Source organism: Rhipicephalus microplus, chromosome X (genome assembly GCF_043290135.1).
Source record: "Rhipicephalus microplus isolate Deutch F79 chromosome X, USDA_Rmic, whole genome shotgun sequence".
Lineage (NCBI taxonomy): Eukaryota > Metazoa > Arthropoda > Arachnida > Ixodida > Ixodidae > Rhipicephalus > Rhipicephalus microplus.
Window position 1 is genome coordinate 148,987,273 of NC_134710.1, and position 72,089 is coordinate 149,059,361.

Consider the following 72,089-nt stretch of genomic DNA (forward strand, 5'->3'; position numbering starts at 1 on the left):
TTCCACCATGCCCACTATTATTTCCACTACTCCCACCATGTTTTCCAGTATCCACCATGGCAATTTTTCCGATAGGGCTACCTGCTTCTGGTGTCTCAGTTTCTGCCGCAAGACCTCTGTTTCGACGTCGTGACAATATAAGGCCTTTACTTAATATATATATTGTTGTATTAGACTTAGCGTGCTGAATGTCGCATATGCTTGTCTTACAATTAGGAAAGCAGACAAATCACGGTTTCTTCCTAACAGATTTTGGAGCATGCATATAGGCGTGTGTGACGGGAACCTGCGAGGTGAGCGAAAAATGGAACCACCTTCTTCATATTCTTTGTGCTTTTGTCCTCGCCTTGGTGGTCGAGCAGGTAAAATACTCGGTTGCTGATCCACAGGTCGCGGCATCGAATCCCGACTACAGCGGATGCATTTTCGATGGAGGCAAAAATGCTGTTAGCCCGTGTGCTCAGATTTGGGCGCGCGTTAACTACGGCGTCTCTCATAATTATATATGGCGATTTTTCGACGTTAAGCCCCACATATATCAATCTGTGTCTCGGTGGAACACAAAGTGCACCTGTAAACTGAAAAAATTGCTTAAACAATCATTATAAGGCGTGATTTGTAGGTACATTTACCACACAAACTCATATTAAGGCAAGCGAAAGAGCTAGTAAAGATAATGACGAGGAAGTTGGGCTGCAGTTTAGTTAAAGGACCCCTGACAGCGAAAATTTCTTGTTTTGTGAGTTTTTTTTTTTTACAGTAATTTGTACTTTTGGGTCTGGTAATGCCGAAATTATATCATAAATACCCTCACGCATGATATAACTAACGCTATCGTCCTAAGTTCAGAGTTATATTGCGTTAGTGTTAAACGCCCGCCTAAATAGCATAAGAAGCTAGCGCCCCACAGAAGAGCAGCGCCTGAGACTATGTGCACTCAAGTGTGGCAGCTTGGGATAGTTGGTATGACATGACGATAGCGCGAGAACAGAACGATGACAAGAGACAAGACGCTCGTCTCCTTCGTCTCCTTCTTGTCTCTGGCATCGTTCTGTTATCGCGCTATAACTATCATCGTGCTCTCAAACTTCGTAAACGCTTTAACGCATTGTTTTCAAATTGAAGAACCATGGGCGGTAAGTAAAACTATGTGGGTACTTTGCGTGCGTCCCCCTCCGAAAAAAGAAAAGCATTTCTGGCGTAAGAAACCTAAACCACCTAGAGAGCAGCCCGAGAACAGAGCGAGAGGGGGGACGAACAATGGTCCTCACCGGGCCTAAGTACAGCTATTGTGCGCGCCCAGCAAATGTTCTCTGACCCCGGCAATACGTTCTTGACCACTGTAACGCCACAATGGTATCCCCGGTCTACTTGAAATCACAACGAATGTTGATTGCACCTGACTACTCATTTGAACACGCACCCTTACTTTAAAACCAAACTAAAATATCTTCTAGGCAACGCTCGCCACTAATAATCGGTCAGAGGTGGTCCCGCATGCAGTACTTACGAACAACACAAGCATCCAGTGTTTCCATATTTGGTGTGAGGGGCCCTTTAAGTCTCTGCATACAGGAATTTGAAACTTGTCCTTGAAATTCACCGGTCGCATTCTAGATTTTATTTTTTAAAAGAAAATCCAGTGTTAATCGGAGCTTATTTCTCGTAAATCTCTTGCTCATCGAAATTCGCTGTTTACTTTTGTATTTTAAGATTTTGCATTGTATCTTTTATTATTTGATTGTCAATGAAATTTTGTTGCATTTTGGCTCATAGTACTGTTTCTCCATCTTTTCATTTGTTCACACTTTCATTTCGCTTACCTTGCTAGTATACGGCTGTTGATTTGAACAGCTGTAAACTCACGAAAGCGTTCTTTTTTCTGTTTTTGGAGAGGGCAAGGAAAATGAGCTAGTCAAGCTGCTTCTCAGCTGTTTCTCTCAGCTTCCCTCATCTTTTTTATGTAAAATAAAGGATTTATTATCATTAATATTGTTTTCAATATTTTGAAATCTTAGATCTAAAACCTTAACACAAAACCATGCGCACACACTAAGTCTATTGGAAATCTCCGGAAGGCTTAAATGCACTAACAAATAAATACACGCACAAACACTGACGAAACACTTACGTTCATTTGTTTTAACTTTAGAGTTTGTTGTCACAGGCGCAAGTATACACTTCGAGGTTGTGGCCTCTTATAGAGGTGGGCTTCCTTGAACTGATGATTCTATAAGCAGTGAAAATTCCTTCTGAACGACGAAAATGTCTTGTTAAAATGCGTGTTCATTAGAGAAGTCCGAACTGTCAAAATTTTTACCGGTGAGGGTTTATCGGACTTCTGCGGGTTTACCCGAAAAGACGCAGCCATAGTGTTAACCGAGAGAATGATTAGCAGAGGGAAGGAGGAATGAGAACGAGCGCATGTCACAGTGGTATTGAATGAGAAAAAAAAAGAAAAGCGCAGCTTCACACTGTAGCTTCAATGCTAAAGAGACAGCGAAGCTGATTGGCACATATGCAATTCTTATTTTTGCTGTTTTATTAAGTTTTGCATATTTTCTCTATTTTAATTTCTCCAGTTGTTTCTCCTTCACTCTGTTTTTGTGTCTTCTTTTCCAATTTATTTCGGTCTACTCATTTCTCTCTATTTTATTCTTTCTCGCTCCTTCATACCTTTGGCTATCAATATATTTCTCGGTAGCACACTCCCCTTTTCTGTCCTTTTCTTTGTCATTATGTCACTCTGTTTCTTTGATTCTCTCGCTCGCTGTTTTGCTCTTTCTGCTTTTCTTTCTCTTTATCTCTCTTTTATTGTTTCTATGCTCAGCTTTATTCTTTCTCTGCTCCTGCCCCTCACTGAGTCCCTTACCCGCCGCCGTAATAATGCCACAATATCAATAAAAATGAGGTTATGTTTTGCTCTCCCAGCATGTCTGGATGGCAGAGCGGTTATGACGCTCGCATTCCAAAGAAGGGCACGTGCATTCGAATCCCGCCTCGTGAAAAAGTATTTTTTTGTCTCCCCAAAATAATCTTTATTTATGTCTATTTCTTTTTTCTTTCTCTTTGCACTCGTTCTGTCGAAGACCCATAACGTTATTACAAATGACGCTACAGACTGAGTGAGTCCATAAACTTCTGTTTGGTACAGAAAAACACGATAAAACGCATACCTGGCTAATCCCACGACGGCACCATTTCAGCTTCCTTTAGTCTTCATAGATAAGACTTCGCAGGAGCATGTCCCTCCTTTCCTTGGTTAACAACGTGCGAAGCAACCTGCATTCCCGAAGCATATGTGAAGCAATGTTACAACCTTGCCACAGACCGTGCAAAAACTATTCGTGTAAATGTTCGAGACACTGATTTTTTGCTGGAATTGGTTTGCAGGAGCCTGAAATCGACGCATGTGTTCGGGGAGCTGGTTGATTGGTCGTTCCTAAAAGTCGTTCCTCAAGCACTCTATTTGCTGTCGACGAGGAAATTTCGTGATTTTTCACTAACACAATAGGCCGGTTGACCGAGTTCCAAGGGTAATTTAGAGACCGATTTGAGCTCTCTGCGTAAATTGTGTAATTTATTAGAAAGCTTTAAAGCTGCGGATCGCTCGAGATCGCTGCAGATCGCTGCGACTAGGCCAAACGCGTTTTCAACCACCCACACACCAAGCGACACGAACTGCCTTATTGACATCATCATTTTCAGCTGATCTGATTGGCTGTGGAACACGCAGCACAGGTATTTCTTTTCTAATGAACACAGAACAAAATTCGTAATTTGTAAAACACCTTCAAATTTCTCTGCGTAAAAATTTTTTGCAAAGAAAGAGAAGACGATTGCAGTTTACAACTAAGCTTTGGGACTTCCGGCACATGGCGAATGTTGTCTGCTTGGATCCCACACGCTCCATGTTGACGTGAGCTGCGCAACGAGTGAGCGTCACGTGGTTGTTGTAACACCACAGAACACCTATACACTGGTGACTTCATAATCACCCTTGCCTCGTTGTGAGCTGCAAGTCCATTGATTAGCGACAAGTGAAGATGCGACACCGTGCGCCTGGGAAAGGCAGCCGGCGCACCGAGCAGCGCATCGGATTGCGCGTATCAGATCGGCGGCGGGATTTACACGTATGCAGTCGCCACCTAGACAACACTCGATGTCCTGAGGCCGTCCGCATATGGTAAAATCGTCCTCGCTCCGTTCTCATTGACCTTGGTACTTACTGAGGACGACACAAGCTGGTTTGACCCGGAAATATCTTTTCCTGTGCTTTCTGAGGACAACAATTTATCCTAAAAAAAGTAGTTTTAAGGACGTTTTGGAGATGACAAAAGCAATGCACTAGCGCCGGCTCAAACGTCTATTCGAGTGGTTTCTGGGGACAAAAATTGGTCCAGAAAAGGTCGTGTCAAGGACCTTTTGGGTATGACAAAAGCATTGCACTGAGCACCCACATATAATTCTTCAAGACCTTTGCGCACCAAGTAGATGCATTTCATACGTGAAACCTTTCTCCGCACGTTTGTTTCATACAGTCATAAAGTTATTGGGGAATTTCGCCTCGTTTGTTTATTTTTTGGCAGAAAAGTTTCAAATTGTGCGTCCCGCTTAATGAGACACGCGTAATCAATTGGCTTAGGTATCGAACCTGGTATTGCCAAATCTCCACTTGAAACAGCGTGTTCCTTAATGTCACAGCCACTGTAGCACGCAATAACAAACTAGCAGCTGGCAACCACTGACTATGAGGCATGACCTACTACACTCCTGACCTGTTCAGATAGCGGGGTTCCTATGGGAGCGCGTGTCCCCGCTCTCGTTCAATCGCTCGCCGTAGGTGGCGCTACCTATAACCTGTTCGTCTGCTTCTTTACGGTTGTTTTGTAGGCGCTGGTATAAGAATGCCTGCTTTCTGTGGTGAACTGTCGGCATATATGTGACTATTTCTTCCCATACATTGCTGGTCAAGTAAGCTGTTCAGTGCGCTTAAGAATTTATAGCACACTGGTTGACAAACGTGGAAACCCGTGGATTTACATGATTTTGGACAGCCTATGCGTTGTCGCGTGCATTTTATTGCAAAAAAAAATTCTGAATGTCTTTTAGTATTATTATTTCTGGATATTTCTAAATTGTGGATCATAAATTCGCACTACGAGTGCTTTGTTGGTTAAAATTTGACTACAAAGAGTGAAGGTGACGTCAGCGAACAGGTGCTGCCTAGCGCCACGCCGCTCGTAGGTGACGGCCCTAGCGGCAGAAGGTATGAACTAGAACGTGGGCGCTGGAAGAGGTGCTCTCTGGGCAGGTCAGGAGTGTAGTAGGTCATGCTATGAGGTACCTTTCTGGACATTCAAGTAGCCAAGCCATTCCAAGTCAACTGACTTTTAAAATGGCAGCGGCGGCCCTGTCAGAAAAGGTGCGGTGTACTAGTGAAAGTTCGTGTCCTTTGTTGTTTGTGTGCATGGTTAAAAGTGAGATATGTGTGAGAGTGTAAGTCGTAGGTGATGGTGAGAGGTAAATTGCCGTGTTGACAGGTGCACTGGGCTGCTCAACGTTCAGACTGATCCTGGATGCATTGTCACCAGCCGACCGCGGCGAGGTGTGGTTCGAAGCAGCCTGGAACACCAGCCAATCGCGATCAATTGTGCTTCGAAGCAGCCTGGTCCCAACGTGAAAGAACTTCTACATCTGACACATGGCCGGAGCTCGGGCAAGTCAAGACAACGCCCGTGTCGAGTTTACTGATACTGTCAGAGCGGAGCCTCTAACACTAGTGAGTGCGATGGGCGCGATGCACGTGATGACATTGTGTCAAACTTTCGAGGAAGATTACAAACGTAGTTGATTGAGCTGTGTTGACTGCCTTGATACTGCTTTTCCTTTTTCAGACTATACGTGGACTCGAATGCCTGACAAAGCTGTCAGTTGGGATTAATTACTGTTAAATAAATTTCAGTCAACAAGCTTTGTTGGTTTTTTTTTTTTTTTGTAATAGTGCAGCACTGTCACACCTCTCTTGATTGATATAGTTTATATACTGGAGACCTCGCAGGTGTTTTTCTTTTGATGTATGGAAATATCATAAAAAGAAGTAAATCCTAAGTAGTATCACTGCCCACAGTACCGAACCGGCCATGCTATCGTTGTTCTGAAAAGATGCTGAAAAAGTCCTGATGTGTTGTTTTGAGGACGTGCTGAGGTTGTTATGTGCATGGACAAGGGGACGGGATTAGTGCCACTCTAGTACCATAAGAGGACATTGAGGGCGTCATATCGTCCTCACGGAGGCATACTGAGGACGTCCTGAGGTTGTGTTTGTGCTGTCTGGGCACTTTAAGCTGGAAGACTACTAACGCGATTCCGTGCTTGTGCGTCTATGTGAAGAGGCATCCCCTCAAATCCGACGCACTGCCGTCTTTGTTCCTTCCTGGTGAAAAGGTAAGTTCACGGTCGATCCGGATCGTGCGACACGCACTGAAAACGCGGTTCGCACGTGTGCGTTCAGAAAATTCTATGAAACCTCGTTAATTACTACTATAACGACTGTGTCTATTCAATGCAAATTGGTCCGCTTAGCAATAATTATATACACGCTGAAAAACTTTCGCCGGTTCGGGATTTCCAGAACCGATTATAAAATGACTGGCTGCCTCTTTGCACTATTGTATACGACGTAGGGCCAGTTGTAAAATGCAGGTTCAAATGTATGGCATGCATGTTATACATGATGAGCTCAAAGAAAGCCCCGCAATAGTGCAACATGTGTTCGACGGCGTTGATGGGCTACGGCCCGATTGCTCGTGTTGCATTCATGCCGAATAGCAATAGCACGGCGCGCTAGAAAAAAGTCTCGCAGTGCCGGCGTCCGAAGGGACTTGAAGCTTATGCTTCAACTGTAGTACATGTGCTTTACTTGATCATTCATTTGCCGGTGTGAATGCACTTTTGTGTATGTATAAAGGCAGCCTTGCAAGATAAAGCGTGCCGATTGATGGGTGGTTTAATTCATCGACTGTGCTTGGGGAAATTCATTCAAAAAGCTTATGGCTGTTTACGGGGCAGATTAGAAGCATGCAGCTTTACGTTGTGGCATATCATGCGGAAAAACGAAGAAGCCGAGAAATATTTGCACCACAGTGTCTATTAATTATTAAATTAATTGTATAACTGCAATACTCCATTTTTTTACGTCATAATGCATGATCACCAAATCACAGCAGTGCAACGAAATCATGGCTTCACATCTAGCAAGAACTTGGCAGCTAATCGAAAAAAAAAAAAAACGAGTGCTAATTAGTATAACCGCATGCAGAGTTAATGTGCTTATTCCTTTCGTGATGTGAAAAAAACAAACAAAAAAGCCGAAGATAGTTTCTATACCAATACATTTAACTCTCTAGCCTCTTTGAGTTTTATACAAGATTTCTTGGCAGCATGTTTTTAGTACAAACACATGAAACAATTCATGCTATGTATATGAAATTATTGCATATAAATGTGTGAATGGAAGGGCAAAGACAACACTTAAAACCATTGTCATCCATTGTGTTTGTGTTTAAAATAAATTGCTGCTTTTTCAGCATCACACACTGCTCCAGAAAAGTGTCGGAGAGTTTGCCACAGTCGTGACGCGTTCTGCTAGCCAGGTTAGTCCTGCTCTGTTTCTGTACATTGGCACTGCACAAAAGTGGAATGTATATGTGTTGCATATCATTGCTGCATATTAAGAAAAATAACTCAGTAACACATTTCTTATGCAGCCACACACTGTGAAACTAGTTGATACCAGATAAGACAGCTCGATTTCCACAGCTCTCAGCTCCCAGATGAGAAAATATTTTGTGTTCTTTGAAACATAACTTGGCACCAGGGAAGTTATCGTAAAACCAGAAACATTTTAAAATTCCTGAACGTGTTGTTATGGTTCAAAACAAAGACAAGCTATTTTATGTAAAGTGATTTTAATAGCACATGGCCACGAAACAGTGTGATGTTTAAAATATAATTTATCAAAAGTGCAGGTGTAACATAATATGTTTATTCTCACCACCTCATATCCAGACAACCACACAAAAAACTGTGCGCAAGGCAACTATGAGTACAGTGGCAACTCGGAAGACAGTGGAATGCCAGTCCATTGATAAGTTGACCTGAAGGTTGAAAAATGCACGTATGAGGCATAAAACATGCTGTAGCTATTCAGTTACAGGATTCACTCCTAAGCTCCAAAACAAAGAAAACTAGCAGGAAATAATGTATGATGATGAACAATTGGACATGACACTAATCGAAGAAGTTTTGTTTATTTAAGTGTTTCATAACCATCTCAGCTACGCAGGTGAACATGACCCTGAAGGTGCAGTTTCGGCCAATACACAGGCAGCAGCTGCCTTCACCACAGAATCGGCAGTGCAGACACAGTGTGGTGCTTCATCACATGAGCAGTAGTAGCAGCTTCAGCCGATGTTGCTTCAGTGCCACAGCTTCCAGCAGGTTTCAGGCCTCTCGGTGGCTCAACACCTGTACGAATGGATGAATCTTCCCCCGCTAAAGAAAAGCCAGCTGCTGAAACATCTGTCCAAATGAACGGATCTTTTCCTGCTGAGGAAGAAAAGCCAGCTCCTGAAGTTGACATCACATACTTGCCCTCATTCAGCTAGAGTTTCTGCGGGTATTACAAGCGTTAGTCTTTGGTGGAATAACAATAAGGTTTAACTCTTTAACAATATCAGATGCTTAAAAATTCAGTGATCTTTAACATGTGATGAGCATGTAGCCACAAACTAGTTCGCATACTGAAACCACCACTTGAGACACTTATTCTCTATGGTTGTGTCTGCCCTTTCATGTTTGCAACAAAGGAAGTTAAGCCCCTTAGTTCCCTGAAAATTTTCACCTCAGAGTAGTAGTGAGAATTTCTTAGAAGGCAGAGAGGTCAGCCTGAGCTAGTTCGCTCTAGAGTAGTTCATGACAGTTCACATATATTTGCTAGAACTCAAATGGTCCATTCTGCAGTGCATGCTCATTTTCCCCACCTGTCTGTTTTAAAACTATACGAATGTGAAGAGGCAGTTGTATTCCTGTGAAACGCCTGCCGAGACACTTTCTTGCATTACCGGGCAACCTGCAGATTTTATAATGATGTTAATAGGAGCTTGTACAATTGAATGCAGGCTGGTGGCTAGAAATTTTTCAGGAGTGGCCCACTTGTTGAGGGCCTTTAAAAACCCGTATTTTCATTATTCACGTTAGGTAGAACGCACCCCCTTCATCCTAATTTCAAGGAGGGTCCCTAGCGCACCCTTAATTCTGGCCATGGCCCTCGTTGAGCACCTGTATAAGAGATATGCACTGGGGAGCAATTGAAGAATCATGTGGATTTTCTTATCACCCTTAATTCAAAGTAGGCACACTGGTTTCTCTTATGTCACTTTGTTTTGTATATGAGTGTATTTTATGTATGAGTTTGACTATATAAGCAGCATTTAGAAAGCCTCTTTATTGACATTAACTAGACAAGAGGATTTCTATGACAATAGCAACGAAGAATGTTGGTACTCGTTTGTAATTCATGATGCTCTATAACACAGCAGTGTTTTTAGGTGCTGTCACAACCTCTAACGAGATAACGAAGAGCATAGGAGACCACGTTCCCCTGCAGTGAGTACGCTTAGGTCCAGCGGTAAGACTAGTACTGCAATTATGCTGAAACCTATGCCTGACTAGAACGCAGCCCTGCCGAAAGCAGTAAGACTTATTTTACACGAAAGCCCACGGTGTTTCATGAACACTTTCTTTTAATACAAGCACATGTTTTCAGATGTTCACCAAATAAGAGGGGGCACACTGACACATGTGTGCAACTACATTCATCGCAACATCTACATCGAGCTGCCATATACATAAGCAGTTTCTCAGTGGACAAAAAGAAACAGTAAAATGATTTCATGTGACACTATTCACACATATTTTGTGTGCTAATACATCCATTTCTTTGTATAAGACATGCCAGTTACTTTATATAAGACTTCTAAACAATGCTAGACTTAGCTCATGGAGTGACTGTTTTGTGATAATACTTGTGTCGCGTTTCCGGCTATTATTAAAATCGAGTTCGCCATTTACGTTTTCTTAGTTGGTTGCAAAGAGATGCACCTAAAGGGTCTCTGCGATGGTTAACTGAAGCTGCGTTAGTATTTCTGCTACAGCACAATGTAATAATAAGCACCGTAAATTAAAGTATTCACCTTTCATCATGACTGCTGAAAGCTACATGCTTTCTAGCTGTGCTTTTCCTCCTGATCCTATCGAGAACGCAACTGTCACTAGTGCACAATTGAGCTGTAGCTATTTGTCAACAATATACTTGAATCTTTCATTGGAACGACAGTACCTATATCGGCCACTTAAATTTTTTCTAGTGCACTTATAATCAGTAAACACTAAGAAGTATTTGTAAAAATTAAGTTAATCGAGACCATAAGCAATAAAAAATTGTAGTAGTATCTTTGGAGGTGAAGTGATGGCTTCAGATGAGTGGATGCTGACACCTATTTGATATCCCAGTGTTCACTCTACTGATTGACCTCGGCAACTCCTCTCGAAGGTTGCCTGGTGTTAGCACTGATTACTAGATTTGTTGCAAGGTGAAATGCAAGAACTGCAGACCATGTGGTTCAAGGACACTGGAAAGTCTCCCTTGTGTCAGTCTAAAAAAAAAAAGAAATAAGAGGCTATCTCATATTGAGAAAATGGGGGACAAAGGAAGCCTTGCATTGGTGGGTCTGGCGTTTTTTTATGTACTTTCTGTCGCATTGTGCAACGCTCTCGCATGCTAAGCAACACAACACATGCTGCAGGCAACATAATGATCGCAACTAAAACCTCTTCACAGTTACATAATAATTATTTTCATAACATTCCCTATACTTTCCTTGGCATAATTCTCAGTCTGTTCTCATTAATATTGTCTAACAAAGATAACAAGCCCTTAAACTTACCCTTACTTTTTCATTCATAATGAGGGTCTCGTTCTCACAAACCTAATATGCCATCGGGTAGTATGCCAGGGAATATTAGTCAGCTGCCAGCAGTAAGAACATCACCTGTTGTATGATGCCTATAGTCAAAAAAATGAGTGTCCCACACTTGCTGCAATGGCAACAGGCAGCACTGGCTGACACTACCACATTTACATGCACATACATATCCCATAAAGTGGACGGGGGATGGCTGGTATGGTAGCTCAGTTGGTAGAGTGTCGGATGCGTTAATCGATGGTGACATGTTCGGTCCCTGCCCATGGCAACCTATCCTTTCGTCCACTTTTCCACTTTCCTTCACAGTTACAATACAATTACTTTAATACCATCTCTTATACGTTTTTTCGGCATCATTGTCTGTCAGTTACCACTAACCTAACCAAGCCGTATTAATGAGAACTAACAAACAATAGTGCCAAAGATTGTATAGGAGATTTTATTAGATGTAAATGTAATGTAAACGTGAAAAAATAAATGTGTATGGAAAGATTGCTTTTCGTGAACTGGGACTCAACTTGTGAATTTCGAATAACACATCCGATACTTTAATAACTGAGCTATTGCGGCGACCATTCCCTCGTCCACTTTGGGGGGGACATATGTGCACTTACATGAGAGTGCGTCAATCAGTCCCACCATGTGCAATGGACACCAACAGGCAGAAAAAGTGTTTCACACTCGTCGTCATGGTTGCTAGTAGCTCTGCCTCACGCTGTCACTGGTAAATGCACATATATCTTGGATAAAGAGAACGAGGGAATGGCCGCCGTGTTAGCCCATTTGGTAGAGCATCGGGCGTGGTATGGGACGGTCGCAGGCTCAGTCCCAGCTCCTGGCAAGCAATTTTTTTGTCCATCTTAATTTCTTCTCATTTACATTGCATTTACTACAATTAGTGTCCCCTATACTTTTTTATGACATTATGGTAAGTTCTCACAGTTATTATGTCTAGCAAAAAAAATGAAGCCTTAAAATTTCCACTTCTTTTTATCAACCAAGCCATGTGACTTGTCCATTGTGTAATACTGAGAAACACACAAGCACTAACACGTTTTGTCGGGTCATTCATCTGCAGTATCCATCAAGACAACGACACTGGAGTTCTAACAATGGAAGCGCCTCTTCCTAGGGAACGAAAGTTCATTGTGTTTGAGAGCTCCCTTCATGAACTGCTGACTAACTGCTTCATATGTGGCCAAGCAGTTGGCAACCTGAACTTCAGCGTCATGGGAACTCTGGTCGTTGTAGAGGGGGTGTGCAAGCAACTGCAAAAGCTCCCAGTGGAGAAGCCAGCCGCTTGTTCGAGGTAGTGGAGCTGGAGCTGGCAACTTACTCCTGGCTGCTGGCGTGCTCTACTAAGGCTGCGTGGTGGCTGCAACCATCTGATGCCTTGGTGTTCAAGTCATCACGGAGTGCACCTTCTACAACTACCAGAGGGCCTGCTTGCTCCCTGCAGTGAAACAGGTGCACTTATTGATCAACATCTAAATATAGCTATAGCAAAACTTGTAGACATATTAGGCAATGTGAACACAAATACTGATACTTCTGTTGCATTAAAAGTGAATCTTATTTTTTAAAAATAATTTTGCCATAGATTAAAACATTGCAAGGCATTTGCTTCCTTCTGTATATATTTGTCAATGTTATCTAAATTAAGATCATAAAATCATTTTGTATAAAACTATCCCATCTAACTTTAAGATTGCAATGGGAAAGAAAAGCCTCTGATATTTGCATGCTAATAATTAAATGTAGAAACTCTCATCTGGAAAAATCATAGTTTTGCTAACAGTTTTTGCATACCTCCTTATTTATCTTACTGTGTAACACGAATACTCATGATAGAACTGAGTTCAAGTTGATGAACTTGTGCAGTGGTAAAAATGTAGCAGTGGTAGAATAGTCGTTGGCATGTCGGCATGAAATATCATAGCTATCATACTAGGCCCCGGAAACTCGGCGCTGGTTTCATTTTCAAAGAGCATGCAAGCTCATAGCAATTGCTGGGCATCCTAAGATCCGGTTGAACGGAGTGAGGTTAATGTAAATATTTGCATTTATTGACCATCACAAGTTTTTACAAACAAAACAACTATATGCCCCGTAAAGAACTTCTCTTTCATTTATATGTTCTTTCTTATGGCTTATTTAGAGAATTTAAAATTAGGTGAAGCACTGAGAGTGATTGACTTGCGTTCGTAGCGCTTGCCTCGGCTCCTTCTTGCCTTTCGCTCAGCGATATTAGAAGCTGGATCTCGCTCAGTTATCTCGGTCGGTTGCCGTGTCAACTATGAGAAAGATAAAGACGACAAGCTGTGGCCGGCTGAGAATGGACCACAGTGAGCTACACCGAACAAGTAAACCATGCATTCGTCGAAGATGGCTTAATCAGGCAACACATGTTTTTTGCTGCTTCGAGGTGTGCTAACAGGCGATTTCTAGTTCCGCAAAGGTTTTTCAGCGTTTCCTAAAAGCAACGGGTGAGCACAAGAACTTGGACCAATTATTGGAGCAGGTATTTATTTTGCATGAGTACATATGAGCAAATCCAGTTCTTCGCAAGCCTGACTGGACTGAGAGAAGGGCAGTGTCGCTTGACTAATTGTTGAAGATAACAGCCAAGCTCCTGTCGAGAAAATGGGTTTATTGAAAGGCCAACTCGGCTACATAGTTTTAGCTACTTTTACTTTTGGCAACTAGTTCAAATGATATTAAATAATTATAGGCCCCTTGCTGCTTATGAAATTCTTGTATCTGTGGTTACAAATTTTGTGAGTCCTTACTTCTAATAGTGTCACTCGAATACACGTGATGGACTAGATGCTTCTAAATACTGTTACAGAGTATGTCGATGAAGGCAACGTCTTGACAAGTGAACTTTTCTTCGTCAAGGCAACGCTGTTGCTTTCATGAAGACAAGTGAACTTGCCGAAACACTGTTTCCAGCAACATTCTTTCTCGAAGAACTTCTGATCGCTTCAAGCCTCTTCGTGCCTATGAACTTCAGTCTTGTTTGGTACTCAATTTCTATGCCCGTAGTCATAACAAATGCCATGGAGTCAAATACATGTTTTATCAGCAATTCTTGATAGTTTTAACATTGGTTCGGATATTGGGTTCAACGTTTGCTCATTGTGTCCATATGTCAGTTGTAAATTGAAGCTGCATTTATAGATTGACACTTTCACACTATGTGTTTGTAGCTGTTTTTTTATGCAAGACATGCAATAAAAAAAGCATTTAATTCGCGTTGATCAAGTTTCGTCTTACTGTGAAATCAGTCAGCTTAACTTTGGCATTACAGAAACACGAACAAGGTTTTAAAAAAGATTACCAAAATTTTATGGACGCATTGCCAAGTTTTATGGACCAGCAAGAAGGCACAAGCGCATTTTACTTGCATACGAAGTGGGAAGGGAGAGCATCCACAGCAAGCCTCCTCCTCTCAATTTTTTGTCCTTTCCATCTATTTGGGGACCTCACTCGTGACGTCATGAAATAAATTTTCTGTTCATGATTTACTTCTAGTAGGATGCCCGGCAACCGCCAGCGTTAAAAGCGGTGCTTCCACTGCCGAGAGCAAATACATGGGAGGTACAGGGAGTTTCCACCCCCTGATTATACTGAGGAATACTAAAAGAACCTATGCATTGTGCCACCTGTCTTTCCAACTCTTCCTCAAAAAACAAGGAGCTATGGTGGATGCACTTGGTGACTTGCTAATTGACCTGGCAGGTTATGGGCGATGTGACTCTCCTAGCTACAGCGCCAAGTATCTCGCGTATAGTGTGCTTGCCATGCAGAATGGCTGCATTTTACACACTGAGCTGGTGCAAGTTGGAGAGGTAAACTTGCAGTGCTACTAGTATACTTTTCAAGTGCTAACAAGAGACCTCTTGCTGCACTTTTGCTCACAGTCACCCAAACTCTCCTATATTGTCTCCATGGAAAAGCAAAGACTTGCTAAGTGCCTGACTGTTGAGGAGAATCTAGGCATCCACATACGCTCGTTGGCAACAAGTACCATATGTTTGTACCAAATTTGCAAGTGAATCTAAAAGCATCAAGTTGATAAAAGCATATATATATGTGAAATCGTAAATTTACTGTTTCAAGAAGGGATGTTGGATGCAAGGGGGGGATGGGAGTTTTATCACTCTTGTATAAAACACTGTGTGTGCCCATGACAGCAGTTCCAAGGGACTTATTAGGCATAATTTTTCTCAGATCGACATCCTAGTGTCACGCTATACTGCCGCAAGCACAAGGCAAACATGCCACACAGGTATGATGTTTGGCACGTTGGTAAAGGTAAGCATGTACACTGTTTATAAAGTTAGTGTGGCATATGTACAGTAATTCTCCCCATTCTGATAAATTACCTAAAAAGGCTGATATTTACACATTAGTAACATCCTAAAAACTGGCTTTTTGACTCGTAATTATGGTAGATGCACTTGCAATTTGCAAGTTTCCTCTTGCATGCATGATCTAATTACAATATTGAAGACAACCAGCAATAACATACTAGCTTATAAGAAATCCTGGGACTAGTGCAACTTTGGAGAAACTTGTACCGAACATATGTTGAAACATTTGTATTTCATTCTTCATATTTGTAGCAAAAAGAAAAAAAAACAAGCACAGACACAATTAACTGATACACAGTACGAGCTCTGGTCCTACGTATGTGTTTGTTATGTCTGCATCTGCTTTTTCTTTTTTCTAAGAATATGTACACAAGTAACTTAAAACAACTAGCCCCCATCACTGCTGTGGCTGCTCATACATGTTTTGACATTACAAGCAAGTGCGTCCCCAAATACTTTAAGTAGAGACATTGATCTCATAAAAACTTTTCTATCTTACAGTTTACTATAACAAATGAAGCTGACACCTAAATTTCTGTCATCTGGGCTCTGTTATGCTATCACATTAAAAGCAAGTCCCTGTACTGTACATGAAAATCCAATTCCTGGCATTGTAGTTTAAATAAGTTAAATGATTGGGCATGTAATCTGAGGGTTGTAGGTTTGTTTACTGCAGGTACAAAGTTGTCTTTTTCTCTTTGCTTTTTTTTCACACTTATGTCACAGTTACTACTACTATTAACTACTACTACAATTAACATACTCTATACCTTCCTTGGTTTCTGTATCAACAAGTTTTCAATAATTTCATATAAGGAGGCTTGAAGGTGACCCTATACTTTCTGTAATGTCGCCACTGCAGAAAAGCTTTCAGCTGGTGCAGCTAGTAACAATAGTTCAAACAAGAGGTGCGCATCTAGTAAAGAGTGTTGGCTGTTAATTTAACAGATGCGCTTCTAACAAACTGTGGCACTTCAGATGAGAAGCAATGGCAAGGTAATAGTTCGTTACCTGTCTGTACCATTCCAATTCCTCTCCACCTTACCCAATGCCCTGTTCTGGGGCCTGTAAGGGTTTTTTTTTAATAAAGAATAAAGAATAAAAAAAAATTGTTGAGGCTGGGCCTCCCCGTCCCAACGTGGGAGCCGCCCGCGATCTTACCCCTATAAAACGGGGGTGGAATCCTTCAGGACCCCAATAAAAGTTTTTCATCCATCCATCTGAACAAGCGTGCAATAAATATATGCTAAAAGCAGAGCCTGAAATGAAATGTAATGTTGTTACCATGCCACAGCACGTGTGCTTCTCACGTTAGTAATCGTCCCCAGCTGCACCAGATAAATTTTTTATATTGTCACATGAACCCCTCCACCCCTTTTGAAATGTGGATTTATATAATTCATAAGGTAGGTTTATCTATCATTAAGTAAATATGGTCATTACGTCTATTTTGTAATGTGTCCTGGCATGATAGTGACTTTGTCCCACATGCCATGGACCTCTTCCGTGAACTTTCATCATATAAGGAGAGCTTTACAAGCAATGAGGCAGCAAAACCATGGCATACATCCCTCACCTATGAATGGCCTTCTAAGGAGGAGCTCATTGCTCAGAGGTGCACACGCTTTCCAACACCATTGACCTCGAAGCAGTGACATGCATTTATTCTGATGATGTTGGTTTAGTGTTCAATGCCCCAAAACCGTGACACAATAATAATGAGGTACGCTATAGTGAAGGGTGCCAATAATTTCGGTCACATAATGTTCTTCAACACGCACCTAAATCTAAGTACAAGGCCTCAATCATTTTCGCCTCCACTTAAAATGCAGCTGCCATGGCTGAGATTTGATACAGCATCCTTCGGGTTATGAGTTCAGTATCATGACAACTAGACAACCGTGGCGGGTAGTTAAGAATACTTAACACAGCATCAAAAGCTTACCGCCAAACTGGCATCAAATTTATTTTCACATGTGTGTGCTCTGGCTGGCAGCACACAGACAGCCACTGTATGAATCGAGCAAGAGAGCTACACTGGATTGAAGCAACGTCGAAAGCTCAGTGAAACAGAGAAAATGCAACCGTAGAGACAACACAGCAGAAGGCTTCTCACACTGGTGAACGGGGCAATGTCAAAAGGACATTAAGTAGAGAGAATGCAACTATAGCGAAGACGCAGCTGAAGTCTTCTGACACGAGTGCGATGGAACAAACCTTCTTGGCAGTTGGGCAACCATGCAACCATGACTGATTTGTGGAAAGTGCTGTCAAGTGTTATTTGAATGTATGGGCTATACGGCTGGCAGCACACGGGGCCACTGGGTGAATCGAACGAGAGAGCCACATTTAACTGAAGAAACTGCCTTCCTGGTAGTCGGGCAACGATGCAGCCATGATTGCTTTTTGTGAAGTGCCGTGAAATGTTATTTTTACATGTGTGCTACGGCTAGCAGCACACAAGGAGCCACTGTGTGAATCAAGCGAGAGAGCTACTTGTTATTTTCATGTCTGTGTGCTACGGGAGGCAGCCCAAACAGAGCTAGATCTACTTGAGATGGCATCACAAGTTTGACAGAATGACTAGATGGGAGTACTTGAGAAATTCCCCTCGTTTCTTGTTTGGTTGAGTCTTCTGTGTGGTAGTTGCTTCTGTTTGGCAATAGTGCACCTATTTTTTAACTGTTGACTAATGAAATAGTCTGTGAATATCATCATAAGCGTTGCAGTAAGCAAGCCCTACATATTATTCTCTCAAAAATCATGCACAAATCACAACTATTTTGGAGGGAGAGATTGCATAATAAGTTCATTGGAAAAAACAAACCTATGCAAAACGAGTCAACCTAAAAGGACATGAATGCGGAAATAATTTACGCACAGATTGAACAAGTATCGATCAAAAAGGGCTACTTAAATCATTTACACTTACCCGTGATCATTTACATCGTCATGGAAGTGCGGTGAGTCAGGTGGAGGCGGACCACTGCTGTCATCCTCGGCATGAAGCGCTGAATCCCGAAACGATGTGTCGCTTTATGATTTAAAAACCATATTATCGCTCATTCGGTGCAAACGCTCTTCAAGTCCGGGGTTCATGATGAGCAGTGGTACAAAGCACTGTGAAACAAAACACAGGCTGCCCGCGTGGAGCACACAAACAGTCGATCAGCCCAGCTGGCCCAGCCGCGGTCAAGCGCCTGACTGCCGGTGGCTCTGCTCTGACTTTGACTTACCGAAAGTAGATGACACAACATCAGGCATGCGTTCTCTCACGTCACATCGTGATGCAGGCCCCGTGAAGGCGGAGCTTAGCCCGAGCGCTCGAAGCAGAAGTTGAGGGTGAATGGCAGAGCAGAGTACCTATTTAGTACTCGTAGCTTCGTTAATAATGGGTGTTTTGATTCAATTATGGTGGCAATGATTTGCTCCAGTAGTGGTCTAATCAAAACCGGAATGTGAAAAAATTATTTCAGGGATCCTTTGAACGAGATAACTGCAATAATAATGGTGGGCTGATACACATCCGAGGTTTTGCACACATAAATGTGATACCAGAGCGAAGTATTGTAGACGTATTGGTTATATAGTATTGGTTATATACATTACAATAGTTGCATATAAGAAATAAGGAGAAAGCTTGTCGGTTCAAATGATTTTGCATCTAATGCAGCACTAGTGTAAAAGACGTACGAGTGTTCGCTTCGTTGAGTGCAATAAGGCAACCGCCGTTTAAAGCAATGTTGTCGTTTTCTTTTCTCTCTGCGTCTATATTCCGCAGCCTCCTGGCCTACACGTCAAAGAGTGAGGTTCATATTTCATATGAATACGTCTCAACACAATGGGCGAGCCATTCGGTATATGGCAAAGGTTCCAAAAAAGAGCAAATTTGTGCACTACAAGGATTTAAAAGGTACACTTTGGGGGCAGGTTTTTGTGTGTGTGTATGCATGTGTTTATGTGCGTGTGTACCATTTCTTGCAGTTTACTCATTTGCTATGTTTATGCTTAACATTACTCCTCTAAATGAAGACATAACTTTCACTGTTTCAAGTGTGCCCTGCTATCATGGCGTAATGGCTCTTGAAAGTGCACTCTGCAAGCACAGTGAAACATCTGAACGTCTACTACAACAGGTCACCCCTGTCATCATGCCCGTGAAAATGTACATGTCAATGGTTTACCAAGCATCTCGTATCTTGTTATGGGTACTGGTGGTCGCTGTTAGCAGCCTGCTGTGTTTTTCAGAGTTGTCATATGCAGTCTGTTGAACAATTAAGTAATCCCACCCCCCCCCAAAAAAAAGCAGCCAAGCTTTTGAGAGAAGCCCTAGCAAAACAGAAGTCTAGTAAAAGTTCTCATTCTTCAAAATAGTTTCAACTGTTATAAAAATGCCACTCAAATACGATGTTCTTGCGAAAATAGGCATTAATTATTTTGCGTCGCAAAAGTACGCATAACTGCATGAAAGCATGTGTGTAATGTATAACAGTTTCCAATTATCCAATTATAGATTTTGACTCTTCCAATGTAGGTTTGATTTCAGGGCTCATCTGTGCAATGTTAACTCTGTCCAAAAAAGTTTGACAATCAACTGGACAATTCTACAAGCAATGCATGAAAAGGCCCTAAATCCACTTAATAAAAGCGACACTTGCAACTGGCATTAATTAATTACAGTACAAATAACGCTGAAATTCAACATGAGCTTTGTGCCTTTGTTGCATTATGTCTGAACATTATGGATGGCAGTGAAGGGAGATATGAATTCTTACAACATTCAGTTATGCCTTCTGAAACAATTTTTTAGGCAAGCTGGAAGCTCTTTTTTCATAACAAACTCTGTTTGAACTGCAAATAAGCTATATCTTTAGAAAGGTGTTCTTTGCTTTAGAAAGCTGGCTGTGAACTGAATTCAATGCGATCTTTCAAATTATTTTATGCCAAAAATAACAGATTATAAATAGGTAGAAAATTACTGGAAAAATATGCAATGTCCTGCGTATTTACGTCATAATGATAACGTTCATTATATTCAGTAGGATTTCATTATACAAAGACCGTACTGTGCTGTAACTTTGGAAGTGGGCATGAAAAGAGCAAAAATTTTAAAACTATGACCGAGGTTGTTTGCTGCATTAGGGAGTAAAATAATGTAGGCTTTAGATAAGAGTACTAAAGATGTGTTATGTAATGGTGATACGTGAGAAGTTGAAAAGGAGTAATGTCGAGGGCGGTAATAAAATGGGAATGTAGTGTATCTAGTGGCTTCACATTGGGTCGCCTTGCAGTGGCAAGACTGAGAAGCCACTGATACATTAAAATTTCTTGCTAGCCTTGTCCTAAATGTTGATGACTGGGCTGTGACATTGGTCTCCAGAATACAAGTTGAAGAAAATGAATGTGACCTATAATTGTTGGAGCTTCTTAAAAAGAAAGTGTGGGTCTATATGGTTACGCAAGCGATGGATGAGGTGCGAAATGCCTTTAGAAAGCTTCAGGTAATGACACTTCTACTCTATCTCCAAAATGTTCATCCAATAAAAACGTGTAGAACAGGCAGATTACTTTTACATCCCATTGATGCGACAGGTGCACCGATTGTGCTAGGCAATGAAACATACTTTGCTCAGGAAAAATATTTCTTAGAAATCTTTGTGTTTGCAACGATTGTGCGTTAAAATTCCATTGTTTAGGTGTGTCCGAGGTAAGAAAGCTATAGGCGCTGCAAGACCGCATTATTAGGTCGAGTGAAATGGTTTCCAACAGTTGTAAAAATCTACCCGAAGCTATGTAGTAAGCGTTTCCGGGGGAAAAAAAAGTAACTACAGAGATTAATCAATACACTGACAAAAGAAAATGCATTGCCACGCTATGTCACTTACAAAAAAAAAAAAGTAACATGTGACCATCAGTGAAAAAAAAAAGTAACGTGTTACCACTGCCGTTGCTTTGCAACCATAAAATATAGTCAATGTGTCTCTGCTGCAGGAAACCACAAAAATAATTTCTTGAATGTCAAATTTGTGTTTCACAATAAGCTTTTTAACTAAACAAGTAATATACCCAAAATTATCATTTGAAGGGAATTATTTACACAATCCTACAGGACCTTAAAATGTTACAGTGACTTAAAGTGGCCTGTATAAAGTTGCATGTGGTCGCTTCCAGCTGTGTGGTTCACGGTGGAGCCATTTTTTTCAACGAACCATTATTCACAATCTTAGAGCCTATCATCCTCGCTATCCGCAATGAAAGCATGACTGATCTCACAGGATGCTTGCACCTATTTATGTGCAATTTTGTAGTAGTAAAAAAGTCCTTTGATGTGCTAGTTACAGAACAAAATGTCTGTGCATAAGCATTTTTTGTGCACTTTAGCCAATATAGTTACTGCAAAAAAATTTAGAGCGTTTATGTGAGGGTGTTCGAGATCAGCTTGCTCGCACCGGAGTTAAACGCAGCTGCCGTTGCAAAGAGAAAGAAGCAAAATTTGTTTTTAAAACGAACTTGATAAGCCACTTTCCGTCAACTATTATGTTGCAACTATAGTAAAGTGTTGCATATTTAGACATTTTCTAAAAGCAATTTTTCTTCATTTCACAATTGCTCTACCCTTTGTTGCGCATACACTTCGTACACGAAATGTTATCTTTGTGATGGTAATACTTTTGTGTTATCGTCGTGAAATATTGAAAATGATAGGCAATGAAATTGGTTCCTTCGTGTTGATTATGTTTAAATTTTCTGCTTCAGAAATCATCCACCTAAAAATAAAACATGGTTCCTTTACGGGTTGCTATGTGATATGTGCATAAAATAATAAATACTCAATCAAGTTTAAAATATGCGTTGTTCGATCCATGTTGATTTTTTGTGCAATCACCCATTGGCGATAATCATGCTAAGAAGACCTACTTGCTTTTATATCTGCGTGTAGCCACAGGTTGGCAAACTCGCTGATCAGTCAACTCACTCAGACTCAGCCAGACTCAGATTGAGCCGTGAGTCTAGGTAAGAAATATTTTGCCGAGTTTCAGTCCGAGTGAGTACCATGGAGATACATTTCAGTGGGTCTGTGTACAAAAGAGTCTGGTTGAGGAAAACTTTGGTGAGTGTGAGTACAAGTAAGCCGTAAAGGCGATGTATATTAGAATAATTAGTTGGAGTGAGCTCACAATGTTTTGCTGACGTTTCGTCCTATTTACCAAACTGCAGCATTACTATCACACATCAATGCAGTAGCGTTCAAATGCCATCTCAGTTTAACAGATGCAGCAGTTACGAAAAAAGGGAGGGTCCTAATCCTACCTGCCATTTTGATTTGAACGAAGGTAAAGAAACATGATGTTTCAGCGAACTGGGAGCGCGGGGGTAAACACAGACATAAAGCAAAGAAGAGGCACACAACACTAGCGCTCGTGCTGTGTGCCTCTTCTTTGCTTTGTGTCTGTGTTTACCCCCACGCTCCCAGTTCGCTGAACCATCATGAATTACCAACTAGCCCACCTTTCCATTTTATTGTAAAGAAACGTCATGCGAGACATGACTTCCCATAAAAATGCCCCTAATGAAAGTCAACTACTGATGGCTCATGTTTCAAGATATATGACATGAAAAGTGCCAAGTAGAGGACTGACTTTGTGAGATATCTTTGTTAAATGTAAAAAGCACTGACATCTTGGATGAAACAGCTAATAGTCTGCTAATGGACTCATCAGTTGACTCACTCAATGATGCAGAGCCGTTCAAGTTAACCTATTATAGTTAAGAGCTGCTGCTTGAATGGGGTAAGACTGCACATAAAAATAATAAAACTGGTTATGCATGGTAATGGTCCTGTATGTCGACAACATGGGGCTTGTCAGATTCGAAGTGGTGGTTCCTCACCACACTTTGCTCTGCGACTGTACTCCGTCACTTGAGCTTGAGGATGTCGTTTTTTTTTTTTGTTGTTGTCGCAGCATCTTGGGGAAGTTGTTTGCCTTTCCTACATATGAAGCTTCACAGTCGTCACGTGGCATAGAGTAAACGAGCCCATGCGCATTCCCTTCGTGTGAACAAGTCTACTGTTGCTTCGCATGATAAACCAGTACGTTTCATGTGAAATGTGCTGTGAACGAAGAGAAGCACACATGAAACTCGGGTGTAGCAAGGGTACGGCCATGTTCGAATTATTTTGTGAAATGAAGAAATGGATTTTTAAGTTCATATATATCTAAACTTGTAATGTTATTAACAATAAGAGGTAGAGAGTAAATGCAGTGGTTGTGCAAGCAGGCAGAAAAAGAAGGTCTTAGAAAACGCACTGATATATGCATGGGTTCACCCTGAAAAATTAGTTACAATGTGCTTTTAAAGCTAATTTTAGTTCCCTACTGTACTAAGATGCCACAACAAGGTTATGTGCTCTCCCAAAAACACCGCGACGGCTGCACAGCCGCTCCCCACTGTAGTGACGCAAAAGGAACAGTAATAAATGTTTTGGTACCTGACGTTATTATAACTAAAAGCCGAATCTTTAGGCAGAATGCCTATTGTTTTCTGGTGTCAGTTTGGAGCCTATTTAACATATTGTTATGGGTGAGAGATGTTTATTGTACAGGCGGGATGATAGACGGTTGCAGCAGTCAGGCCTGGCACAGAACACATTCACTTCTTCTTTCTCTACCCCACTTCAACGAAAATCCCGTATCATTTCCCTCATTGCAGACGATGCCCACTGGGCGAGTTAGTGTCGCACGTGATATGGCTTCAACCGGGCCACATGTATGACGTCAGTTTTCCTGGAGCGATTGCCCGAAGATTTGAGGCGTGATATGACGTACGTAACGTCGCTAAGGCGCGACAAAACAACGAAGGGACCTGCCTGTATAGCGGGCCAGAAACTTTTGGTACAATCTGCTCTTGCAATCTGTAGTCTACAGCCACACCATATCACCTTCGCTGTACGACACATTTCAATGTTGCTTATCGTAGCGAGCCTTTGAACGGTCTTGGGCTGCGAAAGTCCGGAGGCGCGCGATGCGCCGTGCCTCCTCTGCGCGACAGAGTGTCTCTCCAAGGGATGAGTTTTTTTCCTCTGAAAACAGGAGAATTGTGTCGAGGGTAGTACGTGGCTCACAAATGTAGAGAAGGTAAAACGGGCAAAAGCCGGTGGTCTCTTGTAGCGCAGTGTTGTAGGCATAGATCGTAAACGGTAAAACTTCGTCCCAGTTTTTATGCTTCGAATCAACGTACATAGCAAGCATGTTAATGAGCGTCCTATTGACACGCTCAGTCAAACCGTTGGTCTGTGGATAGTATGAAGTGGTGTGACGAAACTGGGAAGCAGACCGGCGAATCAACTCTTCCACGACGTCGGCTACAAACTGCCGGCCACGGTCGCTGATGATGGCACAAGGGGACCCATGCTGGAGAATGATGTAGCGTAGCTGGAAGTCACAAACGTGATCGGCTGTTGTGGCTGAGATCGCTGCGGTTTCAGCATACCGAGTGAGGTGGTCTACACAGACTATAATCCAGCGGTTCCCAGTGATAGATCGTGGAAAAGGGCCCATCAAGTCAATACCGATGATCTCAAAGGGAAAACATGGAGGCGGTATGGGATGGAGAAATACTGGCGGCGCACTTGTTGGACTCTTGTACCGTTGACAATGCTCACAGCTGGTCACGTATTTAGCTGTAGCCTGACGCATGCGAGGCCAGTATAAACGTTTCAGTGTGCGGTGATAGGTCTTGGCGAACCCCATATGCCCAGATGTTGGATCGTTGTGCATAGCTTGCAGCACGATGGGTCGCAATGATTTGGGGACAACCAAAAGTAGGCGGGCCCCCTTTGCAGTGAAATTTCGCTTGTAAAGAATGCCATCGTGCGTGACGAAAGGGCTCTGATGCGGCTTAACGACGACGGAGGAAAAAAAAAAGGACCCAGACTGTGGTCTTGACGTTGTTCTGTAGCGAAAGCTTCCAAATCTGAAAAACGTGATTCACTGGTGGCCAGACAGTCGTCTAAATTGTCAGCGTCGCATTCAGTCGTGGGAAGGGGAAGTCGTGATAGGCAGTCAGCGTTTGCATGATGGCGGCCACTCTTGAAGCAAACATCAAAGTCATATTCTTGCAAACGGAGTGCCCATCGTGCAAGACGACTGGTTGGATCTCGTAGACCAGTGAGCCAACAAAGTGAGTGGTGGTCTGTGACGATAGAGAATTGGCGGCCATAGATCTACGGGCAAAACTTGTGCACGGCGAAGACAGCTGCCAGACATTCTTGCTCTGTAACAGTAAAATTGCGCTCAGCTTTACTCAAAGAACGGATCGCTTGGCAATGACATGTTCGACGGCGCCGTGACGCTGAACTAATACTGCGCTGATACCGATTCCGCTTGCGTCACTGTGAACCTCACTTGAGGCTGATGCGTCAAAATGATGAAGAACAGGCCCAGAAGTGAGTAGAAGCTTCAGCTGCGAAAAACGATGACTCGCACTCTTTCGTCCACTTGAAGGGTACATCCTTGTTGAGCAGATGAGTAATAGGCTCAGCAACATCGGCGAAGCTAGGAACAAAGTGCCGAAAATATGAACACAGGTCCAGGAAGCTTTTGAGTTCTCGTAGTGAGCGTGGTTGAGGGAAAGTGCTGACTGTGGTGATTTTGTGGGGATCAGGCCGAATGCTGTGTTTGTCTTCGAGATGGCCAAGAACTAGAGTTTCACGATCACCAAAATAGCTATTTTTGGAATTCAAGTTAAGATGTGCTTTCTCAAGGCACGTGTGAACGACATCAAGTCGATGATTGTGTTCTTGAAACATGCGGCCAAAGATTACAACGTATCAAAATAGCAAAGACATTCTTCCCATTTTAAGCCACAGAGCATTGTGTCCATAAAGTGCTCAAACGTGGCTGGAGTGTTACATAGACCAAATGGCATGACGTTAAATTAAAATAAACCATCTGGAGTTATAAAAGCCATTTTTCCTTTATCGGCAGAATGCATAGGGATTTGCCAATATCCCGACCTTAAGTCTATGGAAGAAAAGTACGAAGCAGAGTGCAAACAATCGATAACGTCGTCGATGCGGGGCAGCGAGTATACGTCTTTTTTTGTAACTGAGTTGAGCCGCCGGTAATCTACACACAGAATCTCCAAGACCCATCCTTCTTTCTTACAAGTATAACTGGTGCTGCCCAGGGGCTAGACGACTTTTGTATAACTTTCTTAGACAGCATCTCTTCCACTTGCTCAGCAATAACTTTAAGCTCCGATGGATGTACTCTGTATGGTCTTTGACGAATGGGATGGGCGGAACCAGTATCAATCGCTTGACGAGTGCGTGAAGGTGGTGCAGAGAATCTACAGCTGTTGAGTGCGAAATCAAAAACGGATGCATGGTTGGAGAGGATCCGAACTAACGCTTGTCTCTTCTCTGGCGATAGCGACTTATTCACCATATGCATTAGTATGTCATCACTAGGACAAGCCACATCACACACATTTTCCTTATTCCTGTCGTCGCTAATGACTGCAATGTTAACATTGCTCCTGACGTCGAACTCAAACACAGCCAGCCTCATTCCACCAGGCAGTACAATCAGCTCGAAAGAGGAGTTGAGCACCCATACCAAGGCTTTGCGACTACTTGCAGAAATCACGCAGTGCGGCACAACCACATCCTTTTTCGCACAGTTCAGCTGGATTGGGTGAACTATAACGTCAACGTTATCTGTTGTGATACCACAAAGAGCCACAGGCACTTGAACTATTGATTGGGCCGGTAAAACTATGTCATCAACGACAGTGATAGTCTGTTGGCATCGCGTGGGCTCTTCACAAAAACCAGACAGTAAAATTTCGCCAGCTGCGCAATCTACAGTGGCTCCACATTCTTTCAAAAAGTCTATCCCCAGGATAACGTCATGAGTAGAATTAAGAAGAAGTGCAAAATCTGCCCTAAACAATTTAGCACCGAAACTAACAGTTGCAGTACAAACTCCCACTGGGAGAAACGGTTCTCCACTCACTGCACGAAACGTTGTCTGGCTTCCCCAAGAGAACATCACTTTCTTGCCAAGACGAGTCTTAAAATTTCTGCTCATGACGGAAACAGTTGTTCCTGCATCAACTAACGCAGACTTGGGGACACCATCTATAAGAACACTGACCCTATTTTGGAGCATAAGAACTGGCGGAGGCATATCTGTACGCAGTGAAAAATGTCCGGCGACCTCGCCTCCATCGGCCGTGGGGTCTAGTTTCTCGGTGGAGGAGAAGTGAAACGCCGACGACCTGGTGATGGTGACCGATGCTGGCGGGAAGAGGCTGGTGGCGTCACACTCCGCACAGAAGCCGGCGAATCATTGCGGAAGGTCTGTTGGAAGTTGGTTCGGGTGTAGCCGTTAGGTGGCCAGCGATAGTCTCTCCGAGTATTTGCGCGCGGTGAGGATGCCGGGGGTTTATACTGCGGCAAAGGTGACCGATGCCGCTCTACAGAAGCGGGCTATATGTCCACGAACACCGCAGTAAAAGCACACAGGTGCTTCCCGCCCCTCTCCCTGCTGAAGATGGTCAGCGGGATAATCTTGCCATACTGCCCTATCGGGGGATGACCTTTGCACGGTGTTGTTTCGTGAGTTAGACAAATGGGCATGACGACGTAACTGTACTGCCGTCCTTGAGTCAACGAAGCCCGCAGCATTAATGGATGCAGGCGGGCCGCATGGCGTGTAAGAACCGTGGCCATGTGTTATCGACGGCGCAGCAGCGTCCCGCCGGTCAAGTTCTTCGCGCACTATTTCTCGTATTGTTGATGCCAGATCGCTGGGTAAAGGGACTATGTCGATGCTTGCGACCGTTGTGACGTTGGGGAGTCTACCAAACTTTGCCGAAATGCACCGAGCTTTAAGGGCCTCAAATGTTCCGCAATGTCGGATGATGTCATTGGCCGACTGCAAGTCATCCTTTCCTTTAAGGCAGTGATAGATATCCTCCGCAATGCCCTTAAGGAGATGCCCGACCTTATCCTCATAAGTCATTAGTGGGTCCACACGCTTGCAAAGCTTGAGAACTTCTTCAATATACATCGTAAATGTCTCCCCAGGGACTTGAGCACGTTGGCTCAGGGTCTGCTCAGCATGTTCTTTATCCTGGTCGGATCTCAAAAACACTTCTTGATTTCGTCCACAAAATGCGCCCACGTAGTCGAATTCTCCTCATGATTCTCGTACCACATCAACGCGGTTCCCTCAAGAAAAAGTAGTTTGTAGTTGCGCTGGCCGGTAGTGTCCCAGTGGTTATACAGACTCACCCGCCAATAGTGCTTGAGCCATTCATCGACATCCTCTCTATGTTTCCCAGAGAATAGGCACGGTTCTCTGTAATGGTGTCCATAAGTGTTAAACGCAGCTGATTGGATTTCGCCGTCAGGGTTCATGATGACTGGTAGCAGCGGAAGTCCTGCGAGTCTGCGGCTCCGGCGAAGCTTCAGGGTGTGTCTTCCGCCGTACTTGTCTGGTGCTCCAAAGCGTTACCCAGCACTCTCCACCAATTATGTTACGGGTGAGAGATGTTTATTGTACAGGCTGGATGATAGATGGTTGCAGCAGCCAGGCCTGGCACAGAACACATTCACTTCTTCTTCTTCTACCCCACTGCAACGAAAGTCCTGTATCAATACAAACAGCAACCAAGGGATGAGAAACATTTTAATCACATAAGTATTGTGGCTGTAAGTGCCAATTTTGATGTTCGTGCCTATATCTGTTTTTCAGCATCTGAAAATGCCTTTTCACGTTCGTCGATTAATTGTTTTGCTTAAATGAGCTGTTCATATGGAAGAAAACAAGAAGCGCTTAGTGTGGCCATATTAACAACAATGTGTGCATAGGGCGTTTGTTAGTTTTTTTGTCCAAGTTTTAAGCTGCTGCTAAGGTGCGATTATGGTTCAATGTAGGGTCAACACGTGCATACGCTGTGCCATGTCGGGCAAACAGACGATGAGTCGACGCACTGCCACGGCCAACGTATATCTAGACTCGTCCGATGCGCTCCAGCGCATGTGACGTTTGCCAATGCTCCGATAAACTTGTGCTATAATCGCGCCTTTACATGAGCGGGGCATGTACCCCAGTGTGGCAAAGGGAGCGTAGCATTCATAGCGCTAGTGGGCCCCCCTGAAAGATTTCCGTCGCTTGCTTCAAGTAGTGTAGCATGGCCCCTGAGTAAGCGAGACTGAGTAGCAAACTTAGCTAGAGTGTGCTATAACGAAGCGAGGAGAGGCCAACGCTAGTGTACCCCCTGCCCCTTGAAGGTCCCCATCGCTAGGTTCGAGAGTGGTGCAGCACGACCGTTGTGCTTGGGAGACTAGAGTACAGTGTAGCTAGAACGTGTTGAATCTGCCGAAACTAAGCGAGGCGCGCACTGCCATATGCAGCATACACTTAAGTTTCGTTGGCATAATTGTACCTTGAAACGGCAGCTGTCAGAAGTCTGCCGAGCAATGCGGAATAAAAAAAAGCTGTGAAGTCTGCTTGTCAGGCAATGGACCATGGTGGATCACAGCACTACTCTATAGAGCGAGAAACGTTCCATGTGGAAAACAGGGGAGAACCCATTGGAAAGGCCAATAATATATTGTGTTTAATTCTTCTCTGAGGCACGCATAATCATAAAGCTCTCAACATTGTTTACGCAACTGCCAAATAATTTAAATAACCCCTGAACCTGCGCAAACAACATGTATTTTGTGGTCATTCTACGGGCACACACATTCATTTTGCTAATTTTATATCTGCATCTCTGAAGTCTCATGCACTCATTACAAAGAATGGAGCCATATGCGACAGCTTCACTGACACAATCCACTTTCAACTTTATCGCTTCCACTGTATAATAATCCACAATTTAAACTTCTCCAATAGCGTTGTGCAATCAAAAATATGCAGTGAGTACTTGAAGTACACACCAAGGACGGGATATCGCTATTGTGTTCAATGCTTAAAAGCAAGCTTGGGGATACCCATTTTTTTTCAACTTCCAGGAAAGGTTCGACTTGACCCCAATAGACCCGTCGCTGGCAGGGTTGCCTCAAAGCTTAAATGTGGCTAGGAAAGAATCCGGCATAGTTCGTGCTGAAGCAAGTGTCCAAATTTTCAAGTGGGGCTGACTCAAATATTCTGGATGCAATTAAAGCCTTTAAGGTGCTAAGCCACAAGTACGCTTCACTAACTTCAGTGGCCATCGAGTGTTCTTTTTCGCATAAAAACAAATACTGACTGAAAGCAAGCACAATTCAAGCCAATTCATACCATTTACCCGCAACGTCAAATTACCTCTTAAATATGTTCAAATGGCTATGCTTCTTGTTGATTCTTTTCATAGAAAAAATAAATTCAGCTTTCCTAAAGCACAGAATTTGCCTGCTGTGTTAGAAGTTGAATATTTGTCCTGAGCATGCTAACTAAAGGAATTTTATATTGTGCCTAATTATGCCTAAACGATAGCTTTTAACCCCTAATAATGCATTAATGGCAGTTTTTAGGGCCTATTATAGTCAACTAAAACATTATTTTTTCACGCTGAAAGTACTTGTATCGAATTATAACTTACTATACCAGAAAATCAACTTTAATATCAAAATATCTTATTAGTTTAACACTTCCTCCCATCTCCGTCTCTGCATATGTGTCACCACCCCTTTATGCAAACTTCAAGGAGTGGCACCTCGGGGTGATAGGCTCAACAGGCCGGTCCTATCGTTTTTCAGAGCACGCCAGGCGCCCTTTGTTGTTATTGTTTAATTGAGCAGATTTAGTAGCGGATGACACACTTCGCTTCTTTCCCTCCTTCATTTAACTCAAGAGTCGTAACAGCGAATTAGTTATCATTCCGACATGCTAAACACATGTATGTAAGTTGTAGATGCATACATACTATAATTCCCAATAGCTTATGCGAAAGCCCACAAGTTGGCGATCACGAGAAGACCTAGATGTTCGCTAGATAAATAGAAATGCTCAAAGCGCTTGCTGTTCGCTAAGAAATGCTTCGCATTCAATAGGGACTTCAGGACTAGGAGAGAATAGCGGAGGGCTTTTTGAACAGGCCACGTCCACCAAGGCTGCAGTTGGCGCGGCATTTCCCTTTATTGAAAGTGAATATCTTGCTTCCACAAAGTGGCCTCGAAGTTTACATACAGTGGGCTCCCAATAAATGAAACTCGCTTAAACGAAAATGCCTCATTAACGGAACTAAACAGGCTCATATGGCTGGATTTCTATGTATTGCACAGTAAAACTCATTGGTTAATTGAAACAGTGCTTATTGGTCTCCTACGATTAAACAGCACAAACCCTAAACACAGCATAGATTCGCTCATGCAAAAGGTAGTCTCACAATTGTGGCAACACCTCGAGATCAAGACAAGCCAATCCAGTAGCCATTCTCACATGTGGCTGTGGCATAGCCTCCTAGTATGGTGGCTAGAGAGGGGAGTGTGACGAGCGAGGGCGGAGGGCTGCACGAATCCACAATGAAAGATGGCAGTCACACCAGATGGGGCCACCTGCGCAACAGGTGCTTGCAGCAGCGTTTGCTTGCTTTGCGTACAGCCGCTACACATCTTCACTTGTTTTGAACAACCGCTCACACACTGCACCAATGCATTTTAAGGCGCTACGTGTTTATTTCGCTAAGAAGAATGTGTTTCAAGTCCTGAGTGGCGTTAAGCAACAGAAAAAAAACGAAATGCTTTTAATTTTGACGGAACTGGTATGCCTCACGGACCTGTCCTGTGTAGTTATCATTGCGTTGCGTTCTTTTTTTTTTGCTGTTTTTACTTTTTATAATGCTGCAGCTGAACAAAATCACTTGCTCGCATGCATAGCTTACTTTAGTGTATTCTTCCTTGGTGAAATGCAAACTCTTTACAATTGAAGTGTACTGCTTATCTCGATCTCACCCTCCCTCGCCCAGCTTTATTTTTTTGTACTTTAAAGGGGTTCTCTACAACGTGAATTGCTTTTTTTTTGGCATCTTTTCTTTGAAAAACTTCGAGAGGAGATCGGGATGCTGCAGCTAGAGATTATTTTACACATTGGGCACTTTCTTACTTCAGTGATTGATTTTTCTAGGCTAGGACAAACTATTTTTGTTAAGTTATGGCCTTAGATGCATAATAAATACACGCAAGAGAAGTGGTAAAACGTGTTTATTTACGACACATCTGTCATCACATGCATCTGGCACACATTTGTTACCACATAATTTTCTGTTACATGAAGAAATCAGATTAGTTGCACCTTCTCAACTTCAAGTGTTTCTGGCGCTCTCTTTGGACACTCTCATCTTTATTTAAAGATGTTGTCCAGAAGTGCATACGCGTGAGCAGACAAAACTGCACTACTTTAGCAGTCAGTTCCTTGCTGTGAATTTCACAGACAACTCTATCCAGCTTGATTCCTGCCAATAACTGCATGAAATCATGTATGCTGAAGGAATGGAATTTTTCAATGGAAAAAGTAAGTGCATGCTCCAAGGTTTTCACCATTCTGACCTGATTTTCACAAGTATGAAGTGAGCCTCCCTTGTCAAATGCACTCACTAACTCACTGTTCGGTGTGACAATGGCACCCGATTTCTTGGTGGCAAGAAATTGCCACCAAGAAATCTGCATTCAGCAGCTTTTTCTGAGCCGTACGTAAGCTGCGGCGTGTGTTAGCGAGCTTTTTTCGGCGTTTGGACACACTCCCGTTACGCCGCTTTTGTGACATTTGATTTTGCAGCAGTTTTCTGGTGTATTTGCAATGTATCAGGACCACCACTCTCACACAGATAGGTACATTTGGTGGAAAAGTAATTGCCAGCAAAGAATACACATGGTCCGGACTTTGCCGGTATGATGCCACAACCTTGACAGAATATACGTGCTTGTGTGCTATCGAGCACCGACTGTGCTTCTTCCTGTGATGAGACTGTACACTGCGAATGAACTTTGCCCCTCAGGTACACAAAGCAACACAATGAGTTCTGTTCGCAGCTATTAGCTTTGAACTTCACCAGCTTGGGCAGCAAAACGTGGTCAACTTGCTCGCTCTTGAGCTGACACACACCGTACAATGCAGAGTCATGTTCACTGCCAAGCGTTAACTTGTTCCATGTTTCGTCAGGTAGACGAAGATTCACACACACACGTTAAACTTTGGCGACAGCGTCGACTTCTTCAGATGTTTCGACCTCAGGAATATCGGGAATTTCGAGTTCCTGTTGCTGAATAAGCATTTCGAGCTCTTGTCGGCTGACTGAGTTGCGCTTTTGCCGTTTCATAGCAGGTCCGTGCTGCTCACATATATTTCGGTCCTTTCTTTTCACGGGTGCTTTTTTCGTAAAGTACTTCGGTGCATCCGGGAACACGGTAGGCACAGCGTCGTCCGACTAACTCGGTCGATCACGGGGTACCTCTACAGCCTCACCGTTTACAACGTGTCGGTATGTTCTTTCAATGATGCTCTCGTCGAAGTGCCGCTCACATACGACGCTGTGTATTGTCAGTTCTTTGTGAGCCTGCCAATTATTACGAGCCCATTGCTGACGTCTCGAGGGATCCTTCGGGGCCTTAAAGACCGATAGCTTTTTTGAGCACGATCGATACTTACCTTTACAGCCAGGCACGAAGCATGTACTTTAACGGCTGGACCGCATGGTCAGCAAACTAACCATGCGCTGGTTCGCAGAACATGTGGCCAGATAAACAACGACAGCGAAGGCAAAGCATCCGAACGAGGCAATGGCACAGCACAGAGAGAGCGAACGAGCCCACAAAACACTTAGCTGAACTAAGCGCAGAGAGCACCTGTTGCGACAGCAGCACCCCTAGCGACGGCCAGAATTTTCACTGCGTTCCGTGTGCCCCACATTGATGCCAAGAATGCAGCGCGCGTCACACTTCTCTCCTCTAGCTATGGATTCCTAGATTTCTCTTGCCTGCTGGATGAGTGCGAAACGCCCATCATCTATGGCGGTGCTACCTAAGTAGGGGTGAGGGTCTTGGTACTTGGCCTTTGAGATCGGCAATTTTTGCGTTTGCTAATTTTAGAGGCGATGCCTTGTATTGAAGGGTTTGCCTTTTGAATGAGCACAAAACGCTTGTCATCTATAACAGTGGCACTTACGTAGGGTTAATTATAATTACATTTAGGCCTTTTTAAAACTTTTTTACATTATTTTTCTTGCATATAAGCTCCTAAAACATAAAAAATTATTTGAAGACACCCCTACTTAAGTGGCACCACCACCATAGTTCCGACGACGGCCGCTTCTCAAGTGACCGCCAATAATCTGGCAGGCAAGGGAGGCTATGGCTATGGGAGCTGAGTCAGCGAGTCAATAGTGTGTTAGGCCTATTTGTGCGGCTAAGTGCAATGGATCACGGTGTTATTTTAGCCCAATGAAAAGAAGGGGCTGCACCATGCACTCTCGCTTCAAAAAAAGCTGCGAATTCTTCAGAAGCTCGATTGAAGCCGCCTGCCCTAGATAAAGGTGGCGAAAAAATACATCCCGAAGTCGACGCTGTCGTGGATCTGGAAAGACAGAGAAATGATTGAAGGTACTGTTAAGAACGGGACCTTTACATCTAAATGGATGCGGATGCGGAGGACGCCTTATGAACAACTAGAAAATACTTTTTTTTTTGTGGTTCAAGCGTGCACGGAGTTCCAATTTGCCCATAAGGAACCGATTCTTGAGCAGAAAGCTCGAGAGGCCGCCATGCAAATGGATGTTGAGAAATTCGTCCTGAGCGACGGATGGCTCAGCTGCTTCAAAACACCCCATGGCCTAGTCTTCTAAGCAATCTCAGGTGAGAGTGCTGCAGTCAACAGGGACACATGCATAGAGTGGAAACAGGCACAGCTTAAAGAAATTTCGATGAGCTTTGAGCCATGAGACGTCTTCAACGTGGACGAGATGGGTCTTTTTTATAAGGCGCTTCCATCATAGACTCTCACCTTCAAAAGCGAAGCCCATAGTGGAAGAAAACGCAGTAAAAATAGCATCACTGTGGTGGTGGGTGCAAACATGGCAGGAGATGAGAAATATAAGCTGTTGGTAATAGGAAAATTAAGGCACCCACATTGTTTCAAAGGTGTTCGACACCTTCCTATTGCATACCATGGGAACGAAAGAGCGTAGATGACCATGGCCATTTTCGAAAGTGGGCTCCGGGAGCCGCCAAAAAGACACAAGATTTACGAGACAAAGCAGGAAGGTTGTCTTAACCCTGGATAATTGCCCCGTCCATGGCCAGGTTCAAGGACTCCAAGTTATCACTCTGGAGTTCTTGCCAGCCAATGCAACGGGAGTGATCCAGCTGATGAATCAAGGGGTTATTCAGAACATTGAAGTTCATTACCGTAGACAATTGCTCCATCAAATGCTGCTTACAGCAGGCAGCGGGAAATTCTACAGCATAGACTCATTGTCAGTCATCCACATTTTAGCTTGTGCCTGGGAGCAAATGAAGGCAACAACAATACACAGATGCTTTCACCATGCTGGCTTTCAAGCGCAAGAAAGCAGTACTTGATAAAAAAGAAAGCCCTGCTGATGCCGACATTGAGACACTATTCCGTCACGTTGTGCCCTCTGCCCATTTTTCGCTGCAGGACTACGAATTAATTTATGAAAATGTTCGTACCTGTTGTGAAGAGACTGTCGAGGAAATGATTGCTGAAGTGCAAGATGAGAATCAACCTTCAAGCGGTGAATGTGATGACAATACTGCCAGTGCAGTGGTGCCACCAGACAGATCAGCTAAAGAGGCTGTTTAACTTTTGCAGTGCTATTTTGAGCCTGAGGCTTGTCCAGAATTTCTAGCTAGTTTGTCAGGCATGGTTGTGTACATTGTGAAAAAATAACTCAAGCTTGCCAAGCAAGCCACTCTTCACTCTTTTTTTCTCTTACTCATCTTCATGAGTAAGGTTAGGTTTGTGCAATTTGAATAAAGCTTTTGGTTCACTAAATAAGTGTACTTTGCTTAAATGGAACTTATGATAAATGGAGCAGTTTTGTGGATCCCTTTCAAGTTTCGTTGAAGATGAGTCGACTGTGCTCACCCATCCGTTCAAAGCAAACGCACGTGGTCGCATGACGGCAGATAATACTTGGGTCACTTATGCATCTGGAGAGAGCTGTTCCTGGCTTCCTGGCATGCAGACAAAAAGCACGGACGACCAACACTGTACGTTGCACTGAAACATGGAAATGAGCGTAGTGGCATCGTAGTTAACATAATGAATAAAAGGAGGGAGAGCTCCTTTTCGCAGGAGTTGGACCTCCTCTGTTCGCATTGACTATGTTTTCGGGCAGCGGCGGGTGGTTGTAAAAGGAGCACTTACTCCCCTCATAAGCCGCACTAGCGATGCAACACGGGATTGCATCTTGTAAGGCAAGATCCTGCAGACGCCTAAGAATGTGTTCAAGTGTCTGATCCTTTTGGAGATCGCAAGAACAGATTTAGCATTTTCTCTGGGTGCACGTACGGCACCTAAACAGGAGAAAAAAGAAAAAAAAAGATATGTCTCTTCAGTAAGGTGAAGGGTAAGCCGGGCAGGTCGTTGCCACTTTGCAGAAGCAACACTATGACCTTCAATAAGGGGAAATGCAGTGCCATCTATAGCCTTGGTGGACGTGGCCTGTTCAAAAAGTCCTCTTCTATTCTCTCCTTGTCAAAGTATTTTTGAGGGAACTGCAAACACTTTGAGCGTTTCTATTTATCTATGTTGCGAACATCTGGGTGCTCTTGTGATCGCCATCTTCACTTATCGTAGATAAAATGAGGAAGGCAAGGGCAGGAGTAGTTGACATATATGTCTAGCTGGTCAAGACAGGAATAAGGTGAAATCACGTCGCACACATCATCAAATCCTTTTTATATTCAACAATATATATTCTTCTAGTAACAGCGAGAATATACATAACTAATTCTTGTACAAGAGGGTTGAGAATAACCGGCAAATATTCCACTGCAGAGCCATGCCAGGTCTTCAAACTGATTTGAAAAACGACCCGATGGACTGTATACACTAAGTGCATTAAACATGGGAGCATGACTGACATGTGTTAAATGTGACTGATGCTCCCACGTTTAATGCACATACATGGCCAATAAAGTGGATGGGGGGATGGCCGCCATGGTAGCTCAGTTGGTGGAACTTCGAATGCATTATTTGAAGGTCGCAGGTTGGGTCCCTGTCCAAGGCTAGTCATCCCTCATCCAATATTTTTTCTTCACATTCACAATTACTTCTAATGATATCTTCTATACTTCTTTGGTCTAATTGTCTGTGAATTCTCATTAATACATTATCATTAATTGTTTTAATTTTTATTGAAACAATACCTTCAAAAGTATTGTTTTGAACAGCAGTATTATACGCTTGCAGTCCACTGGTCTGGTGCTATACATCTATTCGATTGGTAGATACTTAATTCTAGGATATTGCCTCATGAATGTATAACTACCAAAAAACAACATTGGAATTATCCTTTCTGAATCTGCACCATAAAGCTCGTTTGGCTGATTCCTTAAACTCGCAAATCCCCTCAAAATATTGGTTGGCTATAGTACGGGGGCAGTAAAAACGATTCAATGTGCAAAAGAAAAGCTAAAGTGTGTCGTTCGTAGTATTTCAGACACAGGAAAACCTTGTTTACGTACTGATAAAGCAAATATTCTTGCAACAAAGGAACAACGGAAATTTATGTATTTCTCATAAACAGGAGACCTCAAAGAAGGGCTGCAGTCTAAACAAGGAGTGAAATGTTTACTGTTCTCAAAGTTAGTCCTCAAGAGCCGGCCTATTCACTTATAAAAGTTAATCAATGCCTTATCAAAAAATAGCTACCGATGTCTGCAATCAATTAGAACCTGCGATATGTATGCCATAGGTTACAGAATTCTTCTTTTAGAAGAAAACTTGTCCCCTACATTGGTCAAAATTAGCTGTTACACGCATTTGATTTAAATATTCACTTCATTATACTGAACAGCAACTCTTTCGCCTCTGTCCGAAGCATTATTTTGTGATGTCATTAGTGGATTTTCTGGTGTCATCTAAGTATCGATTGATTTCAAATAAAAGGATGATTAATTCTTGAATGTATCAGATCTTGCATCTTCTATCGACAATACTACGTATATCGCAAAAGTTTGCCCATCTCTCGAGATAATGAAAACTTTTTAACAATGTTAACTCTAGACTTGGCAATCATATATATATATATATATATATATATATATATATATTGGCTATATAAACACAATATAAAAAATATATATAAAACACAAGCGAGTACATGAACGAAAGAGCAATACTTTTATGTCTTACATTGCAGCCGTGGCATGTCAGAGAATAAAGAGTAAACAAGCATATGCCCCTTTTTTTAAGGGCTGGTGAAATCGCGCAATAGATTCCTCATTCAGGTTACATTTTAACAACCATAGAGCCCATGCTTCTAACCGTCCTCATCTTCCAGTGTCAAAACATGTCCAGATGCCAGGGCACTCTATTAAATATATCAAGGCCACAATATTATGGTAGCTAGCCAACACAAGGCGTGGTGGTCGCTCACAACTTTGATGGGCCTGCCGTAGAGGTTGGGGCGAAATTTCGACGTAGCCCAGATGATGGCGGGGCACTCCTTTTCTATTGTGGAATAATTGGCTTCTGCTTTGAATAGCGATCGACTGGCGTAACTAATAACCCTTTCCAGACCGTCATCCCTCTGCACAAGAACGGCGCCGAGACCTACGCTGCTTGCGTCAGCGTGTATTTATGTCTCGGCAAATTCGTCGAAACGGGCAAGTAACGCAGGCGTCTGGAGGTGATGTTTAAGCTCTTGGAAAGCGTGTTTCTGTTGCGTTTCCCACTTGAAGTCTATGTCGGCCTTGGTAAGGTTAGTGAGTGGAATGGCAATGCGGGTGAATTTTTTCACAAACCGCCTATAATAGGCGCACAGGCCCAGAAATCGGCGCACTGCCTTCTTTTCAGTGGGCGGCGGGAAGTCGGCGATGGTGGCTGTTTTCTGTGGATCGGTACGAACTCCAGATTTGCTAATCATGTGCCCCCGGAACAAGAGCTCCTCGTTAGCAAATCTGCACTTTTCTGGCTTCACTGTGAGTCCGGACATCTCAATGGGTTGAAGTACAGCTTCAAGGCGCCGAACATGCTCATCGAAACTCGAGGAAAACATGACGACGTCATCCAAGTAAACAAGGCAAGTCTGCCACTTCAATCCTGCCAGTACTGTATCCATAATGCGTTCATAAGTGGCAGGCGCTGGCTGAGCAAATACCGAAAGGCATCACCTTAAACTTGAAGTGGCCGTCCGGTGTTATACACGCCGTCTTCTCTCAGTCTCTTTTGTCGACTTCGATTTATCAATAGCCAGTCTTGAGGTCCAGTGACGAAAAGTCATCATGATCATCATCATCAGCCTGACTACGTCAACTGCAGGACAAAGGCCTCTCCTATATTCCGCCAGTTAACCTGGTCCTGTGCTTACTGCTGCCAATTTATACCTGCAAACTTATTAATCTCATCTGCCCACCTAACTTTTTGTCTCCCCCTAACCCGCTTGCCTTCTCTGGGAATCCAGTTAGTTATCTTTAATTACCAGCGGTTATCCTGTCTAAGCGCTACATGCCCGGCCCATGTCCATTTCTTCTTCTTGATTTCAACTATGATATCCTTAACACCCGTTTGTTCTCTAATCCACTCTGTTCTCTTCTTGTCTCTTAAGGTTACACCTACCATTTTTCTTTCCATTGCTCGCTGCGTCCTCCTCAAATTAAGCTGAACCCTCTTTGTAAGTCTTCAGGTTTCTGCTCTGTAGCTAAGTACCAGCTAGATACAGCGGTTATATGCCTTCCTCTTGAGGGATAGTGGCAATCTACCTGTCATAATTTTAGAGTGCTTGCCAATGTGCTCCACCCCAATCTTATTCTTCTAGTTACTTCAATCTCGTGGTTCGGCTCCGCGGTTATTACCTGGCCTAAGTAGACATAGTCTTTTACAACTTGAAGTGCACTATTACCTATCTTGAAGCACTGCTCTCTTCCGAGGTTGTTGTACATTACTTACCTTTCCTGCAGATTAATTTTAAGACCCACCTTTCTGTTTTCCTTGTCTAACTCCGTAATCGTGAGTTGCAATTCTTGTCCTGAGTTACTGATTAATGCAATGACATCGGCGAAGCCAGGTTACTAAGGCACTCTCCATTAACTCTTATCCCTAACTGTTCCCGCACTAGGCCTCTGAAAACCACCTGTAAGCACGCGGTAAACAGCATTGGGGAGATTGTGTCCCTGAGACATAGTGTCAGGTTTTGGCCCAGGACCGCTAGCCAAGAACCAATCATGCCACGAGTGCACACACACACACACACACACAAAATATATTTACATGGAAAAAGCAACTATTAATGGAGCATCTCTAAACATAGTCTGTCACATGCAGTTCTATCCCAAATCTCTCTCTAAATTAGAAGTCTTTCGCAGTTTTTTGCTTGAGCTTAGACTCCGATCATTCAGGGTGACTTGCCGTCTGTCCTGTTGGCGTCTTCAACGTGAGTTGGCCCACGCCATCTCACCAAATATTCAGGTCAAACTGTTTATTTGGGCGAACCTGTGCCCGCTAAACGGAAAGTCGGGTTATGGTAGCACACTTGCACTGTTAGCGGCGCACGCAGCGTCAGACGTCGTTCACCTAACAAGTGTCGAAGCGAGTCAGCATTTATAAACTTCCCATCGAATGTTCTAGCGTTATCGCTAGCGGTGACGTAGGTTCCAAAATAATTTGTACAGTCTGCGGAGTGGGCGTGATCTTGTCGAATTGATCTACTAGAGTCCTGAAGCTTCTGGAAAACTGCAGGTGCGGTTTGCGCTGAGAACTGTGTAGTGTACTGGGGCGATAACAAAACTTGAGAAAAGCAACGTGGCAATATGGGCGACGCTCCTGAAGCTCACTATCCAGTACACGGTCGCTTTAACATTGCCCGTGCATGGGGGTGGTAAGTTTCTAGGCTACTGTAGATTTCTAAGTTTTCGAGCAGCTCTGCACATTGCAGTGACGCATTGTATCGGTCATCTCCGAACGCTCAAAACATATACTATTCCAGGTGATCTTTCGTACATTTGCCTATACTTTTTTTTACAAGTTCCGAAAACTGACTGCGAATATACATATAATTCGCAATGACCATGAAGGTAACATCATGTGATACCACATTACCGAGCGTTTGCCTTGGAACGAGCGTAACAAGTTATGCAAAAAAGCACTTGCCGTCATGTGTAGAAGAACAATTTGTGTACCTTATTTTGCAGCTGCCCGTTTGCTTCAAAAGTATTCATGGGGCTGCAGTCTGTCCCTGCAAAGCTTGCTTCACTACACACACGAATTATCCTTTGTCTATTTCGATATCTCACTTCTGTAGAAATGGTAGAGTGCTCATGTTGTCCCTGAAAAAACTCCCTAAACTCATATGGGGCAAAAGTTATCAAGAAAATAATTGCCATGTACCATTATGATTAGAGAAGAAGTATGGCAATTTCACAGACTGTTTTCAATTAATTTTTCAGTCAAGTTACTGTGCAAGTGTACATAAAACCATGCTGACTCAGAGGTGAACTTTCGTTTCTACAAAACTAGCAAAAAACAAGAATTGGCATTGTGATTGACAGTTTTCTGTTTTACAAATAGGCCGAAAATTCAGAGGCTTCCATAAAAATTGCACAAACTTCAGACATAATGGCACTACTTCCACTTTTCAAAACCATGGTAAACTAACTTTTATAGAGCTTAAACGTACTTAGGGGTGGTGACAGCCATTTACCGTTGTTCTAATTGTTTTAGCTGATGGTAAACATTCTTCGACAGAAAAAAAGTGAGACGTAAGTGTTTGCCCACCCTCCCATCAATTTTTCAATCTTTCATTTGTATATGTGTACATAGAAACGCACATATGAACACAGTCAAAGTGTGGTCAACCCCACCCCCTCCCCTGCCAAAAATTTGTGTTTAATGCAGCGACTGCAAATGGAACTCGATGCGCATATTTACTTGAAATGTAATGAAAAAGTATGAAAGGCATTGGAGGTTCTTTAAAGGGATACTGAACGAAATTTTTCCACCAACATTTTCAGCCAAATTGATAGAATGGATACTGCAATCGATATAGACAACCGTTATTCCAAGCATAAATTACAGGTAAATAATGAATTTCATGTGTTTTTCACAAAGTGTCCTGTCTAGCGGCAGCGCCGCCAACTAGAGGATGTGATGTTGGGTGACGTCTAACTCACCAGAAACTGGCAAACCAACAATACCATCTATCACCCGCGTCTCTCGACTCACTCATCTTCCACTTCGTTTCCCAGAACCGGTATGAAAGAAACATGAGTGAACAATGCTTCCTGCTGGGGCTAAGCACCAGCACTTTGTGGAAGGGAAAGAGTAGAGTGAAAGGACAGCTGGAGAAAAGGAAGAGAAGGACAAGAACACCTGCATCCTGCATGCGCCTCGGTGAGTGTGGTGACGTCACTGCTCATGCTCGTGAGCAGCCATCGCGCGCTTACAATCCATAAAAAATACAATCAACTGTTCAAAAATACGGGAAAAAACTTTGTTTATCAAAACAGTGGCATCTTCTGAGTTTATTTTTGAAGTTTTGTCAGTTTTCTCAATTTTGTTCAGTATCCCTTTAAAGTCATGGTGCCATTCAGTGCATAAACAGTGATAGTGAGTGGTCTTGTTCTCATATTCATTACTTTTTTATGGGTTAACTTGAAAATTCCCTCTGGCTATGCCTGTGCTTTTGATTAGGGGCATAAAAATATTCGAAATTTCGAGCATTATTTGAATAGGGTTTTGGATTTCATTCGCACTGAAATTTTCACTATTCGAGCTTCCCGAAGACAAATGCAGTGAACGTCTTATTAGGAGCGACCATTTTATATCTTTATTATGCTTCACCTCATTGGTATTTGTGTTGCAGCAAAGCTGCCTTTTAGGCTTTGTTACAGTTGCAAGTGTATTACCTCAAAAAAACCCTGGTTCAAGCATGAAAATAATGCATGTGGCAGAAGTGGGAACTCTATTATTGCCGTTTTGTACTGGAAATTCGGGCAGGAAGACCAAAAAATAGGATGCTGAAGTTTTTTAGCATCCAAAATTTCAAGTGTTCTTGTATGTTGACTCCTATTAAACAGATTTGGAGCTCCTAAAGTGAAGGATGCACTACTTTGTCTGCCACATCAGTCGTGCTTCCACAGAAGTTGAAAGAGGTGGAGAGGCTGAGATAATAGCATTTTTGCCCTTCACACGTGAATTGTTGTCTGCAACACTTTGGTTGTATCAAATCATGTACTAAATACGATTCTTCCAGGGCAATACTTCATTCTCGATAAACGAACAATTAAATACTGCATTGCCAGTATTCATCAACCTAGTGAGAAGAAACGCTTACATGGTGCTATATTTCAAAAGAGTATGCTAAAAAATCTTCTCGCAACATTTTCTTTTTCTGAAATTTCACGTTGAACTGTTTGAGAAGTGTTGTTGAAATATTCTGAGAATATTGAACTTATTCGATTTGCACTCGCACTTCGATATTAGAATTTGGTTCACATTCTAAATTTTGCTATTGCCACAGCTCTACTTTTGATGCTTGCCAGACTTATGCTTTCAGAAAGTCAATGGTGCAATGTGGCCATCTGTATGACCGGGCTGGTCTGCTGTAGTCGCTTTTGCTGCTACAATAACTAAACTGTGCCAAATATTCAGTCAGCCTTTCTAGTTTCGCAAATGTTTAGAGTTAGAAGCTAGTGCACGAGCTGTTACATTGTGCGGCTGCCTTTTTATTAATTGTAAACAAGATTTACATATACATCTGGCACCACTTTTTGACCAGAACCTATGTAATCACCTTGAAGCAAACATAGCTGTGAACGCTGTTCTAGATTTTAGCTAGGAGCATATTGGCTAATGTCTAAAATTTGTGCGCCATAACAGTATTGTGTACACTTATTCTCTCTTGATGGGCAGAGTCCTTGTTGTTGGACATAAATTGTTTTGCTAGTTTAAAACTATGAATAGTCAGTATGTCTCTGTTCAAACTGCGGAGCGCTTCAGGTGAGCATATTCAGTGCCTGTACATCTACATTTCGTGGTGCACATATGCTAGGTAAATCTCTTAATGCACGAATTTGGACCAGATGGATTGGCTCACAGCTTTGACACTCAGAACTCTGAACAACAAACTGGCCTATCGATTATGGTCATTACGAAAGCTTCCATAAAAATGTCGTTTAGGAAGTACAAGTAAGTGCTCCCACATCCTTACACCCAGTAATTAGTTCATTCCAATTGGACTTCACTCTAATGCACTGAAATTATTTGTTTATTTGATTCATGCAATGTAACATGCCCGCTTCAATTCACTAAAGCAGCCAAAACTGCCAGACTACCCAGACTCTCAGCCGTCCATGCCTGGTAATTTCTATGCCTCGCTCACTTGAGGCTCTCCCATCATATTCTTACTGCATTGAGTAGTTACGCAATGCGGCCTGCCTCCTCTCTGTTTGTAGGGCTCGCAGAAGTTACAGGCAACCAGTCTCAGCCGTCCATGTCGAGGATTTCTATGCCTGGTAAGTTCTATGCTTTGCTCGCAATCTGACTTGCATCCTCTCTTTATACAGTTCCTTCAAAACTACCAGACTCTCCTGAGCCACATCCATCACGCCCAAAGGCTTCTACTTCCATGGATTGTGAGTTTCATATCATACTTGCTTGTCTTCATATAGTATTTCTTGTGAATCTTTTCTTGCTTGAGTAAATGCAAAATATGATCTATTGGTTCTCTCCTTGTAGTGCTATCCGAGGCATCTACGTCATTTGGAATAGCCTCCCTAGAACCTAAAGGACATCAATTTGTGGGCACCACACCCATACAGAGTAAGTTTCCGCTTTCTGTGCAGAGGCAGACTAGTGATAATAATAAATATGGTAATTTTTTGCATTTGCATTACATTGCTTTCGCCATCCATTTTCCAGGCACATCAAGAAAGGCCAGGATCAGAATCCCGAAAATGCGGGACCCACGTACAAAGCAGAAGCTACAGCACTACTGCAGCATAGTCATGAGGCTTCGTCGAGTAATCTCCAGAATAAAAAGGCCTGTGAACCGTACTCTCCCGCATGCACAGCTCATTGCTGAAGCTGGAAATTACCTCAGCAAGGGCTTCTTAGAGCTACTAAATGTACAAGTGCTTTTGAACCCCTCAGAAAACATGGGAGCCGTTGGCCCATGCTATTTAGTAAGCTTGCACTAAATCTCTCCTTTCCAAGTCTGAAGGCATATAAATATGTTTTCAAATTTTTTAGCCTTCCAAATGTGAGAACGCTGAGGACTTTGATATCTGCCGTTACCATTAAATCTAATTAGCTGCATGCTACCCTTGATCTAATCAACAAACCGAAAACTGACCGTTAATCGGAACGAGCTTGTTGCTTGGTGTTCAATGAAATTTCATTGAAAAGAAACTTTCAGTACGACCCTACAGAAGATGTTATTCACGGGTATGTTGATAATGGAAAAGATAGGACGGGCAGTGTAGCGAATACTACTATGCTCGTGGTGGCACTAGGAAAAGCCAAAAAATGGGTCCTAGCAGTAGCCTTTTTAACAAGGGATGGCACAGTTCATTCATCCCTTCTTGTCTTGCTCGAGCAGCTATTCAGCAACCTAAAATCATGCAAGCTCTCTGTAAAAGCAATAATATGTGACCAAGCGATAGCAATTGTGCGGTAGCAAAAACACTTTGCGCAAGTCCTGATAGGCCATATTTAATGCATATATCTTGTGCAAAGATGCAAGGGATATAACTTGTGCCCCGCCGCGGTGGTCTAGTGGCTAAGGTACTCGGCTGCTGACCCGCAGGGCGCGGGTTCGAATCCCGGCTGCGGCGGCTGCATTTCCGATGGAGGCGGAAATGTTGTAGGCCCGTGTGCTCAGATTTGGGTGCACGTTAAAGAACCCCAGGTGGTCTAAATTTCCTGAGCCCTCCACTACGGCGTCTCTCATAATCATATAGTGGTTTCGGGACGTTAAACCCCACGTATCAATCATTATAACTTGCACAAATATGACCTTAAAATCGGTGAATCTGTTGTATCTTGGAAGCTCATAAGAAATTTATACGAGTCTAGCCATCATATGAAGCTGAAGTATGTCTCAAGGTTGACTGATGAACATATATACAAGAGCCGGTTTTGGAATATGGTAGTGTTGTTCGCTGCACAGGTTTTAAGCAACAGCGCTTATTTCGCCATCAAAGCTTTTGTAGCCTCCACAGTTCTTCCGCCAGAAGCCATGAAAACAGCTAAATTTCTCGAAAGAATAGTTCAGCCATTCGACTCGTTGAATAGCTTGTGTGTCCAAATCGAAGAAAGGAAGATGAAGCATTCTATCAGTGAACGAACAGAGCATATAAATTTGTCTGGAGATGAACCAGTTGATGTACTTGCGCCAAATATATTTTGTTATGTGTCAGGTTATTTGGTACACACTTTCCTAAAGAAAAAGGCTTGTGAGAAGTGTACAGTACTGCTGAAGGATAGCAGCCAAGAGTTGTCTTCAGATTGTCAGGTATACGTGATACTGTGGAGATAGAGGGCAAGCCACGAGGACATATCACTGTGCCAACTGAGGCAGCGCTCTCTTTTGTTCATAAACTGGAAGCCTTATTCAATGCACTAATCGGTGCTGTTGCACACCTTGTAGGAGTATCTTGCACACTTCTTGACACTGGAGATCCCCGAAGGGCCATTCTGCAGGGGAGACTGCCATAAATTGTTCCTGAAAAAAATATGTACGAATCAGGATACTCTGGTTTCAGAATTTCAAGTACAGAGAGTTAAGCAAAGCCACAGTCCCTTAATACTGTTCTGGTCACGAAACTTCTCCGTCACTCTATGGGAGAGCTTGATATGGTGCCAAGAGCGGCCGCTACGCGGCGCAAGCTGTCCTAAAGGGGCCATCGCCCCGCTGCGCCCGGCGGGGCGCACTGGCCGCGGCGGCATCCCGAAGGCGTTGTGTGGTGGCAGCTCGCGGTTTCTGCATCAGCGAAACGCGAACTTCATGTGCCAGTGCACCGTGCTCAAGGTGGATGGCATGAAAATTCGAATGAACAATGCCTAAAACGTGCTGTGTGACGGGTTGCAGCTCCGGATGCCGAAGCAACAAAGAAAAGGCGTCGCTCTTCTGTTTCCCAAGTAGCGCCGAACTCCGAGAGAAATGGAAGCGAGCTATACCGCGGTTGGAAGCTGGCGGTTTCAGCTTCGAAAGTAAGAACGTTCGGGTGTGCGAGAAGCATTTTAATGCTAGCGACGTTGTGAGAACCGACGAGCACATCGTGAACGGGGTGGTCGTGTCGCTTCAGCGAGAGAGACCGAGGCTTCGCACGAACGCCGTTCCAAGAATTTTTGACGGGCTTTCTGACAGAATTTTTGACTTTCTCCCCATTACATGCACCATATGTGAATCTCCCATTCATAAGTACACACCTGACTACTAGGCGGCGTATCATTAGCACCAAATTTAAGATTTATTGCATGCCTTAAATCATAACCGCCCTTCCCCCCCCCCTCCCACCCAAAAAATAAAAACAAATGTGTGATGAGGTACCTCTGTAGTGGCAGAGGCGGCCAAGCGGCTAGCACTGGCATCAAAAGGAACTTCCAGATTAGGCTGCTGTACTTCCGTTTCCGGAGAAATCATGGGTTGTCGGCCGGTTAATAATAATGCCCTAAACAGTAAACACAAGTAAACGTCAAGCGGCGGGTGTCCCGTGTAAACTGCGTGGAAAGAAGTGATCAATCAAATGTTGGGCACGTTTAGAGCGGTCGCGAAAGCCCTCGGCATCGAAAGTCCCCGCGTCAAAAAAGCGATCGGCGTTCACAAACGTGTGTCCAATACAACTGCGCATTTGGGTATAAACTCAATTGAAAGGTCTGGAATAAAACTTCTGGCTCAACCATTCAGTTCATTTGAATACTTGGGTAGTAGCGCGCGAGAGGCGAGCCGGATATAAACCAATGTGATTGCTCCTGTACTACCAAGTCGTGTTTCATTTCGTTCTCCTTCCTCCCCCTATTAGCGGCCCTACCAGAATATACAGCTCACCTATCGCATAAACATAATCGCCCTTTGGCCGGGCGCAAATACAAACATGTTGTCGAGCAGATCAAGCAGTAGCTGCTCGCATCAAGAGCATGGATCATAAGCATCGTCTTTCAACACTTGCGAGCTATAGCTCGCAAGTACCGCTTCGAGGCATCGTAAGTGTGCATATAATTGGGCTATGAGACAATTATTGACACAATGCATTATCGCGCGGTGTGAGAACACTTTTAATGCGCTGCTGTTTATAAGGTGGGCCCGCACTTCCAAGTAAACTACGCGTGCGTTCCAAAGTAAACAGCTCTCATTCGTCGTCGACACTGGATCCCGTTTCAACTTATTTATCTGGTGGCATTGATGCGTTCAGAGACGTTTGAAAAAAGGTAACAGGAAGAACAGCACGCACATAATCGCGTCGAAACGTCGGCCGCAGTGCGCATACAAGCCCAGCAGTGGCGGCGGCTTGTGGCCCCCATACGACGGGTGGCGCCTCTAGCGACAGATTTTGTCCCTATATCAACCTTCAGGCGGAGTTTCGTGACCAGAAAAGCATTGAAGGACTCTGGCAAAGCTAAGGCATTGAAATCAGCTGCGAAAAGAAAACTTCAAAAACTAGTGTGACAGCCATTGGTGGGAAACTGAAATGTCCTGCCCAATTCTAGTGCGTTTGAAGTAGGCGGCTTCGTCGTGTTTCAGATTAGGCGGGTTTTTTTCTTTAGCAATATCTGATCTTACGTTATGCTTGCATTTCGTTCGGGTTCTTATGTGCCTCAGTAGTCCCAATATATAATGCACCTATAGTATCACACAAATAATGTTGTTTTACCCATTGCTGGTGTTGGGAGGTGCACTACCTTCACAGTCGGTTCTCCCTTCTTTTTGTGAGCTTCTAATGCATTCTTCTTCACTACAGTATAGTCTGGATGCAGAGTCGACCTTTTTAGAGATCTAAGACTACCAAGATTGCCAGAATGAAAAGCTTACAAAATCTGAAGGCGTTCAGGTGAGCATACCAAAATGTATCCCATTTTTTTCTTTCTAAGGGGATGGCTGCATGTGTCGTGTGACCATGAAAAACGCAGGTTGTATTTTGGAAAGATGAGTAGTTGCCTAAAGTGCATAGTTTAAAGGTGAAAAGAATTTTCCTATATGTCCCAAATAGAGCTATACTTTCCAAAGGAGCACTCGTCTCTAGTCATTTAAATTGTGCTATATGACTAATATTTGCTCTGCTGACTGTGGTGGAGTTAATAAGCATGTTTCGATGAAATTAGATTCTCCATTGCAAAAATGCATGAAAAGGAGGGGTATGCCATCTGGACAATTGACAATAAGAATGCATCAATTTGTAGAATCAGGAAATCTATAAATGCTCTCACAGTTAATTAAGGTCAATTTGATGAACGATCAAAAACTGTGGTATGGTTAATATCTCAAATTTTCCTCGTGCGTTTTTTTTTATAATGCCTGTATGATCGAATAGCTCGAAATCGCATTTTGTTTTCAAACAAACAATTTTGCCAACATAGGAAACATCGAGAAGCATCCCCGGCTGATGATGGCCATTTTACGAAAAGTGCATATGCTAACAGCAATGCAAGCTATATATTGCAAATATCTTATTTCTTAGCACAATTAGAAAGGCAGGTCGCACGCATTAGGAAAGCTGACTGATTAGTATCTAAGATACAAATTTTTTGTTCTATCTGAACGACGGGAAGAAAAGGAGGACATTTCTGGAGGGGCTTTCTTTGGGCTGAGTGGTAGCGAACGCCAGCCAAGTCGCGAACTACTCAAGTGCATTTCATTAAAGGGGTAGCTTTTCTTAAGAAACACTTTGTACTCTTCGTAAATACCTCTCTACAGTTATTTTGCAAAATCAGAGCAAAAAAAGTGCGTTACTGTAACTTCTTTTCAAAAAATGATGTGATTTACATTATGCGTTCTGAAAACACAATGTTTGAAAATTTGTAAGTTAGTTTTGACCAAAATGATTACCATGCTTTTCCAGAATATGATTGCGCTGTTTAAAAAACATTGAGCAAAATTGAGAGCAGGTTTTTTTTCACTCCTTTGAAAATCACTAGCAAATGAAAATGCAGAGTATAATTACCCTGATTAGGTACTATAAGCACTGTAAACATGATCTAGCTATGTAAATCACAAAAGCAGAAATCGCACCCAAAAAATGAGTGAGTTTCATAAACATGGTGTTTTGAGAATTTTTAAAAATACTTAGATTATCTAGAATTTTGAATGATCACGTGAGCTTTTTCTTCATTACTTCTAATTGTACTAAGTAAGAAGATATTTGTGATATACAGCTTGCATCACTGTTAGCATGTTCATGCATTCAGGAAAGTGCACTTTTGGTAAGATGGCCGTTGTCACCTGGCAATTATTCTCATCTTGCCTTGGTTTAAAAAAGTGTTTATTTGAAAACTAAATGTTATTTTGAGTGACTGCATCGTGTGGGTATAATATAAGAAAAAAATAAAAATCTGAGATATCAAGTATACCATGTTTTTCTATCTTTCATAGAATCGACCTTATCTGTTCACTTTGCAAAGTGAGGCCAACTTGGTATGGGTGCTGCTTTTTTTACACTTGCTTTGTGCTGCGACAATGCTGGTGTCAGTGCGTGCACTAACACCAGTAATTGCAGTTATTTAGAGCAAACAACTTCTTAATTGTACTTAACCAGGTGCGATTCCTGCACAGTCTGTACAAATCTGAAGCTTATTTCACTGACACACCACTTAACTGAGGTCTGTGGCGCAATTTGAGGTTAAAATGTACAATAAAATGACATATCCCATGTCTTGGTATCCATTCCATAGCTCCAGCTGATCTTTGTTTGGTCAGGCATGTATATTGTTCCTCTTCAGTTGGGGAAAAGGCACGTTCATTGCATTGACCCCTTCCACCTCAATGCATGGGGCAGACGTTGCACTGACTTAGGTGACTAGGACTTCTATAAGAGCTCTGGCTTTGATTTTAGTAAAAATTAGACGCCACCTCTACTATAACTCAAATAAGTTGCCCTGCTTATTGCCCTTCTTACCCTTTGCTGCATGCATTTTGGTTCATCCCACTTTGGTGCTTCCTTTCTTTATCTCTTGAGGTGCAGTACTTTCATCTATTATTGTCTTCGGTGATTTGAAAAAGCTTACCTATTTTTCACCTTAGTGCTATACTTCTAAACTGCTTCAATAGCGTCAGAAATTTTGCACCTGTCCGTGTTGCGTGCTTTGTCTTTATATAGCTTAGCACGTTGTTTGCTCCTTCAATGTGAAGAACACACTTGCCAGCAACAAGTTTTTATTGCATGACTGTTTCGCTAACTTTTTTCATAGTCATTTTTTTATGTATCCTATTTGTTCTTAATGCCACTCCTGCATCCCCATTTTTATGCGGACTGCATAAAGGGTGGCCGGTTTTCTTTCTTTCATTTTTTCTTCAGGTTGAGTGCAGTGTTCGAGCTCTCTCTGAGCCTGTGCACACTACTTTCATAGTCGGCATCATTCCGGGGTTCCCTCATAACACAAGTCTATCTGACATTTTATTGGTTCACTAAGGCTTTTTCTTGTCCTCCTTGCTGTTACCATGCTTTCTGAAGGCGTTTGTTACGTAGCGTAAATTACTTTTTCTCAAGATTTCACTTTACCTATCCCAACACTCGAAGCCATAGTTTCATAATGTATTAAACCCCACATATTAATAATTAGTTTCATAATGCTTCATTTACTTCATTTTTTCCTATTCTTACATGTAGGTCTTCCAAGAATATTGAGCTGTAGTAAATGTTCTTAGCTGCATGAAGGTGTTACTGCATTCGTTTTCGGAGTAGCTCTTAAACCCTTTGAGCACCATGCCTATTCGTAACTCCTTCACCTTCTTGTTGTCATGGGTTGGTGTTGTAGTTTAATTTGTTACTGCTATTCAGTTTTTCCACTACACGTGGTGTTCTTTCGTTGATACGATCAATATTCACAAGTCTCCTGCAAGTGTCGCTCAGAACTCTGTGCCATTCTTTTGCTTCTCTGGGAGCTTTCTCCGACTAATACTGTGCCGATCGGTCACCCTGTCTTTCCCCGATTCTGACCTCATCAAGACCTTCCCATTCTTCAAAGTTATTACCCTAATCTAGTTTTGTCATTTGACAGTTTCAACACTAGTTTAACTTCACCATTGCATTATAAGTTCTTAAAGCAAGAAACAAATTAGCAAGAAGTTCAGGAACCCTGGAATACCAGCAATAAGTGAACCAAGTGGTATTTTCATTGTTCTTTTAAACTAAGTGTACAGTGCTTTATCTTCAGTTTTTTTTATTGTTCAGAAATCTGCCTGAGTATAGTTGCTGTACTGTTTAAATGGCAATCAGCTGCAAATGCATAGTGTACTTTTCAAACTGTTATCACAGTGTATCTTTTGAACTTGTGCTTTTGTACAAATGTGCTATTATTGTAAGAAAAATGCACAACTGCATACAAGTGCGGGATCAGTTCTAACGGGGATGTATTTGTGACCGGGCACTTGCCACACTGCCAAGCGGGCTCCTTAGGCATGCATGCCTAGATTCCTCTCTGCTCTGTTGGTTGCGGTCAATGCCATCACCAGCTAGTGTGCACAGTTATATTTGCTCAAGGCATGTTTTCAGTCAGCTTGGAGAGCAGGATATACTGCAGCAATTGTAAAACAGCTCAAATTTCGATTCCTTGCTTAGCAGAACTGCAGCCAGTATTACACCGATCACTTTCGATAGCAATTTTTTTTTTTATCACAATTGGCTTCTTTTGCAACATGTACAAGGAACCAATCATGATCAGTGCAATCATGACTATGCTGGTGTGTCTCGATAAGCTTTACCGTGTCGCAGTCGGACCGTATTGATGCACATTGGGTGTTTCGTCATTTTCGTTATACTAAACCGTTTGCACTTATAATTTTTCAAACCACGATACGCATGAGAGACCCTGTAGTTGAGGGCTCTGCAAATATTGAGCACCCTGGGTTCCTCAACATGCACCTAGATTCAAGCACATGGGCCTCGTTTCGTCTAGAATAATTCCGTTGGAGGCGAATAATGAACTTCTTTTTAACTTTGTTTTTTCAAAAAGCTGACCCAACAGTAAACTGAAGGCACATTATGAATAAGTAAGCGGTTAGCGCACATATCTCAGTGCTATTTTATGCTTAGATCTATTTTATTGCTTGTATGCTCTTTTGCAGTATAGTTTGAGATAAATTATTTATTTGTGTCTACTTGTTTACTAGGACAATAAAATAATTTCACTTGTCACGTTGTTGCGTTGTTGCATGTGCCTTTGCCAGTTGAGGTCCTGTTGGGCCTTCTGGTGCAATTTCTTTACAAGAACGCGATAATGACGGTCAGATAGTGTCGTCGCCTCCAGTTTCTTGTATCTAATAATTTCGTGCTGGCATGGGAGCGTAGAAAAGAACCTGTAGAATCATAGCTGTCAAAGAAATTCCAGCGCTATACTAAACTACAACCAACACCATCTGTCCTTGCAGTATTGTAGTTCAGCACAAGGTCGCTACTAATTTACATGTTGTTTTGATACAACAGTCCAAAGGTACAGTTTTCCGTTCACTAATGTGGTATGGGTTTTGGATGCGAGCGCCCTCACACGCCAAACCGCGATAACAGTGCAAGTGTCAACTAAACAAAAAATAATCTGACAGCTTGTGAAAAAATGCAGTATCACATAATTTATTATATTATTATTGTTGTTGTATATTTATCTTTTTATTTATTTATAGGTACTGCGATATGGTACTTCTTGGCAGGGTGGGTATACATAAAAATTGTACAAGCATTTTAGCAAACACAAGTTCATAATGATTACAAGCATTACTCAAACATACGTGAAGAATTGCACAAATAATGCAAGTGAACACATCAAATATAGAAACATAGGCTCATAACATTTTCAAAAATTTTTCAAACATTGTTAAGCACTTTTTATCAAATTTTTGGCATTAAATTTCACCCAGTCTGTTATTTTGAAAAAAAAAAGAATATTCATAACAGTTACTTCTCGTATTAGTTGTATTCAAGTGCACAGAGTGTAAAACGTTATGAAAATGAGAGTCATGCACAATGGGCGTGACCATAGGTCGGCAGGGTCACTCACAAGTCAACTCACTCAGACTAAGATCCAGCCGAGAGCGAGTTTGAGTGAGCCCTGATCAGTAATATTTAATGAGTTTGTGTCCGAGTGAGTCCTTTGAAAGAAAATTTTCGTGAGTTGGGCTCATAAAACATTTCAGAGAGTCTGAGTGAGTCCAAAGTTAGAGACTTATCTCATGGGTGAGTCTGAGTGCGTTCCATTTATTTGCCCGACCTATCAACGTGACTAATCTTGAGAGATAGTTCCTGTCCTATGAGGTTTGGGTAATAAATGACTGTGATTATATGTGTGCATTGAGCATTGCACGATTCCCACATTTTTGGGAGAAAGAGTGGAGATGCATGATGAAGAGATTGTGGTTGTTATGTAGGGTGCGACTGTGACATATTTTGGGAAAAAGACTTATGCAGGTGAAAAGACGAAAGATCTAGATTCTTTCACAGAAGTGATACTTGAGGTACACCAGTAGCTTGCAAAGATAAAGCGGGCAGAATAATGTTGGACTAGTTCAAGAGCAGAGGTAGTTAGAGTAGGGGGCAGGTCCCAAATGAATGGGGTATTGAAATTTTGTAAACGAGATGGCAAATTATTATAATGGGTATCTACGGTCACAAAACTTGGGTAAATCCCATAAAGGACCACCCGTCTATTTACAGTGCAGAAGGCAACAGTTATTTCAAGAAATGGCTGCGAAGCCCTTGGGCCATCTCCAGAGCACCGACTCCTTGTCAAAGACTGATACCGTTGGTGGAGACCTGAGGACCATGACGAAAAGAGTAACACCAAACTTGATATTACCTTCATACAGTCAACTTCTGTCTAGATCCAGTAATAAATAGGCTTAATACCAACCAACTTTGTGCAGCTCAGCCCAAGCTTACAGACGTTTTCTTTACAAATTTTTTTTTTTGAAACAATCTAGCCGGCCTCTGCAAAAGAAGAGCTTTGCGGACCAAGATTGTCGATTGATAGCACTATCTACCTAAGGAAGCACGTCGTGCTTGTGTTCTGCATGTCAGGGCCCCCACACGGCAAGCAATGGTTCGCTGCCAAGTGAGAGCAGGTGAGGTTTGGAGCAGCACGCGCACGTCAGCTCATTTAAAGCTCCTCAAAAAGAAGGTACACTGGTCTCGCCGACTGGCGAAAGAGTTATAACATGGCTCTTTCTCGAAATATCACTCTTTTTTAGACATTGAACGAAAATGTTTAATATAAGCATTTGATTACACTTTATCTAACAGCAATGAAAGTCTTGGTTACGAAATACATGAAGTGAAGCGTGGTCTTAGATAAAAATATTATGAAAGGAAATGTCAAATAAAAAATTTAGGATGGATGATATTCGCAATTAACAGTTACACAACACCGCCTTAACAAGAGGACCACGTTCAGTTTCTGAAACACAATAATTTCGCACTCCGGTGCGCTGTAGAAACCGGCCGACTCGAGTGTCAGGCTGCGCAAAGTGTCCTTGGTCTTGGACTGGTAATCGGCAAATCCTGGCGACGTCTTTGAGCCAGCGATGGTGCACAGCGACGTGCCAACGGCGAGCTCGGTCAGGGTGTTGCCGTCCATGAGCATACTGATCAGCATGGTCACTTTGGGGTCTCTAAAGTTGAAGTCGCCTAGGATTAAAACCACAAAACAATAAGAGAATAAGAGAACCAGTGTGAAGTATGGGATAACTATCAGTTAAAGCGCACGAAAAACAGACATGAAGAGAGGACAAGCACTTTAACTCTTGTCCTCTCTTCATGTCTCTTGTTCGTGCACTTTAACTGATAGTTATACCATGCATATCTAACTAGCCCAACTTTCGATTCTGGTGAAGTATGGGCGAAGTCGAATCTTATAATATAAAGACACAACATATACACAAAATATGAAGCCCACAAAAAACGTGTAGTTGTACGTGAAAACAAACAAACAAAGCACCAAAAAGCTAGTAATTTCGAAAGAAAAAAACGCAATTCTGATAACATCCGCAAATACCTGGATTTACATTTGGCAACAGGTTAGGCAGATACATGGAGTCTTTCGTGCATAACACTAGCTTGGTTTAAGTAACATGAAATGTCTGTGCGAAGTGTTGTAGCTGTGACCAAAAAGATAATATTAAATACGTTGGTCTATAAAAAAAGTGGAATTCATTAAACTCTACTGGAATGGCTTTGCTTGTAGATTACAGTAATGTGAGCACAAAATCAAAAAGAAAGGTAGATAGCAAAAAATGTTACACTAATTGTTGATCCATACGTGATTCATAATACTTGACATAATGTCTTCCCCACAGAAATATACACACTGCTAAAGGTGATATTTTTTAAACACTCGCAATCAACACTGCTTAGAACTTGTAGTAGGTGAGTAAATATGACCCAAACAAGCTGCGCACATTTGTCGGGGCAGCTCTTTGCTATGCGCATTCTGGAAACGTTTAACCTCCCTCAAATACGACACATGCTCATGACATGCACGAATTGCAAGTACAAGCGATACGTAAAGATGTAAGCAAAACTTGGTGCAGTTATGGGCTCGACTGATTAGTTTACATAGTCTCGTTCAACCACATACGTGGGGTCCAAACGTCATTAGTCTAAACACAGGTTTGTAGGGGCATGCACGAATAAACCATCAGAAGAAGAAAGCAAGGAAGACAGCGACCGAGAAAAAACGCACATTATCACCACACAAACCAATACGAAATTCTATGAGCTGCAATTAAGTAATAATATAATAGTTTATGGGGTTTCAAAATCAGGATATGATTATGAGAAAGAATGTAGTCGATGGTTACGGAAATTTAAACCTCCTGAGGCTTTTCAACGTGCACTTAAACCGAATTACACGAGTCTCGAGCATTTTCGCCTCCATCACGGTTGCGGCTGCCACGGCCGTGGTACTCGATCCCGCGACCGGCGGGTCAGCAGTCGAGCACCATGACCAGTAGACCACCGGGGCCGGATGTGAGCTACATGTCCAATGAGTCAAGAGAATAACGAAAACTTCAACGCTCTTACCAGCAGCTGACGTTGCCTCGGCCAGGAAGTTGTGGCGGGCCTTGTACTGGCTAGTAGAAACGGTCGAGGTCTCGCTCGCAGGGCGAGGCGCCAACGGCGGCGATGAAGCTGGCGGTCGCCTATCGGCGTTGGCTGGCTGTTGTCCCAGCTGTCCATCCCGCGGAGGCCTCGTCTCCGCTGCCGCCGGAAGCAGAGCCACCGTAGAACTCGATCGACGAATGGTTCCCTTTTATCCGGGAGCTGTTACCTCGCGCAAGCCGTCGAGTCGGAGGTACCGCCAGGCAAGCCTGTGTAAGGCTACGCTGCCTCGCTTCTGGTCCGCTGCTTTTTTATATGACATACTCCGCACACGTGGTCCAATCGCAGCCCACCACGCCTTCAAAACACCACGAGGCCAGTTTTCATTCGACTATCCAGTACACCAGGTGACCCGATAGAGGCTATGTCACGATGATGATGATAATGTTCCTTCATATATGGCTCATATACCTACTATGGAGGGTTATCCAAGATATGAAAATTGCGTTCAGAAGTATCAACACAGTTTTCCAACTCATTCATCTACGGGGAGTGATAGCTAAAGTTTAAATATTTTGCCGCACTTCAGCTTCGTCGTTCTGGCGTCGTCGATTCAGCACTTCTTTTTTTTTTTCACTTGGCACTGGCTCCTCGTGGGCACGTCACGATTTCGTTAAAAGGTAACTTTGATTGTTCGTTATCAAATAGTCGCAACATGAAATCTGTAATTGAATGTCTTTTTCTGTGGGTACATCACATCAATGGTATTTTTATACAGGATTGGTAAGTGTACTAGTGCAAAGCAGCCTTCATTTTTGTACTGCAAGAGTTCATTTACAAGCCACTGCTTAATCCTGAATTATGGCGAATACAAGAGTGGTTTCATGTGATGTGAAATAAGTGCGTAAATCAGTAAACAAAGTGAACCTCACGAGCAGCTTTCGTTGTCCTCATGGCGAATTTCAGAAGCATTGCTGTCGTCTGTGAAAACACGACCGCTACATTCGCCAGTTGGCTTGGTTTGATCTTTTTCTCACACAGAAGAGTTCCAATTAATGATTCTGTGTGGCTAGCGCAAAGTGCCGACGTTATAGTAGGGGGGTGGGTGAGTAATTTTTAAATGAGTGAAAAGAACTCAAAAGTGAGCCTCGTAACTGTCTCTCAGGGGGAGGACACCTCAACAGTAGCTCATGAGGCATGGGCGTTAGAAGGGAATAAAAGGATAGGGAGAAATAAAGTACAGAGATAGAGAGGGGCAGAGGGACAGAGAGACCACATACGGAAATAAGGACAAGATAGGAAAGATGGACACGGTCGCAGGAGGACGGGGCACCACTCAACGAGAGCTCTTGTCGGCGTCAGGAGATAGCGTGAGGCAAACCGCTCGGCCAGAGCTGCGCTGTCATCGGAGATCGCCGGGGCACAATTGGTCGGCACGAAATCCAGCGAGCGAGTCCCGCTGACAATATACAACGCCGCTCCTTAGCCTCCGTTCATGCGTTTCGTTTCGTTCGTTGTTACGACGGGATCATTGGCACAGGGGAAAACGAATGAGGTCACAGAAGGAACCCATATATGACAGCGTTGCCGAATGGGAACCTTCATTATGTTGCGATTCCATTTCGCTGATTTAGGGCTTGCTGAAATTCCATTCTTCTTATTTCCTAAGAATGAAATACTTAGCTCATTCATGTCCGGGAATGACCGTGCGGTTCAAATCCATTCTTGTAATTACTCGATGCAGAAAATGCATCTTGATCGTTTTTTAGCTTATAATTTACGCCCCCATAAAGCTCGTGTCACGAGTTGCATTAAAATGTACGCAAAATACGTCATCATAAGGCCGAGGGATAGTAGCTTTTGTGATCGGCCCGCGTTTCTTAGCCCCGCTTGGACGCGTGGAAGGACATTTGACAATGGCGCGCTTCCTGAGGGTCCAGTAAACGACAGCGCAGCGAATGCTTTAGGTCCGTCGGCTCGCCTCAAGCCTTCTGAACCTGCTAGGCCAACGCATTACCTGCAAAGGCCGGTTTTGCTGTCTAGGCTGTCTAGAAATACCGTTCTTGTGTACATTGTTGGAGTCATCGGAATGCAACTGATAAGGCACACCGATTGCCGGAGTAACCAGAGTGCCTTTCGAGTGTTCTTTCCCTTCGCACCACGAACTTTCCGGTGACAAGGCCTCCTCGACGAGTCAAACCGGAGGAATCTACTTTGCCCTCTAGTTCAAGGTCAACACACCGTACCAGCTGTGCCGTGCTTTTTGTGTGTACTTCCGCCTGATGATCTGCGATGGCGTTGTGGCTGCCTCTTTGTGCTCGCTCGCTGGATTCTGCGCCGACCGGTTGTGCCCCCGCGATCTCCGACGAGAGGGCTTTTTGTGCGAGTTTTTCTCCGGGAAGGTCGCTTTTTTTTTTCGCTCCTCTCGTGCGTTATTTTTCGACGCCCGCTTCACGCCTTTGGGTACTCAGCCCTTCTGAGGGCTACCCCTAGTCATGGGCCCGCCTGTACTTCGGTACCGGGCTCGGGCCAACCAAAGCCTGAAGGCTGACTTCCACCCGAAGCAGCAAAAGCTTCAGGATGCATCTTCAACAGCGACGCTTCGCGACCGACGAGCATGGCCGTCAGCAGCAACATCGCAAAGCTTGCCTTCGGGCGCGCACGAGGAAGAACGCTCCTTTGAGGGCGCGCCAACTCGGGCGGAACCCTCGGAGACGGATGAATCGTCCGCCTCTAGTTCCTCATGGGAACTCCAGACACCACTGTCGTCGTCACCACATAGTCAGGACACGACATGAAAGGAAACTGGCGCCCCCAGCTTCCGCTTCAACTCACCAACTCGCCACCCAGCTCAACTGGACGCCGACCCAGCTCCTGAGCCCGTCACGAAGCCCCGGCTCCTCCTGCAGCAGTGGGAGAGCACGGCGGCACCATCCTTTACCGCCCAGTTGGCAAGAAAGCAACTACCTCGCCACGACCCGCGAATTCATCGGGGCTTTCCTCTCCGGCTTCTGGGCCACTCGACGCGTCCACGTCAATTTTTGGCGCAACGTCGTCGCTGTGGACATCCAGCCCCTCGCGGATCCCACACCCCTGCTCCAGGTCAGCCGGATCTGCGACACCCACGTCAGGGGGAAGCTCGTCGTGGTAAACAGTTGCGTGGGCACCATCTATGGCGTCGACGGAACCCTTGACTTGGAGGAAATCGTGGCCAGCCTCGATTCAGCTGTCCCGGTCATCTCTTGCGTCCGACGAGGCAGGTGCCTCACGATCACATTTCATGGCACCACGGTCCCGCCGGTTGTGGCCCTTTTCAAGCTACAGAGGCCGGTCTGCCCTCGAATGCCGCGTCCCCTTCAGTGCGCCTGCTGCGGCCGTTCGGCCACGCCACCGCGACCTGTTTGCGGGACCAACGTTGCCTCCGCTGCGGCAGAAGCCACGCCAAAGCGCCCTGCCCTGCGGAGCGCTTTCGCTGCATTAACTGCAGTGGCACACATCCGGCTAATGAAGCGCGCTGCCCTTACTGGCAAACTCAGCGCAATGCCACCGTCATCGTAGCCTCTTCAGATGGCCCCGTGACGTGCCGCCAAGCGCTGGAGAAAGCCAGAACCACTGTCAACACCATCGACAAGCAAGGCAGCGCGTAAGTCGTCCAGAACCTCTCCTTTCGGGACGCTGTCGCCTCCAGTCGTCGATTGGCGTCGGTGCCCGCTCCTCGCCCTCCTACCAGTGCGCCTGCTGCAAGCTCGAGTGCCCCTTCGCCCCCTCCTCTGGATTGCCTCAACTCCGAGGCAGACCCGAGGGACGCGGTGATCTCTGCACTTGTTGGGACTATCCGCGCAGTGGCGTTGTTCATGCCCCCTGATTCTCCAGTTCGTGGCCTGTGTGTGGCGGCTATCGCTGCGCATGAAGCTATCGTTCCGGCGAACTAGGGCGACGGGATTGACACATCGAGTTCCTCGGAACTCTCATCTGTGTGTTCAGCTAAACATTATTTGCTTTTTTTCCTTTTCTTTTTTTTCCTCCTTTTGTTTGGCTTAACTGAACTTTTTTTTCTCCCTTCTCTCTCGTGTTAGGGCTATGCGCCCTTGCTTGCTAATTTTCTGTGCCCCCACTGGATTATTTCTCCAATCTGTAAGTTCAACAGTTTTTTTCCCCTTCTCGTTGAACTGGAACAATGTGTGTTTTTTTTTCTCTTTCGTCCATGAGCTACGTGCCCACGCGCGTATCTCCCACCAGTGCGTTCAACTGTTTTTTTTCCCTTCTCTTTGAACCGGAATCATTCGGCTTTTTTTTCCTCCTCTCTCGTGTTTGCGTTTTGTGGTCACGCGAGTGTGTTCCCCCATCGTTTGATGCGCCTCTTAGACTCATCGTCTTCTTTTTCGGTGATTCATTTCCCCGGCCTTCTGGGCGGCTTTTCCTGATGGTTGCGGATCATCGCAGCGGTTTCGAACGCACGCTATGTGATGCGATGCGAATGCTTTTCACTACCCTACTCTTACCTCTTCTCTTCTGTCACTTTAATTCCCATTCCCCCCTTCCCTGCGCATAACTGTGGAGGTGCCCTCAATTAAGAGAGGCAGTAACGGGACTGTGCTTTTTTCTTCCTTTTTCCTCTTTCAAAGCCACTTGTCTCCGACGAGAGCCCAGCTCCGGCCGACCGGCTCAACCTCCATCTCCTGACGCCGTAAAGCTCTCGCTGAATGGTGCCCCGTCCTTCGCCTCCTTCGACAAGTGGTGCCCCGTCCTCGGACTTTTTAGACAATCATGTCGTCGCTTCGCGCTGACATGATTTAGAGACTAAACGCTGCTGCTGTCACAATATCATTGCTGGGCACTTTTACAATGTATAAAGTCTGCACACAGAAAAACGTGTCGGTGTGTTTCTCACGGCTTAAAAGTTTGTGAGATTTTTTGGAAGCAATCTCGGCCACGAGTGTTTTAAGTTGGCTCGACGACGAGATAAATGCTCAAGTTCTCTGGGAATCCAGACAGTTACTTTTAATTATCAGCGGTTATCCTGCCAATGTGCTACATGCCCATCCCATGTCCATCTCCTCTTCTTGATTTCAACTATGGTGTCCTTAACCCCGGTTTGCTCCTTGATCCACTCTGCTATCTTCTTGTCTCCTAAAGTTACACCTATCATTTTCATTTCCATTGCTCACTGCGTCGTCCTCAATTTAAGCTGAACCAGGCCTCTTTGTAAGTCTCGAGGTTTCTGTTCCATAGCTAAGTGCCGGCAAGATGCAGATGTTATATACCTTCCTCTTGAGGGATAATGGCAATCTACCAGTCATGGATTGAGAGTTCTTGCCAAATGTGCCCCACCCCATTCCTATATTCTAGTTACTTTAATCTCGTGGTTTGGCTCCCTGGTTATTAGCTGTCCTAAGTAGACGTAGTCTTTTACAACTTCAGGTAGACTATTACCTATCTAGAAGCGCTCTTCTCTTCCAAGGTTGTTGTACATTACTTTTGTTTTCTGCAGACTACAATTAAAACCTACCTTTCTGCTCTCTTTCTCTAACTCCGTAATCATGAGTTGCAATTCGTCCCCTGAGTTACTCAGCTATGCAACGTCATCCGCGAAGCGCAGGTTGCTAAGGTACTCTCCATTAACTCTTATCCCTAACTGTTCCCATTCTAGGCCTCTGAAAACCTCCTGTAAGCACGCGGTAAATAGGAGTGGAAAGATTCTATCCCCCTGCCATATACGCCTTTCTTAATTGGTATTTTATCGCTTTTTTTATGGAACACTGTGATGGCAGTTGATCCCCTGTAGATTTCTTCCAAGAGGCTCATATATGCTTCGTCCACGCCCTGATTCCACAGTGTGCGCATGACTGCTGATAATTCTACTGATTCAAATGCCTTCTCGTAATCTATGAAAGTTATATGCAGTGGTTGGCTGTATTCTGAGCATTTCTGTGTTCGCTGATTGATAGTATGAGTGTGGTCGATTGTTGAGTATAGCCTGTCCGAAATCATGCTTGTTCTTTTGGTTGATCGAATTCTAATGATGTTTTCGTTCTGTTGCCAATTACCTTTGTAAATAACTTGTATACGACAGAGAGCAAGCTGATCGGCCTGTAACTCTTCAAGTTCTTGTCATCTACTTTCTTATGTATTAAGATGATGTCAGCATTTTTCAAGATTCTGGTTCTCTTCCCGTCCGGAGACACTTCGTAAACAGAGTGGCTAGTTTTTTTAACATATACTGTCCTCGGTCCTTTAGCAGATTTGACGTTATCTGATCATCACCAGCAGCAGCTTTGCCTCTTTGCATTCCCTCCAAGGCTTTTCTGTCTTCTTCTATCATTACTGGTGGGACGGCATCTGGGTTACTACTAGTTCTTAAATCAAGGTCGTTGTTGACCCTGCTACTGTACAGAACTCTGTAAAACTCCTCCACTATTTTTACAATCCTATCCGTATTAGTGGTTATTTTGCCGTCCTTGTCTCTTAGTGCATAAATCTGGTTTTTGCCTATGCCAAATATTCTCTTCGCTGCTTTGACGCTTCCTCCACTCTTCAGAGCATGTTCAGTTTTCTCCATGTTATACTTTCTTACATCTGATACCTTACGCTTATCAATCAACTTCGAAACATCTGCCAATTTTATTTTGTCTGTTGTATTTGAAGCTGTCATGCTATGACGCTTTTTAATGATTGCATTCGTCTCCTGGGACAGCTTCTCAGTGTCCTGTTTAAGTACCGTACCTCCAACTTCCACTGCACACTCCGTAATGATACCCGTCAGATTATCAGTTATTGCGTCAACGCTAAGGGTGGTTTCCTCCACAAGAGCCGAGTACCTGTTCTGAAGAAAAATGCTGAATACCTGTACTCAGTTCCCTCTCAATGCTAGCTCATTTATTGGCTTCTTGCGTATCAGTTTCTGTCATTTCTTCTTCAAGTCTAGGTGAATTCAAGACCGTACTGACCGTACTATGATCACTGCATCGTATCTTGCCAAGCACATCCACATCGTGCACGAGACCTGGGTGTGCACTCAATGTAAAGTTTATTTCGTTCTTGCTTTCGCCGTTAGGGCTCCTCCATGTCCCCTTAAGGTTCCGTCGTTTTCGGTAGAAGGTATTCAAGATCTGTAAATTATCGTTCTGCAAATTCCACTAATAGCTCTCCTCTGGCATTTCTAGTACCGTTGCCATAATCTCCTACTGCTTGGTCCCCAGACTGCTTCTTCTGTACTTAGTATTGAAGTCGCCCATCAGAAGTTAAACCCCATCTATTGACCATTAACAACTATGCTTTTACTGTTGTTCAGAACATCTCAATCCAAGAAATACCATCAGTTAACTTTCATCCTTGATTGAGCTGTCCTCTATGGTCGCTATTAAACACACTATCAGCTGACGCCGACTAAGTTCCCGTTAAAGAACAGAGAATGTGTTCCGGATGGACTTGTATTTCACGGTGAATGTTCAGAGAGCGATGCCAAACAATCTTTCATGTATTGTTTTAGCTCTAAGGTACAACTTTAGGCGTCCTAGCGATAAAAAAAGCGTTGTGCTTCCGCTGTGCTCACCGGCAGAGTTGCCGTAATCTTTAGAAGATGGTACACGTTTGGGAAGAATACCTCTGGGCAATGGGCAGCCGCTTACATCGCAGACATGCTCAGCGTTTCTCGCTCCTCTCGCTTCCATTTTGCAGTGTATACTGCTAGCTCCCCTTGCAACGCTGAAGTTGAGATAATGTTCGAGTGTAGACGTCAGTAAACTTCTCGGCAGTGGGAAGAGTGGCAGATTACGGAATGTTCTGTGGCAAAAGCGAAGAAAGCATCTTCAAGGTGTGCCGATGCCTCTAAAGCGCTTATCCAAGTATTCTATGAAATAATCCAGAAAAGGCCAGAAATAACGAAAGCCTAAAGTGCTCTTCCACGCCAGACACTGGCACGCTACTTCTATGAAACTGCCTGGCTGTGACAAGCGGCATATTTTCGCCAGTTGTCAAGTGTGCACTGGGAGCAGCGTCGCTTTTCGGGAAATAATAATCAAGCGTTATTACGTACGGCGTTTCGGCTCGACCATCGAGCCTCATAGAAGGGCGCTGATTGACCCAGGACAAGAACGACCAAGCAATACGTGTAGGCAGCGTATTTAAAAGGTGGTGACTTCGCATTGCTAGGAAGTTACAAGCTAAGCAATGTTCATGCAGTGACTCTGAATGCGAGAAACGAGAACTTTAGCGACGATACATGTCAGCTGGTAAAGTTCACTTTAAACACTAGCCCTCGTTTCTCGCCTGGCAGAAAGATTCGCAGGTATACATTTCCTCCGTTTCACTTCAGGGGCCGCTAAGGCCGCGCTCGTTCACTATCTTACTCTTCGCGCGAGATGTCTCACGTTTGTGATTGCGCCCACACGGAAGGCTGGTAGTTTCTGCCGCGTTGTGATGAAATACCACAAACGTTAATGAACGCGAAGTAGGTGCTGGCAGTAGTGAAATTCCAGCGAATCGCATCAGAATACCCGAAACAGAAAACCAACAGGCATGAACGGGGCACAGTAGTGCGTAAGTAAACTCGTGTTGCATGCACTGGCAGTTCTCGTCGAAGTTCACGTGTTCTGAGAAATTGATTATGGATCACTATGCTCTGAGCAAATCCGGAGTTCATTCCTTCATCACTGGTGAACCAATCACTGAAGATTTGTGTGGTTCGAAACTGCTCCTGTTCACGCTGGTGTTCACGCTGGAAACATAAATGCACGTACTATGCTGCGCAGTGAAATATTTCGTACAGTTCTGAATATGTTCAGGTAAAGAGAAAAGTCGGCTGCACGGAACGCTATCGTTTTAGGCAGACGAGTGAAGAGAGCTTGGAAAGAAAAAAAATGAGAACATACCGTGTTTTTTGCGCGTATTTAGGCGTTTCAGCGCATATTCGCAGCGACCAAGTTTTATGTGATTAGGTAGAGTCCGGTCGCACTTGCACTTTTGATCGAGACCAAAGTCTGTTAGATCTTCTGTTAGATATTCCCCTGTACATTCCTTGGCATTACTGTCTGTTAGATCTCATTAATATTGTGTTAAAACACAGAAAAACCAGCTTTTAGGTACACACTTCTTTCCCTTATTTCATTAAAAACGAGGGTCTCGTACTGGCAGACTTGGTGTCATTAGGTTGTATACGAGGGACTATTAATCAATTCTGCCCGCTTATAATAAGTTCACGTGCTACGTGACGCCAAATATGCGCATGAAAGAGTGTTTTCCCACTCGTCGCTTGGCTTCCAGATGGCGCTGACTGTCACTCCTACTTCTAAATTCACATATAAACCCAAAAAAGTGGATGGAGGGAAGGCCGCTGTGATAGCTCAGTGGTTAGAGCATCAAACGCGTTATTCGAAGGTCGTAAGTTCGATTTCTGCTCACGGCTGGTTATTTTTTCATCCACTTTTCTTGCTTCTTATATACATTCCATCGGTTCTAATAACTTCTCCTGTACATTCCTTGGCATTACTGTCTGTTAGATCTCATATATATATATATATATATATATATATATATATATATATATATATATATATATATATATATATATATATATAGTGGGAGTAAGTTAGTCTTCGTGAAGGTATGGGATATGGCACAACGGGAGCGTTGTCAACAAGAATAAATATTATTTATTTTCCAGCAGTTTCGGGAGGGGTCCTCCCTTTATCAGGGGAAAAGTTATACTAACATGAAGATAACGATAGTTATAGCGCGAGAACAAAACGACGACACAGAGACAAGAAGGACACGAAAGACACACTTCTAACTAACATGAACTTCCAAACTTCGTTGCTGCCGCGTCCCTCTCGCCTTGAAAAATGCTTGCGAGAGTGAAAGAGAACTAAAAAAAAGAAAGGAAAAAGAGAAAAAAGAAAAAGAAGAAAAGAAAAAAAAGAAAGGAAAGACCACTGGAAAAACAGAGCACGAAACCAAATGTCGGTGTACGTCCACATCCGGTACTTATCCCGTGCTGGCCAGTTCTCGACGTGTGTCGGGCCACCCAAGATTGTCGCCGTGGTGGCGGGAGGGGTCCGCGACCGCGTGCGTAAGGAAAGGGTTTCCCCTTAATGGGTCGGTCGGCTTTTTACCTTTCATCTTCGTCCGTTTCCCTTCAATGGCAATCAAGTGGTAGGCGAGCATAAACATTCTGTATGTGCACGTGAAAAAAAGGGGAAAAACAAAAATACAAGAAAGGACAGTGTACACGTACGAGTCAGTCAGAAAAAACAAGCATGGTCTCCAGCTATCAATCTTGTCACCAATTTCCTCCTGGCTTACTTCTCGGAGGCAGGAGAGTCTTCCAGGGTCCTCGTTGATGCTAGCTACTAATGTTCTAAATTTGAAAATAAAATATGCCTCACTCTGTTCGCGCTCGCGCCTGTTTGAGAAACCGGACTGCAAAAGAGTTACGCTGATATTTTCAGAACTGTGGTTTGGCAGGCGCAGATGTCTAGATAAAGGTAGCTTCGGCAGTGAAGTGGCGTGGTACCGCTGATTATTGAACCGCAGCCGAAATGGCGTGTCTGTTTGGCCGATATATTCTTGTCCGCAGATGTTGCAATGTAGCATGCATATTACGTTACTGGAGTCAAAATTAAGGCTTTCAGTTATGCAGAATTTGAAATCCGAAAAGTTCGCTTTGGATTCACGTCTTGTGACCATCTGTGGGCATACCTTCATCGAGCTTTTCCGCAGGGATGGCATCGTGATTGAATTTTGGGGGTTCGTTTTTGCTCTGACAAGAATGTCCTTCAGGTTTTTATCCATGCGGTACACCACGTGAGGCGGCTTCGCGAAAATGCAAGTTAGTCGTTTGCTTTGCCTGATTATGCTGAAATGGCGGGAAAATATGTTGTTGATTCATGGCGCTGATGAGGAGTAAGTTAGTGCAAGGTTTATTTGGGAAGTCGTTTTAGATACTCTGTTTGGTCCCTTAATTATATAATCCCGGTTCACGTTGCGAGCACGTAGTATGGCATCGTCAATAATGTCTTCCGGATAATTTTGTTTCAATAAGGAATGCTTTAGGTGTTTAGCGTGTCTGTCAAATTCCCGCTTATCGGTGCATATTCGTCGGTACCGGTAGGGCTGAGAATATGGAATACCCATTTTGCAATGCTTTGGGTGGCTGCTGTTGAAATGTAGGTACATTTGACGGTCTGTAGGCTTTTTGTAGAGGTTTGTTGACAAGCGGTCATTTTTGACCGTGACAGTGACGTCCAAGAAGTTAATGCTAGTTTTGGAAATTCTGTGCGTGAACTTAATTGACTGGTGGCACTTGTTAAAATCCTCTATGAAGCGGAAAATACTTCCCTCATCGTGGTTCCATATCATAAAAATATCGTCTAAGTATCTTCTGTAGTAGAAAAGTTTCAAGGTGCGTCCCTCAATGAGTGGGATTTCAAGTGAAGCTCTAAAGGTGCTCGCGAAGTTTACGGCCATTTCCGTGCCCATTGCAGTGCCACTGACCTGAAGGAAATGCCTGCCATTGAACTCAAAATGTTTATAATTTAGTACACGTTCAAGAAGCGTAAACAGTACCTCGCCACTTACACCAGTTGATGAGTCAGATTTTACATATTCAGAGACCATAGCCGCTATTCCGTCATGGTGAGGTATGTTGGTGTACAGTGAGCAGGCGTCCATGGTCACCAGAAAACTACCGCCTGGGATGTTGAGACTTGAAGTTTCGCAGATAAAGTGGTTTGTGTCCTTTAGGTAATAGGGAAAATTTGGGGGGATGTTTTTTATTAAGGAATTGATGAATTCTGATATATTTTAGTTGATGTGCTGGTACTGGATACTATCGGACGTCCCGGATTGCCTGCCTTGTGAATTTGGGGGAGCAAATAGAATCGACCGGTAACAGTGCTTTTAACATTTTGCCGGTAATTTTCTCGTCCCGGCGGAGATTATTTTGGGTTACTTTTATCTCCCTTTCAAATTCGGGAGTCGGGTCCGTCGGAGTTCTTTGTAGAATTTTGTGTCTGATAGTGGTCGTTCCCCTTCCTTTAAGTAGTCCAACGTGTTTAGAATTACTATGCAGCCCCCTTTAACAACCGGTTTGATGGTAATTTCAGCGTTTTTTCGTAGTTCATCGAGTGCCCTTCGTTCTGACTTTGATATGTTGTTTCGAGATGGCCGATTTTTTTTATACGCTGTGATGATATCTTTTTGAACTGCTGATATATACATATCGAGGTGTTTGTCCCTCTGCTCACCTGGACACCATGATTTGCCACCACCAATCAGTCTATTCTCGTCCGTACAGTCCTTGCGATCATGAAAGTATTCACGAAGGCGGAGATTACGCGCAAAGTTATCGAGGTCTTGGTACAGTTCAAATTCGTTGAATCTACCGGATGATGGACAAAAGGTTAAGCCTCTCAACAAAAGTTGTAACTGAGCGGGTGTGAGCGTTGTGTTGGACAGATTGAGGACATTTTTATCATAAGTATTTGGCTGCTCTTGGCTATCACGTGGCACGGGAGTGTCAGCGTCATATTCAAGAGTAAGGCTGTTTTGATTGGGATTACACTGTAATTTCAAGTTCACATTTTTCTCCTCAAAGTTAGGTTGTGGTACACGTGGTCCCTGGCGTTCCTGTAAGGCCTCATTCCCATTTTCCTGTTGCAGGGCAGTGGAGCTTCTGCAGTCCCGATAGAATTTTCTATCTTTTACTATTGGAATTTCGCCTCTCTTTTTCAGTTCATATCTTTCCAGTTTTCTTGCCTCATGGTATCCGAGATTAGATACTAATTTCTGCGTGGCCTCTGCGACACTGTATTCGGCAGCCTTACGCTCACTATGGTCCGCAATGACCCGAGTCAGTTGCAAGGACGCTTCCAGTAATATTTTTTCCACTTCCCCCTCTCTGCTTCACTTAGTGTAGACATTGAGGGGTTGCAGGCTAGGTGGAGGCCCTTAGGTGCAATTTGGTGAGATAGATATTTGGTTAGTTGTTCCGCGTGTTTTTCGTATTGCACCCGTTTTTCAATGATTTTCCTAATCGATAGAAAGGAATGGAACCATGCGTGTTTAAGACGACGACGTCGTCAGTGCTGGTACCTTGGATGGCTCTTTGTGTCCCTCGGCTTCCTGTTGTTGAGTGGGTTTGGCACTGGAGCTTGCCGTGCAAGCAGTTGTCGCCGATCTCTGACTCGCTGTTGGGACTCGCTGGCCTCGCTGGCTCGCTGGCCTCGCTGGCTCGCTGGCCTCGCTGGCTCGCTGGCCTCGCTGGCTCGCTGGCCTCGCTGGTGGTAGTGGTCGCCACTAACACCAGCGAGGCCAGCGAGTTGAAAATTGATGGGGTTTCAAAATCACGATATGTTTATGAAAGGGGATGTAGTGAATTGCTTCGGAAATTTAAACCCCCTGAGGTTTTTTTTGACGTGCACTTAAACCTAAACACACGGGCCCCGAACATTTTCGCCTCCATCGGAAAGGCGGCTGCGGCCGCCGGGATTCGATTCCGAGACCTCCGGGTAACAATTCGAGCACCATAACCATAGACCATGGTGACGAGTTGTCATTCGCATGTCCAACGAGTCAAGAGAATAAAGGAAAATGTCAACGCTCTCACCATCAGCTGACATGGCCTCGATCACGAAGTTGTGGAGGGTCTTGTACCGGCCAATAGAGAAGGTCTAGGGCGTGAGGCGGCAATGAAGCTGGCGTGCACGGTTGCCTGTCGGCGTTGCCTGGTTTGTTCTTTAAGGGGCCCATCACATACGGGCCCCTTCTTCGCTGTCGCCGAAAGCAAACCCACCCTAGGACTCAGCAACTGGTTTCCAAATCTGCGGAAGCAGCGACCACGTGCCAGTCGTCGCGTTCGATACTGACAGGCAAGTCTCGTGATGGCTTCTGCATGGCCGCCGTCTCGTTTCTGGTCCGCTGGTCTCGCAGTACCAGCGTTCTTTTGTCTTGCGCTCCGCACATGTGGTCCAATCGCAGCTCAACATGCCTTTAGGACATCACGACGTCAGTGCTCATTCGACTACCCAGTACACCATGTGAGCCCCGCCGTGGTGGTCTAGTGGCTAAGGTACTCGGCTGCTGACCCGCAGGTCGCGGGTTCGAATCCTGGCTGCGGCGGCTGCATTTCTGATGGAGGTAGAAATGTTGTAGGCCCGTGTGCTCAGATTTGGGTGCAGGTTAAAGAACCCCAGGTGGTCGAAATTACCGGAGTCCTCCACTACGGCGTCTCTCATAATCATATGGTGG

At 43.7% G+C, this 72,089-nt stretch overlaps 1 protein-coding gene across 2 annotated transcripts; it reads left to right on the top strand.

The window, feature by feature from the left end:
• The first annotated feature begins 5,336 nt into the window (after window positions 1–5,336).
• Window positions 5,337–55,957, top strand: LOC119176859 (uncharacterized). 2 transcript variants are annotated; one of them, XM_075877977.1, is made up of 12 exons: window positions 5,337–5,425; window positions 5,544–6,447; window positions 7,590–7,655; window positions 8,340–9,669; window positions 12,127–12,515; window positions 15,282–15,365; window positions 42,852–42,996; window positions 45,171–45,239; window positions 45,343–45,426; window positions 45,526–45,788; window positions 55,464–55,583; window positions 55,730–55,957. In XM_075877977.1, the coding sequence occupies exons 6-12, from the start codon at window positions 15,342–15,344 to the stop codon at window positions 55,862–55,864; spliced, it is 840 nt and encodes a 279-aa protein (XP_075734092.1). In that variant the 5' UTR covers window positions 5,337–5,425; window positions 5,544–6,447; window positions 7,590–7,655; window positions 8,340–9,669; window positions 12,127–12,515; window positions 15,282–15,341; the 3' UTR covers window positions 55,865–55,957. The 2 variants fall into 2 exon arrangements, with proteins under 2 accessions (XP_075734092.1, XP_075734090.1); XM_075877975.1 differs by having other exon boundaries at window positions 5,350–6,447; window positions 8,340–8,680.
• The last annotated feature ends 16,132 nt before the right edge of the window (window positions 55,958–72,089 follow it).

Excerpts from the sequence above, each read along its gene's own strand:
- LOC119176859 (XM_075877977.1), top strand. The coding sequence starts at position 15,342 with ATGATGTTTGGCACGTTGGTAAAG. Across the intron at positions 42,997-45,170 it reads TGCATCCTGCATGCGCCTCG|TTCCTTCAAAACTACCAGAC; the intron begins GTGAGTGTGGTG and ends CTCTTTATACAG. Across the intron at positions 45,427-45,525 it reads GGGCACCACACCCATACAGA|GCACATCAAGAAAGGCCAGG; the intron begins GTAAGTTTCCGC and ends TCCATTTTCCAG.